Here is a 62,267-nt window from a genome sequence, read left to right on the forward strand (position 1 = left end):
CCTGATTATCACCATGATATCTGCAGCATACCATCTATTCTCTACATAATGGAATGAAATAGGTATGAAATGTGATACCCTATGCAAAACCATTAACGTCATTAGTGACCCCACTGATTTATGCACCTTAGATACTATTTCAGCCCCAGGGGATGGGTTGCCAAATAGAAATATAACATTACTATGTTTTCATCAACCAAGGTTTCAATGGAATTACTTCAAACGAAATATGAAACACTATGATCCGATATTACATTCATTTGCAAATACATTATAGTAATTACAGGTGTTTTATGATGCCAAACCCAATTACAATGACATTATGATTTACTGCATTTAGATATTATTTCTACCTCAATTGATGAGGTAACAATTATGAGTATAACGTATCATCTCATGATTCATGCTGACAATGAAACATTATCTGATACACACTACGAGATGATATCATCAAGTCTTCCCAGGAGATTGACATTCACTATGGAGACAACACAGGCAAAACGAGGCAGTGTCATCGCCCTTCACGACATAGGCCTAAGCAACAAACATTGATTTAGAGCTATACAGGGGGCCCCCAAATTTGCGGGGTTTAGGTTCTCAAAGTGGCCGTGAATCGCCTAATCCGCAAATAACATTTGCGGATGGGGGGGTACATTTTTACTTGTGTACAAAGAAACACATATTCCCTTATGTGTTTACCCTAAGGACAATTATTTCTTTTACCTGTAGTATTTATATGTGTGTGTGTGTGTGTGTGTGTGTAGACACACACACACAAAACACATACAAATAAATAATAATGGGAAATTACTCTCACAAATAATTAGAAACAAATTTATTAAAAATGTGAGTCTACCCTTAAGTCCATGCTCTATTAATAGAGTACTGTAATAGAGAACGGACTTAAGGGTAGACTTACATTTTTAATAAATTTGTTTCTGATTATTTGTGAGTATTTTCCCATTATTACCCTGTAATTATTTGTGTGTGTCTACACACACACACACACACACACACATATATTTACAATACAGGTAAAGGAAATTACTGTTTCTAGAACTAATAGCTCTCTGTCCCAGCAACTTTATAAAACTACCCACAGACATTCTTGAGTACATCCAGGGTGTCATCCGCGAATAACCGAGAAACGCAAAGTAAAAATCCACGAACTTGGGTGGGAGCCCCCCTGTACCGTTATTCGGAAAGTGACATTTCTCCATGTCTGTCGGTGCAAGCTGTGTTTTCCAATGAGTCTCAGGTACTAGTGTTGGTCATGGATTTCCAGCAGAAAACAGCCACTATTTCACTGCTGTTGTTATATTTTTGCAATATTAATATCATTATATTATTCTACTATAGGTGGAGCACAGTGATTCACCATAATTACAACAAATGTCACAAATAATAACTAGCAACTTCACAGACACTAGAAAGGCAGGCCTACTAACATAATGCAGGAATCACAGTTAGTGATAAGAAATATTTGTCCCTTGTGACACATTGTATAGATGAGAAAGGGGCTGATACTTTTTGAGTGTACAACTACTTCAACAATAATCTATATACAGTATTCATAATTATCACTAGCTTTCATTAAAAAAAATTCAATCACAGCATAAGTTCTTCATCATCAATCTACAACTACTCCAAAAATTAGCAAAATAAAGTACAGTACACATATTTATGACTAGCTGTAATTTATTTGAATCATCACAGCTAACATTTTAAAACACGTATGTTACTATACATCAACAAATTCCTCACTACTGTACAATATAAAATGGAGATAACTAATAAAAACACCAGCAAACAGATGGAGGGAAACATGTATTTTATTCTTCGATATATAATCATCATATAATCATAGAGTTAATTATTCATTATTCTTTCACTGTAGGAACTGTATGTATTACTATATATGCTTTGCTTCCTATCACCTTAATTCACAATAAAAACTAGCCAATCTCCAAATCGTTACTTATCATTTATTATTATGTTTTCTGTCCATCTGTGATCAATTTTGTTAATGCCTACTGTAATAACCTTTCCTTAGATTCAATGGATTGATATAAATTTTGGTGTAAAACTGGATTATGACAGGGTACCACATAGGCCTGCTGGGCTAGCCCAAATTCAGCAAACCCTCAATGATTCAGATCCAGTAAATCTGGATTTCTGAAAATTCTGACAAAATAGGAGAGTTCTGGGAGCTAAGAAGCATCCCTAAGAAGCATTCCCAAAACAGAGCAAAGATCATCTTAGGCCAGTGTAACTAAGATGTCAAAGTGCAGGACACAAGTGCCAGAGGCAGGAAACATAAACAGAGTTATCATTTGTTGTTTGTGGGAATATTATTTAATTCATTCTAGTAATGATATTTGTTTCTTATGATATCGTAGGTAAATGAATGGTTTACATAATTTGTTTATCACTGTGCCTGTCATCATTTTCAAATTAGATTACAAGATATGTATTTCACCTATATGTATCTTGATTATATAACTGGCAATGGGAGCGAAGGAGTGACCACTAGTAAGAGCATCATCTGCTCTTGTAACTCCCCGTGCTCCCTGCTATATTTCACTGGATTTACTGTTATTATTAGTGTTTACTGATATAATAGCGCTTAATAGTGATTAATCATGACACTGTAGCCAGGATAGACTCATCACTGTAACCACCAGGCTACTGAGCCAAGTTGTAAAGTGTTATGGTTGTTTTTCAACCCGTATTTTCAGGGAGATATATTTAACTTTCTTCATTTATTTTTACTCACTTACATGCACACACCATCCTACATACACGTTGTAAATAAAGATAAAAGAAATAATTGCCCTAAGGGCAAACACGTAACGGGAGGAGAGTGCAGAGTGTAGGGGATGGAGAGCGTTGCTAGGGAAGCGACGTCCCAGCTGGTCTTCATTACTATGGTGAAGCAGGTAGTGTATGCAAATAGCAACTGTGTTAAACTTTCATTTGGCTTTTATTTACCATTTTAGTAATACAATATTTTGTGTTGTAATCTATTTATTGGTATTATTTTTATTTATTCCTGACATTTACTGGTACAGGTAGTTCTGCTATAACGCGATAATTGTGTTCTTGTAAAATATCGTGTTATAGAAAATCGCATAATAGAAATAACAGGGCTTATGGAGAAAATAGGGTTAGGTGCAGATTACTCGAAATCGAAAAAATTTAGTAGTTAGCCTAACACAAAGGATAGCACAGTCTAAATAAATGTTACATTCATATCTAATAATGAAATCATACAGTAAATGTAATACTTTACCTTGAAAAAATATGAATGTAACTTGATGGGGGAGAAGGGTGATTTTAAGGTTGATAACATGGAGCTTCTCTTCAAGTGTTATATCCTTTCTTTTACGATCATCACCGGGAATTCTATCACCAGAACGCTTCTTGGAGATATTCTTCTTTACCATATTCACAGTTAATACCACAAAATTGGAGAAATAGTAAGCAAAAATCGCATTATAGCAAACAAGTGTTCGCGTTATACAAATATCGTTCCTAATTCATAAATCGCGTTAGAGCAAATTCGCGTTATCAAAACACGCGTTATAGCAGAACTCACTGTACTGTATATAATATTTTAAGAAAACTATGGCTACAAGAGGAAAATACACACAAAAGTTTTTCCTAAACACCACCTGCTTATATGCCGTAAAATATGGTATTTGTTCCGTGTGGTTTTATTATCTAAATCTTTTGGCCAATTTTAAAGTAATATGAGAAATCTGTCATGGCATTACTCAGCCAAACAAATAATTTACAATGGCACATTCTTTATATTGGAGATTAAACTACGATTACAAAGTGATGTCAAGCCCCTGAGTCTATGGAAAGTTATCAAACAGAACCCAAGTTTGTCACAGATGGATGGATGGACGGGCAGACATATGGACAGACAGCATCACTGTTGTATCTCATGAGCAAAAAGATTCTAGAAAGATACAGATTTCAAATTTGTTTGTGATAATATGAGGAGTACAGGACTGAAGTATCAATTAAATCTGCACTAAAAATGCTACAATCTGCCACTTGAAACATTTCAATATCTTTGTTGGTTCCAAAGTTATAGTAATTTGAAAGTTCACAAACTTTAACTTCATTTTACTCTATCATTTCGGGCACTTGTCCTACTTCAGTTCTGTGCACCTCATATTCAGATAAAACATTCGAAAAAGTTCTCCTCTGTGGAAGCAAACCTTAACCTTAGATTGAATTTAGAAAAAGAAGTCTAAGGTGACAGAACAGATATTCCTCTTTATCAGAGAGCATAACTACAAATAATATAATTACAAAAGCACAGGTATAACCTGAACTAAATGACACAAAATCACATTCTTCCTAAGCCAGAGAAAAAATCTAAAGTTGTTAATCTAACATAAGCTTAGGCACGTAGTATCTTGGCTCAAACAGCTTACCTTTCTCAACACAATCATAAATCCAATCTGACATCACCAAGTGTCTGCCACCCATCTCACTTGGCCGTTGGATGCTCTCTTTTCTGGAAAATATTTCAATGAAAGATTCAGACCTAATTAATGTTGTTTTTTTCACCTTACTGTTTCATCAGTTTTTACTATAGTTACATGCAGTAATTCTCTGTGCAGTGAATATACCATACTGAACTTTTTAGATGTGATGAATAAAATGACAGATATTGTCTATCATAGTGCTTGTACAGTTCAAGACAAAATTCCCTGGACATGCATCAATATCTGGCATGTAAGTACTTGAGGATCATTAGGTAAGAGAGATTGAAATTGTAATAAATTTTCTCAGATTTTTCTTTGTGTTCAGGAGTGCTTTTACTACTTAGTGATTCTGACATAATATGTGATGAAAAGCAGTGTTACTAGATTAAAACCAATCATACATATATGACCAAGAAATAGATGTTAGATATTGCCAAGTGTTCAGGGAATTTCGTCTGAACTGTACCTGTCTTAATGTCAGGTGATTATTTAGCTCCCGTCAGAAACAAATATTCCTTATTGTCAATCATAATGCTATATAACAATATCAGACTACGGGCATTCTCAGGGGCCTTCCAGCCAAGGCAATCATATGTCCTGTATGGAAGCTGATCTGTACTGATGGGTGTATAACAATTTTGAGCCCCTTAAATAATAGTCCACTTATTGTTGACAATAAGGCCAAAGTTGCAGGATCATTAACTGGAGACACAGACAGACAACTGGAGATACTGGGCAGGCAGATACACTTAGCCACTTTATAGACTACATATTTCCCTAAACTGACTGAACCAACTAGCACATGCAAACTGGCTAGTTTAGTAATAAGGAATAATCTCAAATTCCAAAACTGAGATCCTAAGTAGATGAAGTTATCAAGACTGGTACCAAGAGTTTTTAGTAAGTTGAAAAATGTGAAAAATTTATGGATGACCAAAAATGACCAAGCATAGTCCTCTGAAACAGATTAAAACATATCCTTACCCGGTAACCACATGAGTAGCATTGTCCAAGGTGTTAGTGACAGAGCCACCATGAAGTCGCAACATGAGTGATGCAAGATGATGCTCCTCTTTATTACACTGAAATACCAGAATGTATGATTTGTCTGACAGCAGTTGAACAGCACATCCAAAGGGATAAAAGCTGTATTCTCCAAAACATTTTAAGTTGACTGTCTCTCTCCCAATCCAAATACATCCAGCCTGTCTGTGTTCAAATTATTTTTAGCAAACTTGTAAATTTGTTTATAGAGTAAAATCTTATCCTCAAAATGATAAAATCTAAAATATAATGCATCAAGTACATTAGGTCCAATAATAATGGGGATAGTTTTAAAGGAATTTAGTATATTAGTATGTGTGTGTGCATCTTACAAACATTCCCAAATAAAAATCAAACTGTATTATGTTATATCAAGAGCCATACAAATGACCAAATAAATACAAGATATACAACTGCTTCAACAATAGTCTCTTTGAAGCAACGAGGCATGTTAGACACAAACACAAAATGCTACTCACAAAAAAAGCTGTAATGAGTCGGAAGAGACCTCGAGTCTCCAGTGGGTCACATGTTTTTTCATCCAGCTCACACATTTCTTCTGCTGACAGAGGAGTCCATGACTGAAAGAATTTTTTCCAATCAATATGTATTCTATAATTTACATGAATGCTGATTAACTCTTTCCTTACTGCATGACTGAACTGGCATGTGAATGTATGATGGTAAAATTATACATTCAAAGGAAGTTTTACTAGATTATTTAATAAGGAAAAAGTTATGGACATTAACCATCATGTGAATAAGAAGTCAGCCCAGCCACTTGCCTCAATTCATGAAGAAGTGAGAGTGCTATCTGTAAAACTTAAAATTAATATATTTCTATAAATTCATCTGCTTCTTATATGTAAGCATTTTCATCAGTTATCTTGGTAGAATAATAATGAAACTGTGTAAATGTTTGGAATATATAGACTTATTATAAAACAGTGGTTGATGCATAAGATGTACCCCCTGTATATGTGAAACAGTTAACATATAATGAAAACTTATTTCTTTACTTGTTAGCAATGTATATGTATACCAGTATGACATATAGCAAGGACCTCCTGTGCTGTAGCCTTTTTTTCTATATAATTTTAAAAATTTCAGCAAATATACAGTTGGAGAAATAACTACCATGACTAGGTGTAAATTTAGACTTCTTTTTCTCCACAAATCTTGTTCAAAAAAAATACTCAGAACAACCTTAGTATTTCAAAGAGCTGCATCCCTACTTGCACTGAGGACTAACCAATCATCCAGAGAGATGAAGGAAAGTATCCCCATCTTACACATCATATATTCCAGATAGTTTGGTAAAGATCATCAAAGGTAACCTCAATCCAAAAGGAACAGCTTTAAATTGCAAGTACTCTATACGAAACCTCAAAATTCAGAATCTTACCAAAACCTTATGATTAGGAATGGAAACATTATTGTGACCCCTGGATGCCTAAGTAATATTGAAAATCCCAGAAATATTAATATGAAGATTTGACTGTTCAAATAACCTATTTAATCAACATTTCTTCCATAAAATCCCAAAGGACTTTTTTCAACCCTTTGATCTGAAATCCTGTGACAGGCCAGAGCACCCCATCTTCTACTTAAAACAGTCTTCTTCACTTCATAAACCTATGGATAGCCCACTCAATATTTTTAGAAATGAATAGTCAACCTCAATAGGGATTAATTCGTTTCTTTTCTTTGTATGTGGCAAAGTCTCAGAAGACTTAACTACTGTAATCTAATTAGTTTCTCTTTTTTAGAGATGAGTACAGCACCCTGACAGAGACTGGAAGGATCTGCATTGAAATTGTGCAACAGATAATAATTCAGCTGAAAAAAAATTTAAGGAATGCCCCAGTAAAATATAAGAAAGTCTTGAAAATGATATTACTGACTGTAACCGAGATTTTTCTTATTATTTTCCAAACCAATCTTGAGATTCTTATCATCTGCTGATAAGGAGACTATAGTCAATGTCAATAAATTTCTAACTCATTAAGTCTTACAAATTATAATCAACAGTAACTTACCTCTTTCTTCATATTATCCATAACCCTCTTAAGGCTCTTTTTATTTGCTGGCTCTGTGTAGCTATCACCAAATATATCAAATAAATCCCTCATGTGGCTCTTCTCCTTTTTCTGCAGATGCATTACATCCAAGGGACCCCACGGTAACAAACGACTACTTTTTGTACAATCTTCAATCCATGAAGGTCGTACAACATTGTGTTTCGATGAGTAGTTCTTTACACGAATAGACATAGTGTTTGTTACAATGCAGTGCGTGTTCTGACCTACAATAAAAGAAACAAATTTAAGTGGAAAGGTAAGTTGATTTCATGTCCTTCCATCATTTATCTTATCCATATTTAATAGACTCCCTCTTATGGCATCCGTTTTTGGCTAATATCACCAGATTAAAGGTGCATGGACTGGCATTTCTGTACAGGCAGTCCCCGAGTTACGAATAGGTTATGTTCTTGGACCCTGTTCAAATGTAACATGATTTTTTTACCTCATTCAATGCAGCTGGTCTAGATTTCAAGTGCACCCTCAGTGTAGCACTTTGGCACATAACAGGTTTCTGTTCCTAATATGGCACATCTACAGTCTAACTGCCAGAGACAGGACCTCTGTATATGTGGCATGTCCACAATGAATGGATTAATCATTTACAGTATATATCATGAGATGCATAATAAAACATCTACAGTAAAAGTCCAAAAATCCGGATGCCAGAAATCCGGACCACCCGAGAATCCGGACTTTTCGAAAACTCAAACTTTTTTTTTAATTTAGCAGGATTTTGTGTGTATGTGCACATGCGTGAGCGCCACAGCTGCACAGCGACAACAAGAGACAACGCGGTCGCCACTTTAAAACAAGCAATCAAACTGTGACAGCTTATGTAATTTTGAGTCCTACTCTTTCCATTTACAGAGTACTGTACAAGCCCATAATAATGGCTCCTAAAGTAGATAAACTTCGTTGTGTGAAGAGAAAGAAGAACACGTTGAAATTGAGTGACAAACTTGAAATAATTAAGAAACTAGAACGTGGTGTGAGCAATACTGTTCTAATGGAAACATTCGACATTGGAAAATCTACAATTTATGATATAAAAAAGGCAAAGAATAAAATTCTATAACTCACAACTTTTTCTTTAAAACTGCTCATTTTGATAAATGAAGCATGCTGTATTTGCTAATGAATAAAATATCAAAATGTACCTGTTCATCCCTTCTTCATTCCTCCTTAAATTTGAATTTTAAAAGTACTGCCTGAGAATCCGGAAAATCCAAAAATCCGGACCGACCCAATCCCCAAGCAGTCCGGATTTATGGACTTCTACTGTATCTAGTTATCTATGAACTTTACTCCAGCCTCAACTAAATTTACTGAAACAGGTACATCAAGTCTTATATGAAACATGGTTAAAATTTGAATAAAATCGCCATTTCATCTTTTTAGAATGCTCACCAGGATGCTGGGTAAACGAGCCTCCGTGTTCAACTAACAGTGTCTCTAGCTGTTGTTTGGTGTTGTCATCACTGCCTCCCATCACACACATCTCCAGTCCAGAAAATATCTCGCCTTTCTGAAATGGGGTAAATCCTGGTGACATAGTGTCTTTCACAATATTAACAGAGAAAGACTGCAGAATTTTCCATAAGCACTTAGGTCATCATACAGTAATACCACAGGAACCTACATGAGATGCTTTTTACAGTATATATAACCAATGTATCCTTGACCCTAAGTCCATCAAACATAATAAAGTTAGTACAGTGGTCCCTCGGTTAACGAACACAATTCGTTCTAGAAGGTCGTTCGTTAACTGAAAATTTCGTTATCCGAAACCATTGTTTCAATGGGATTTTTGGTAATTGGTTTCAGCTCACCAAAAATTACATACAAACTAAAAATAAATGCAGTTAAGTACACTTACTTTGAGGTGTGCATGTAGAAGGTTCCTGGTTGATGATGATGATGATGATGATGATGGGAGTTAGAAGTGGGGGTGGAGGAGAAGGGAGAAGAGAAGGCAGTGGGGTGGAAGAGAAGTCACCCCATACTTCATGCCGCCATTTCACCCATAAAATTTGAAGTTCACTTGGTGTAATTCAAGATTATTATCTTTAAATCAACACTGCACTGCATTATATATTGTCAGTATGTAAAATAAATTTCAGAATGACCAATAATTGTACTGTAAAAATAGTTTATGTTCAAGAGTCTCAAGCAAGATGCTTCCTCCACTGAGCAGAGACACAAACTGATGCCATTCTGGGCAAGGTAGGTAGATGACAGGTAGCCTCACGCAGGCCCATAGGAATTCACTAATTGGCAACTCTAATCTCGAGATCGCTAAGCCACGCCCCTTATGCCACATCATGCGTTTGTAATATTGTGGTATTATTATCTGTATAGATCCTTTCTGTAATCAAAATATACTAGCATAAAATGTTATTAATCAGATATATATTTAATAATATGTAATATACAGTGTATATTGCCATGTAAATTATACAATAAGAAAATGTTTGACGAAATTTACAGTAAAACGGGAACTCTGGTCGAATTGTAAAATATTCAATACATTTCCTCCCATTTTAAATATCCCGCTTCTACTGTTTGATGTAACTCAGTGGGCGGAGCTTAATAAGTGATGTCATCGCTAGCCAATCAGCGACGTTGGATGAAATCCAGCGGTCGCAAGTAAGATATTTATATTTATTTTATACAGTATATTTAATCAGTGGCTCCAATTAAAATATAACAAAAAATCTCCATTCCATACATTTATTGTACAACTTTTAATACCATCATAAGCCTTAAAAAATACGTAAATAAAAATTTCATTTTTACTTTCATTAGCGTAGATCCTATGGGAGTAAGGCTACCTGTTATCTATCTACCTTGATTTGGGTGAGTCAAGTGGGTGTTTGGCGCACTAAAAACTAGTTCCCTGTTCTTCAATTATGTTAAATACCTAATTGTTAAAATGACTAAAAATTTTAATATAAGATTTGGAAAATTATTGAATAGTACAACCTTCTTGATATTTACTCAAACGGTAACGAATTTAAGCCCTAAAACCGATTACTGTATTGGCGGACTAATACTACAGCTGGCGAGCAGGCGAAAGCAGGCAAAAACATGTTGGGAAAATTTTTAAGGAATTCGTTAACCAAATTTTTTTCGTTAACCGAATTGAATATTCTTATAGAAGGTAATTAGTTAACCGAAATTTTGTTAACCGAAGCATTCGTTAACCGAGGGATCACTGTAATGGTAATAAACGATTAAAAAAAAGTACAGAATGTATACAATAAAACTCCCCAAATCCCATTTCAAACTCCCCAAATCCCACTTCAAACTTTTTTTTAAATAATTAAATTAGGTAAAGGTATAGTGAAGCAGAAAAAAAAATACAATGAGTATTCTTGGGTCATTTGTAAATGAAGAGTCAATCAGTAAATCTGGTCTGTAGTTTGTGCTAAATATATTTACACCAGATCATGTTTTGAAACTGATCACATAATGTCATCCAAAAGAAGCATAGCACTGCCAGCAAGGAAATGTGTTACTGACTAGAAACAAGAACATCTAACTATACCTTCCACTAAGAAAGTGTGATATTAACTATTACAAAAAATAAAAACATCTTGACCGAATCAAAGCAGCTAGCATGTTCATGCAAGAATATGTGATTGGTAAAATGGTACATTAACCCTGTATGACAGAAAAGTTCAAAGGATACAGCTGCTTACATTATATATTAAACAGAAAGCAACCAAGCAAGAGATAAATACAATTAAATGAACTTCTAATTTTTTATAGTAAGAAAAAAATCTAATTGCTGCACAATACATGAATATTGTATATACAGTATACAAAGCAAGCTAATATATCCAACTTTGTATACTGTACAAGCAGTCCTCACTATACACAGCCTCTCTATACCTATTCTTGCATTATAAATTAGTGAATTTTTTTTCACTAAATGCTTCATATTTTCACTGATGTCCATTTTTCCTGCCATGGAAATTTGAAAAATTGCACCCAAGCTACTTTAGACTGTACTACTCCACTGAATAGGGTTCATTGTGCAGGTACTACTCTTTTGCCAATCCAGGGTGTTAGGCCAGGAACCTATCCTTCATAATGAATTAATTTTGTTCTTACAGTAGTAAATATTATTCTGTGGTTTGTTGTACAAATGAAAAAGTTCTCCAAAGTTGCAATTTAATTTTTCACCAGTATCCTTACTTCTGTGAGCAGAACCTATAATATGTTTTTGTAGTGAGATAAATAATACCGTGAATGATGATACATTCTATACCCAGCAATATCTAAATTTACTGTTTTTATGTATTTACAGTGAGTATCCACTTAATTACAGATTTAGTGATGTTCTGAATTGAATTTAAGTTATTATTAACTTAGTTTGGTTAGGATTGATTGGATAAGGAGTCTGAAACTCAGCCCCAAAGAACACATCCTGAATTTACAAAACTATGTCTATGGGAAAATCACTTTCACTGTACAAACTTGCACATTATGCACCACATCTGTGGAATTCATCCTTTTCACATACTGAGGACTGCCTGTATTCCTGTATTGGTACTTTAATCACTTATGCTATTTTCTTCAAATTTTCTGGTCAAAAGAAAGTGTTTCCAGTAGACCAAGAATGTTAACCTTACATTATATTGTCAGTCATAAATTGGCAATTATTGAAAATTCACCCTGATGGAATACATTTGGTCCCAAAGAACTTCAACATTTTGGGAGTTTACTGATATCGGTCTTCACCAATGAGAGAGCTGGTGCATATCTGTAACACTTTACTCCTACTCATTGCAGTGCCACAGATCAGAAACCTGTGCTGTAACAATGCCCAAGCCAGAAGAGTTAGCTTAGTGTGTGTGCTTGAGATGATGAGTAACCAGCTATGCAACAACCCCCAGACCAAAATACTTAACTTTCTTAGTGCCATTAAGATGATGAGTAACTCGCTCTAACAACCCCCAGGTCAAAAGAGTCAAGGTGAAGAGTAAGATTAATCAGTGCCCTTAACATTACAACAGACCATAACAAATAAGGACCAATTAATCCTATCTGGCAACAGAACTGACATCAAGTCTTGGGGTTTCAGGGCATTACCAAGTGAGTTGTTGCATAACTATAAGCAGAATGTGTCTTACCTTCACCACATTTGATAGGTCAGCTGGTCTAAAGTGTAGAGGCAATGAGGGCTGTTCTATCTTGGCTTGGGTCTTGCGTTTGGCTGAGGGTTCATCACCACCATCAATGTAATGTTTTGTGGCCAACTTGCCACTTGCTTCCTGAAATGATTGTTAGTATGGCTGCAATTAAGAATATTAAAAGGATGTGAAGCCCATACTTTGGATGCACGAGAAAAAGCAAGTTGGGTGCAGTGGAAATTATGTATACTTCAGACCAATATGTATGTGAGGTGAATGACATGCAGCAAAGAATAAACAATGAAATATATAGAATATTTATTTAAAATTATATATATATATATATATATATATATATATATATATATATATATATATATATATATATATATATATATATATATATATATATATATATATATATATATATATATATATATATACATATATATATATATATATGTATATATATGTATATATATATATATGTATATATATAGTTAACCCTCACATTACGCGGTTAATGTAACCCGGAGGGTACCGCGGAAAGTGAGGAACGCGTAAAGTGAACAACATAACATATGGGATTAATTGAAATGGAGTCCAGGCCGATCCCCAAACTCCACTTTTTGACGACACACAACTATGTTGTAGTAAAAATTTTATCTTAACTTTATGATGGTATGAAAAAACAAGTAATATAGAAGAGGTTAGGTTAGGAAAGATAAAGGTTAACATAGGAAAAATAAAGGTTAGGTTAGAAAACTAAAAATTAGGTGTAACACTTACGGTAGTAGAAGAGATGGGTCGGCATACGGGGATGGAGGCTGGTTCCGAGGCAGAGGGCAGATTACTGGCCCTCAGGTGAATCACCATTACTAGGTGAATCACCATCACTGTCACTTACAGTTGTCAGGGCTTCCCTGACAAATCCCTCAAAGTCATCTTCACTGCCACTATCACTGGCTTGGGCTGGCTGTGGTGGGTTGCGGGCGAAGAAATCTGTTATGCTTTGCTGACGGCTGGCGTTGATGTTGTCGTGATACACCTTGATGTACGGCTCCATAGCCTGCACCAGCCGGGTATGGAAGACTTCATAGCGGTCATCGTCATTGTCGCGGGAAAGGAAGGACTTCATCTTCTCTGCACACTCCATGGCACCCTTAATATCACTATGACTTAAATTGTGTTCTTCGGAGAATGACGCACCTTCTTCCTCCTCTTCACTGACGTGTTCTTCTTCCAACATCTCGTCGGCAGTCACTTCAGGATCTCTGATCACCTCCAGGATGTCGTCGTTGGTGGTCTCGGAGAAGCCTGGAACTGTAACAGTCTGCGCAGCTTCTCTGGCAAGGTCCACTGCTACTGCAACATTCTGAACCTCACCAGTCACAGATTGACTCCTCCTCTCACCTGGTATTCCATGCAACACATGTCTCCATGCGTGACGAATTGTAGCAATAGACAGCTGATCCCATGACTCCACCAAGAAGTCCACAGCTTTCTTGATGTTAAATACTCTCCAGAATTGTTTGAAGAGTATTTTTTGCTGTTCTAACTGTTGATCCTCATCTTCTTCGCTCTTGCTATCGGTGGTGGTGTCACTCAGGTTACGCAACTCTTCCCTGGTGTTGGTGTAGTCGTTCAGGAGCTGGAATTTTTTTGTTGAGAATGCAGCTTTCACATTGCAAATCAACTCCTGGTCCATGGGCTGGATTAAAGACGTAGTGTTGGGAGGAAGGAAGACCACTTTTACGTTGGGGTGACGATCTAACAGTAGGGGCGAGTGTCCTGGTGCGTTGTCCAGCAGCAACAAAATATTAAATGGGACATTCTGTCGCTCACAGAATTTCTTTACATCGGGAACAAAACAGTCATCAAACCAGGAGAGGGACAGTGTAGAGAACATCCATGCCTTACGTGCTGTCAGCCAGTGGACATTTAGCTTGGTCATGTCCATGCTCTTGTAGGCGTGCGGCTTGCGGGCTGTGTGGATCACCGATAACTTGAGCTTACAGGTACCGGAGGCATTGGTGGTAAACAGGACGGTGATGCGTTCCTTCTGCATTTTCCGGCCCCGAATCCTGCTGGCATTCTTCACAACGAAGGACTTGGAAGGTAGCTTTTTCCAGAAAAGACCAGATTCGTCCATGTTAAACACCTGGTCGTCACTGTACTGTCCTTCCTCCATAATCTCACGTAAAAACGGAGGAAATTCCCGAGCCGCAGCACGATCAGCACTCGCTTCTTCACCACCAATGTTTATATTGGTGATCTTGTTCCGGATCTTAAACCTCTGTAACCACCCAGAGGAAGCATTAAAGGGTTTGGGCTCTGAAGTTCCCATCTTTCGTGCCACTGCCATGTACAGTTCACGTGCGTAGTCCTTCACAGAGCGCGTGTCGACCGCCATGTTCCGTCGCGCCTGACGCACCAAGTACCTCACAAGTAATTTTTCTGTCTTGAGAAGCACCTGGTTGTGAAAATACTTGATCATAGAAGCACCTGTAGACTTTGTGATCTTCATGTGCTCCTTTATCTTGGCTGAATCCTTCTTTATAGTCCGGATCGTAGATTCGTTCACGCCATGCTGGCGCGCCAAATCAACCTGCCTTGTTCCTTTCTCCAACTCTTGGATGATGCTATACTTCACCTCGTAGCTTAAGGAACGTCGTGTCTTCTTTGGTTTAGTGCCGCTGGGTCCAGGTAAGGAAAGGTTTCTCTCTGGGGGTGGTGGTCCGGCGGAAGCCATTTTACGGAACAATGGATGCGCATTTACACGGAGTGGCCTTGAGGGATGAAACTGCCGCGGTTAGGTCAAGCGTTGTCTTTCCTCCCTCCCTCCCTCCCCCGGGTGGACACGTCATAATACTTTAAGCCAATTACAGCTAGCAGCAGAGGGGGGTAGGGATGCATGGCCAATCACAGGTCTGATACGTCATATGACGTCAGTGATAAAGCAAACAAAGACACACTGCGCAACCTTACCGCGCCGCTTGCCCAAGCGGAGGGAGGAGGAGGGAGAGGCAGGCAGGCAGGCGGGCGGGTGGCAGGTGGGGCGAATCTAAAAATAGCGTCGCGCCGGACACTCTCCGCGTAATGGGGTTCACGTACCGCTTAATGTGAGCACGTGAGGTTCTGGCAAGGCACCGCGTTAACGTGGAAACGCGGAATGCGGGACCGCGTAAAGTGAGGGTTAACTGTATATATATATATGTGATTTTAAATAAATATTCTATATATTTCATTATTTATTCTTTGCTGCATGTCATTCACCTCACATACATATTGGTCTGAAGTATACATAATTTCCACTGCACCCAACTTGCTTTTTCTCGTGCATCCAAAGTATGGGCTTCACATCCTTTTAATATTCTTAATTGCAGCCATACACATTCTAACATGCATAAATACATTTTCTTCTCTTTTAACTTCTCCATTCCTTCTTTTCAACTTTCCTATTATATCTGTTCACTGCAACTCTTTTGGTACAATTCCATTAATGCTATAAAAAATTCTGATGTCCTAAACATTTCAATATATAGTAGTACCTCGATAAACTGGACTAAATGTGGTAGAACCCCAGTCTGGAAAAACCAAAGGTAAAGAAAAAGTGAATCTATAGAGGGGGGGAAGGGGTCTAGACAATGGACATAACCCTGTTTATCTGGACTCTTTCAAGAAAATCACATATAAGTCTAGTTGTTGACAAATGTTTTCTCTGATATGACTTTTGTGCTGTGAAGTGTTATATGTAGGTATATTATTGATAACCATAGAATTTGCAAAAAAAGGAGTTTCAATGTACCTTAAGAATAAAGAAAAACTGTGAGATGGAGTGTATCTGAGAGCAGGAGGTAGTGCAGGTGGGTAGCTCCTTCCCCAGGACCCCTTTAACGCATCTTTATACAATTTCACCATAATTCCCATATTATTTAGGTTCATATGGTGCCGGGTTGATAAAACATTATCGTAAAATAATAACCTCTCCCATATTACAAAACACGATCAGCAGATCACCCTCACTCTCTTTCACCATGTTAACAGCATTCTGCATCTCTATCATTTATAACAAAATCTGTCTTCAGGAACACATCCTGAGTGAATACCTTCCAATACAGCTTATCCTTTTATTTTCAAGTAAATTAAAATTATATCGTATTATTTTTTTTTATTATTCTTCAATTGAAATTTTGTTATATAAATTCTGATGACTCATACATCATAAGCAGCTGATCATGCAAGAATATAATACTGTACTGAATCAATAAATACACCTTGAGAATGCAGCAACGCCTGGTGCACTCCCACCACCACCCCCAGCCATCGTACTTAGTAGCTCTCGTTAGGCTACTATAGAGTATTCAGTGAGCACGTGATGTTTTTTTCATTAGCATTTTCTAGTCTTACCCTGTTTTTAAAATAGGTATTCTACAAAATTTTATCCCTTTCATAAAATACGTACTCTACATAAAAGCTAAAAATAAAAAGTTCACGTAAATGAGTGTAGACGGTGAGATACAGCACAATGATATAGTACATATAATGGCAGGACTCAGACCAAGATGTGTAGCATTCAGCGCCACACACACGCACGCACGCACGCACACACACACACACACACACACACACACACACACACACACACATCTACACACATATGAACACACAAACCATCTAGACTGATGGTGGATTTCCTGGACATTTTTTAATATTGCTGGTGAATAGAGGGGCAATCTGGAGCACCTTATAGAGTCCAAAAAATTGAATTCCGGTGTATTGAAGTCCCATGTATAGAGGTTCTACTGCACTTACAAGAGTGACACTTTATCTCATACAGTACATTACTATTTCATAACCTGACTGTTATCTCACCTCAATTATGTTTTAGCTGGTTCTCTACAAATTCATACATAAAAAAAAATTACAAACACTAAAATCCAACCTTTACAAGCTGGTCTAGCTCTGTAGTGGTGAGGGTGTCATACCAAGGCTTGTCGTATCGTACTTTTTCAACTCTAGGGAACCTCAGTGTCACTTTAGCTTGGTACAAGTCACTCTTCACAATCTCAGCAGCCCTAACCTGTAAAAAAAAAATGTTAAATGTTCCCCCAGAAAGGGACAGATGTGACCCAAGAGCAGATTCAGAGGTCTTCTGTAATATTCATATTCAGTGTTCTACTATATGGCAAGGGAAGAGAACAGGTAGCCAACTGGATATCTGTTGAATGTATTCATCAAGACATCCATATGTCAATACTAAAGACATTTTAAGCAGCATGTTTCGAGTTGTTGGAGATTATATGTAGAGAGTTCAAAGGATAGAGTATTATCACTAAGGGCATAGGCCTTCTTAGATGCTTTCAGACAACTAAGTTTGTGTCACAGATGTTGAAATGACCAAAAAGTGACATAAGCTACAAAGCATTCAAGGTTTACTAGTGATAATGCTTTATGACTTATAAATAAAACAATAAATGATATAACCTGTACAATATAAGACTTGACTGGGTCAATCCACACATCAGGCTTCTCCCTAGATACAACAACATTTTTAGGTTGCTGGCCCACTTTGGTGTGGGGACTAAGCTTGTCTACCAGCTCTCCAAGCTCTGCAACTGTATAACCCGATCCAATGCGACAGAAAGAGTGGAACTCACGAGGCTTGCCACCTGGAAAAATATTGCAACTTGAATAGAAAGTAAAACACTTGTTTATGTATACCATATAAACACTGTTGTCTTAATATCAAGACCATAAACAGATGCAAACAATCAGCAATATGTTTCCTACTCAATGTGTAAACCATAATCTTCTAAATCTGTCTGAACATAACTGGGTATCATTGACAACCCATTAAGTTTGATGATAGCATTGTGTTTCATTATTGAAATATGACATTAGAAATAAAAGTTTAAAATTTGTTAATGCAACTACAATGACAATAACTACACTACCACACTACCAGGGTTAGAGTGCAAGCTCTTCTGCACTTTAAGTTGGTTGATTAAAATTAATGCAATTTCTTGTCACGTAAGAAAATATACCATTATAAGAAGTACAGTATAATTACACAGAATTGGACAGAGCTATCTATCCATCTATCTCTCAATGCTAATTCTATTAAGGGAATTATGACTCATAGTACGTACCAGGAACTCCACTTGGGACGGCAACCCCAAGCAAGAAATGTGATAGCACACCTTGGTGTCGGCCCTTTCCATAATACCCTCCAATAATCACCAGGTCAAGCTCGGGTACAAGAGAGTTGACGTACTGTTGGGATACAAGTGGCAACATTACTCTAACAAGAAAATTAGTGGTTAAGTTAGGTATATCATATTATAATTTTACAAAAGCACTGATTGTTGCCCCAATGAACCTGATGATAATTTCAAGGCAATCTTTTCTAGTTTTCTCCAACATTTCCAATAATGTCACATTTACACCATAACATTATTCCTTTAATCTGCTCCATCTAGTTTTCCTTCATTTCAAAGAATTAATTTAAATATTTCTGGTGTACAACAAATCTCAACACTGCTTAATTTTAACTTAAATTTTTTTAAGCAAATTTCTATACAGTCAACCCTCGCTTTACGCGGTCCCACTTTACGCGTTTCCACGTTTACGCGGTACCCTACCGAACTCGGAATGCTCACTTTCCGCGGTGTGTGTACCCTTTTACGCGGAGAGCGGAGCGAGCAGGGTGCGCACAAGGTCGCCCAGTCATCAAAACATTACCGAGTTCTTCACCCGCCACCCACCACAGCCGGCCCAAGTCAGTGATAGTGATAATGATAGTGAGGATATGGACTTATATGGACTTTGAGGGGTTTGACAAAGAGGCCCTGCAAGCCTCTGTGGTGGATAGTGATACAATTGATACAAGTGATACAGGTGAGGGCCAATAATCTGCCCTCTGCCTTGGAACCAACCCCCCATCCCAGTGTGCCCAGCCATCTTTTCTACTAATGTAAGTGTTAAAAAACCTAATGTTATTGATATTTCTCTTAATTATTAATTGTGTATGCATACCATCATAAAATTAAGAAGTTATTTTTACTACAACGTAGGTATAGTGTCTGAAAAAGTGGAGTTTGGGGGTCGGCCCGGTCTCTATTTCAATTAATCCCATATGTTATGTTGTTCACTTTACACGTTTCTCACTTTACGCGGGCCGCCGTGGGTTCAATTGACCGCGTAAAGTGAGGGTTCACTGTATTTGCTACTCACTACCCATAACCCCAAAACAATCAAAAGGAAACTTCTCCACAACTTGATTGGTTAATTAACAACTGAGCAACTCATCAATAATATTTTCCCATACAGGTAGAGTTTGGGTCACTCATTGATAAGGATTAAAGGTGAGTTAGCAACTGGGTGACTTATAAACAAGATTCACCCACTACCAAACATTGAAAGTGATTTACCTCAGGCTTGACTTTGATCCATCCACCTTTGCGAGAGGCTGGCCGGTACACCGAGTCTGGGTCCTTGAGCACAACACCTTCCTCTCTCTTGTCTATGGCCTCATTCAGTACTCTGATCACATCCTCCCTGCAACAGCATATTATGAGAGACTGGTCCTGAATACCATTTTAAAACAAAGGTTGGACAAAATGGCTCATGAACACCCCCAACTAGGAATGAGGGTTAATTTGAAGATCAGTCATCTTTCCTGCAACAACCTCAGCCCTTAAAGAAGAGTGTGAAGAACCCACATTCATCTGAAATTTGGGAGTTTAGGCTTAATTACATAGCAGGAAGCAGGGCCAACTTCTCTAAATACCAAACTCTGCATGTGACCCCAAGACTTGGTTATAAGTTTCAGAGTTATGAGATTTCAATTGCCAATCTCTTTCATAACTTACTCAATGCTAATTACTGTATGCGCCAACTATTGGTTACTAAGGTATATATGCGAATTCATTCCAAATTTCAGTATAGGTACTAGTGAGCATGCTGATCCTGAATCTGTGCTTGCCAGTTCGATTGAAGAGCAATTAGTGGTCGTAATGACACTTGGAAGATTTTAATGAAATTTTTCTCAATGCTAATTACTGTACTCGCCAACTATTGGTTTCCGAGGTGATTGGTTGTTGTTGTTCTCCCACCAAATTTCAAGTATTTTCACCCAAATATGATTTTCTCTCAGACTTGAAATTTGGTGGGGTTAACTTCAGTAATTAAGTACATCCAGAAGAACATAAAAATACCAACCAATCACCTCAGAAGCCAATAGAAACTTGGGAGCTAAAAAATAAGTAACAGAACATACAGCTCAAAGGTAGGGAATGGTTAGAAATACCCCTGCCAGGGAATTACTTGGCACTCATTTTAAATAATTTGTTCCAGAACATTGATGGTTTTTAAAGGGTTCCTGATCCCAGGATGCCAGATAAACGGCCCCATCCCTGTAGTAGACACAAAACCTTGAATGAACCTTACTTGAACTTGATAAAATAAAAGCAAAAATCTGAAAGAACCTCACTTGGACTTGACATATGTTCTTGTAGAGAGCATAACTCGGCCTTCCAAGGGCTTGATGACTGTTTTGATCTTCTCTATTCGGTCACGTAAAGGCAAGTTAGATAGCACCTATGCAAGAAAAAAATATAAAATTTTAGTTTTATAAAATTTAAAATGGAAAAGACTAAGGACGGAATGAGGAAAGCATTAGATGGGAGGGAAATATACATAATGAAAACACAGTACTATACAGTAACATCTCCGTTAACCGGAATCCCTCAAACCCAGAACTCTCTGATAGCTGGAATTAAAATTTTCTCGGAAAATCATTCCCAAAGCTGGAATTTTCCAAAAATTCGGCTTTGGGAACGAATTCTGAGGTTAAAAATTAAGAGCATTTTCTAAAAATATCTTGAATAACGACAAAAGCTAAAGTATTTTGGGGGGAGACCTGACCTAACTTGACTCAATGTAAAGGTGGAAGTAGGGTGGGGGATTTAGTCGTCTCATATTATTGACTTTCTGATGGAATGTCAAGTCACTCTTCCTTGGGTGGGGGATAAGTGGGTCTCATGACCTGATGATGTCTTGAATAAAGACAAAAGCTAAAGTATTTTTAGGGAGATTGTGATAAGTATAAGTATAAATGAGCAAAGTTGTATCCCTTCAACATTATGTTACATAACATCTTAAAATATGGAGTGAGAAAGCAGAAAGGTGTGGGTGACTAGAGAGATGGAGTGGTAAGATTCACCAGTAACATCTTCAGGTCATGAGACCCACTAATCCCCCACCCAACAAAGGATGACCTGACATCCCATCAGAAGGTCAGTAAAATGAGACCACTAATCCCCCACACTGCCTCCACCTGACATTGTGACAGGTCAAGTCAGTTACATGAAAGCCACTAATCCCTCACAGCTCCATTCATGCCTGTATCATAAAGATTTTTAGTTTTTCAATATATTTATTGAACCAAACTTAGGTAAACTATTTTGAATTATTCTAGTAAGCAAACGGAGTTTTAAACGTACCGTATATACTCGTGTATAGTTCGAGTTTTTAAGACTAAATTTTTAGGCAAAAAATTGAGGGTCGTCCTATACATGCGTAATAGTTTTGTTAGGTTGAACCCGTGCATGATGGGAAGGGCGAGGAGCAACTTTTAGCTTCAGACATGAAACATATTTACCATTTACTGCCAGTAAACAATGGAAACGTAAAATATGTACCAATTAGTAATGAAAAGTTGTGCAGTTCCTTCAGTAAATGAAGCTCACCAACTTACAATAGGCTAAATTACCGTACAACGTGCTTTCAGTAGTCTATGTTGAAGTTCTTAGCACAGGCTAACTTATCATATCATATACGGTATCACAGTTCTCATTGATCTACAAAAAATACCGGTAATAAAAACCTTTTTGATATTTCACACTTAATATAATACCCGGTAATCTACTTCAACCTCCTATTGTTTACAACGACGCATGACGCATCACGCACCACCAGCTGTATCAGCTAGACGGTACACGTGTTTTTCGAATCGTTTTCAGTTAAAAAATTGTTATATAACATGTATATTTTTACCTTAACTGTGCCTGAATGAATATATTCTCGGAAATAAATAGTAGTTTTGCTGAAACGTGATGTATTTTAATGTAAAATAGGATAAAATACATGACGAAAACAAAAGATTTTACCTAACCTTCCAATGTTCAAGAGAAGTTACTCGTTTTTTTAATAGTTTTTGGTTAAAATATTGTTATATTACAATGATATTCTATTCATACTGTGCTTGATATAATGCATTCACGGAAATGTAATATTTTTGCTGAAATGACATACGTATTACAGTGGAAAGTGGGATAAACTCGTGGCAAAAACAATGACTTTCGCTTTCTTTCGTTCAAAAGAAGTTACCGTAATCGCTTTTCGATTGGTTTTCAGTTAAAAAACTGTTGTATTACGATAATATTCTATCCTAATTGACTTGAATAAATACTACGATACCATATTTCTGAATATTTTCATTAAAATCCATCAAAATAATTTTCCTTGTCATCGTCTGCAGCACCAAACAGCTTCTCCCAGTCCTCTCCTTGAACAAGGCTAGAGGGTACATGTTTTTCTAATCGTTTTCAGTTAAAAAACTATTACATCACACGTATATTCTACCTAAACTGCGCCTGAATGAATATATTCTCGGAAATAAATAGTAGTTTTGCTGAAACGTGATGTATTTCAATGTAAAATAGGATAAAATACATGACGAAAACAAAAGACTTTACCTAAGCTTCCGTTCTTGAGATGTTACTCATTTTTTTAATAGTTTTTGGTTAAAATTCTGTTATATTACAATGATATTCTATTCATACTGTGCTTGATATAATACATTCACGGAAATGTAATATTTTTGCTGAAATTACGTACGTATTACAGTGGAAAGTGGGATAAAATCGTGACGAAAACAATGACTTTCGCTTTTCTTTCGTTCAAAAGATGTTACCGTAATCGCTTTTCGAATGGTTTAGTTAAAAAACTGTTGTATTACAATAATATTCCCTCCTAATTGACTTGAATAAATACTTGAATGGAAATATACAATATTTTTGTTGAAACTACCCGCGTTTCAGTGTAAAGTGTCGTAATAATAAATGGTAAACAATTTGCCTTCGGCACTCGTGTTTCATGCACGGCGAGCCTCAGTTTATAGGACGTAGAGCGCTTTTACTGAAGGTTTTGTTGTTCCATTACCCTCAAAAACGTGGGTCGAACTATAAACGAGGAATATCATAAATTAACGATTTCTTGGTCAAAAAATCAGGGTCGACCTATAAACGAGGGGGGGAGGGGGTTATAGACGCGTATATACGGTAATTAGAACTACTTTTACGGACTCAGGTAGAAAAACATTCCCTACCTCCCAGAAGCATTCTGGGGATGTGGGCTAGTGTATGTCTATGCAAGATGTATAGTTTAGACACTCGGAAACTTTTCCCAGTAACCGGGAATGATTCCAGGTATAAGGTATTTATCCAGGTTTGAGAAAGTTATCTGGTTACCCGGAAATCTCTCACACCCGAAAGTGCTCTGCACCAATTGTTCCGGTTAATGGGGATATCACTGTATATCCATGAATGAGTTGTGTCAAGTGCTACTGATGAATGATACAAGGTTGTGTGAAGTAAAAGGAATAAACCAAATGTATTGTCTGGAAAACATCTTAACAGTAAAAATTGTCTATACAGTATAAATAGTCTTTGCAATACAGTAACTGGAACCTAATCCTGTTTTCCTTTACTTTAAATATTCATGTACAGTACACCTGCACTGCATGTGCAAATTCCATTAATGACATAACTTTGCATATTAATGGGGATCTACTTTATCCACATGCTTTGGGTTCATTATTTGTTAGTTTTAAAGAGATAAAACAGAAAACAGTAACTTACCTCTCCATTCAGATAAACAATATCAAAGACACAGAAGCAGACGTGCCAGTCACCCTCCTCCCGTAAATTCTTCACATCCAGGTGTTCACCTAACAAAAATATTACATTAACCTCTGTTCAAAGCTTCAATGAATAGCACAGTGACAAGCTAAATCATTGCTCTTATACTGTAGGTATGGTATCCCCCAAAAATTGAAAGCAAATAAATAGAAATTATGCAGAACTTAATGTATCCTCTTTTCTACTGGAGCCTACAGTGCAGCCAGGTGGTCCTAATAATACAAGTAGTTTTCTTGGGGATTAGGGACTCTTCATGATCTCTCCTATAGTGCAAGTCAGGGTTTATCTTTTAGCCCTATTTTGGTACAGTGGGGTATGCTATAACGAACGGATCCTACTACGAATATTCCTATAACGAACGGTTTTACCTATAAAATTGAGAATGCTATAACGAACGAAACTCCTGCAACTAACATTATTTAATTTTTTTTTTTTTTTTACTAATTTATTGTTTTTTATTACAAGTATTAATGATATTCTTTATTTAAGGGGTTTAGATGCATATTTATGCACTTTTTTACAATTTTTACAATTTTATATTATATTTTTCAGTGTTAAGTGGTTGTATTTGGGGGCCTGGAACGGATTAATCCTATAACGAACGAATGCTATAACGAACAAGGTTCTAGAACCAATTAGATTCGTTATAGCATACCCCACTGTATACCAAATAATCATTCCTTCTCATCACACCCCTTGCCTATATGGGAGAAATCACATACAAAAGTTGGCCTTATGAGGCAAGAAGTCATCCAGAGCAGTGGCTGTCCAATCAGCACATTTGGTGCCAGTTACATTCTAGCATCAATGATTTTATAGTTTCTGTCCAATATCTTTGACATCAAAATCAAATCACCACTATGAAATTCAGTGTCAGCCAACAAATCCTCAAAGTGGTAAGAAGAAACCAAGTACACAAGCTGCCTGGTTATGGTCTCCACTAGGTAATAGCATATCAGAATCAATTCTCCATTTCTAACATACACCCTCATGCCAAGTGGCTCTCATAATCTCTTAGACTTGTTGGCTATACAGTATTGTGGTTTTTTATTCTTATGTATGATAATAAAAAATGAGTATTTTCAAACACTAGTGAAATATAAGTAAGTTATAGTAATGTCCTAAAACAAAGAATTTAATTCAATCACAAAATTACATTAATATCTCTCAGTATTGTACTGTACTTATTTTATCTCTTATCGTTTAGTTGTATCAGCCAGCTCTATAAATACCAATCCTAACAAATTGACTGACTGAGACAACTTTTGGACTAGGCCAAAAATGGCTATGGTTACCTTTGCTAACAATACTCTTGTGTGTCTTGCTCCAGCCCATCATCTCCCCATCCAGGATGACTTCCTTTACATGTGGAAGAATCAGTGGGTGAAGGTATGGTGTGAAAAGTCCCGAGTTCCTGTCACCACCAAAATTACTAGTAAACTCATGTGCATTTCTGAAAGAAAAAATAGACAATAAGAAACAATGGAGAAATCATTGCATAATTTGCTTTATAAACTGATAAAATTTGGACCCCTATTGTGGGAGAGGAACAACACAACAGAGCATTACTGTCATGAGAGTTTGTGAGAACAAATGAAAGTGAATGAAGGGAGAGTGTCTGTTTGCCATTGATTCCTGACATCCTGCATCAGCGTGGCAAAAGGTTAGCAAGAATAAATATGCATAAAATAGGGGACGCATTCTGAAATCTCATTTTATGACCGAGGATAGAGCAAATAATTTTACTTATAGGGAATGCCAACCCTTTGTGACAGAGTTTGCCCTTGCATATTATTTTTACAATAGCAAAATATTATTGAATAAGTTATTCTCCTAAACAGAACAGGACCTTTTCAAATTTAGAAATTAAGGTATTCATGTGAATGCTCGCCTTCATTAAGAAAGAAGAGTTACTCGAGTCATGGGTAAGCCCTCTGTCAACCTCTTATACCTATTTGTTTGTTATCCCAACCAGAAAATGGAGATTTCACAATCCTAACACCACTTCCAGTTGCTTCCAGAATATTATAGCCACATGGCAATGATTATAAACAAAACTTTTGGCTTAGAAACTGAACTCCTGCTATGACATATGCTGGAAAAATTTTATTACACTCATTCATTGCGACACCGTATATCACGCCCTTAACAATTGTTTGTTAAAGATAATTTACTTTAATCATTTTTATATGTTACATAATTAGTCTTGAAATTATTCAGTTCACATTACTATATTTATATTTCCTGAATTTTTATCTCATGTCCTATAATGTAGGGCCTTCAGGATGTCCATTACAACATATTTCTTGTCTGCCCTCTTCCTTGTTCTTGCCTTAACAAATTGCTTTTCCCTCCCATGATATAGGCTGCCTGCCTTTACCTAACACAACCATTACAATACGTTTTTACACACACTTTGTCATCCTACCTTCTGACATCCTTCGCATATGTCTATCCAATGTCAGAGTATTTATCTGGAATCCCCTCCACTACTCAACAGTTCACACCCTTGGTCCTCTCAGCCACTCTGATCATCTTGGACATCTCACTAAACCTCTGTTTTGTAGCATTTTTTTCATCATTTACCAATTTTCTGTTGTCAATATATCAATTACTTCTAGGCTTTTCTAAATTTACTAATCATCCCAATAACACTCAGAACAAAATATTTACTGTACAGTATTTTCATTACAAACTTACCGAGAAAAATACTTGTAAACATTTCCCTTTTTGTGGATTTGTGATCTTTCCCCATCATATTTTGTTTCAGCATAAAATGGTTTATGGTCCATTTGTGTTTCCACTTTGTCAAGCACTGCCTGCTGTGCTAACATGGGACGGAATGCAGAAAACAATGAGACTTCAATCTCATGGAGACGTATGGTGGGATCACGGAGAGTTTTGCAGACCTGTGAAGAGGACAGTTAGTAAAGATGAATGAAGAACTTCAGGGAAGAGTATGTGCGCAGAAACACTTTTATAAGAGAACCTTCTACTTCAAATCATTTCATCAAAATCACTAGATACTGCTGGTAACAAACAGAACAAATTATTTTTTTACCATCAGGTAGTAAATATACCAGTAGACCAGTTTAAAATCTGGTACAATATGTATAAAAATACATCATATTTCCTATATCCTTTGCAGCAGTACTGATGAGGTCATATGGCACTTAATTATAATGAATTTGGTTCAACACCAATGGTTCCTGCTCAAATATAACTTCCTTTACTGATGTCATCATCATATTTGCATGTAAGTTTACATATTGCTTCAAGATTAAGGTACAAAACATATAGTAAGATTAAATACTTTACAGCATATTTCCTAGTGCCAATATTTAAAAAGTCAATTACGCTGTGCCCGTAAGTTCTAAATCACCTTTATACACATTTTCTTAAAAATATAGACCATCTTTACTATATAGACACATTAGTTTCCACTTTCCCCCCAAAATGTCATTTGACATAAAAAATACCACTGTACTGTACTACCTAAATTTTTGGTGCTTGGGGGTCATAAAATGGATTTTCTTTAAATTTCATAAAAGGTACCACTTTATATGCTGATTAACCTATTGAGCGCCAGCCAATATTAGACATAATAGACACCCCAGTGCCGCCCCCCCCCCAAGAATTGTTTTTTCCCAAAATCATCTCAAAATGGTCCAAGAAACATGAAAATCACAAGAATTCCCGCATCTGTATGGTAACACTGCATAGTGAAGGTGGTGGAGGAGGTAGGAAGGGTCTCAAGGCGTCCCTCACCATGGCAATCGGCCGAGTCATGCTCCTCCCCCACGCCACTCTGACAGTTCTCCACTTTCCTAACACCACTTGTGTGTGTGTTTCTTTTTGTTATATTTCTGGTTATTCCTCCCACATCAATCATTATGCATGTTAGAAAATTAATAAAACACCACTATGAGTTGATATTTTTTTATGATGTTTGCTTATCTGAGTCCCCCCAATTGCATACAATTGGGTATTATACGTGCCTGTGAATGGTAAAGGCTACGAAGGGTGTCGTGGCAGCACTACCACTCATTGTTGCCAGGTTCACCTCATATTATTACACTAATAGTTCTGAAGAGTGTGATAGTCCTTGAGCCATGGTGCTACTTTACACTCATTACAGCAGTAACAAGTATCCTTCTTCTTCTTTGCTCTTCGTGACGTGTTGTAGCAGACGTGACACTGCTTCTGTGCTTTCTTCATGCCAGGTGTTGGTGGTAAGGTGGAAGGAAAGTGGCAACCTCTGAGGTGGAGAGTGTGTCACGAGCTGGATTACGAGGTGTTACATTTTGTTCTTGCCAGTACATCTGAAACATCTCCCTCACCACTTCAACAAGAAGATGAAGAATCTGACAATCGATTGGGGACATTATCCGACCCAGAAAAATCATCTGGGGTAAGCTCTGATGTAGCATCATACTCAACAGCGAGTTGTGAGTATTCAGCCCCAGTCAACCTGGAGCGAGCGCGGTGTGAGATGTTCATGCATGGTTGGCTTGAGCGTGACTCACTGAGCGATGAACACTGTCGCCGCTGTGGCATGCCGAGCGTGGAGCCACGTGGCCCAGGAAGCAGTATACCAGTAGGCAAGGAGGGAGTGACAATGTAGCTCTGAGCGCATCTCACTACTACCACAAATATGAGTTCAGGACAATGCTAAATCTAGCCACGTACTTTTACGGGATTAGCGCTGGTCGTGGCTGGTCAACAATCCCGTATAAGTACGGGATTAGTGCTCGACAGGTTAAGGAGCTGGGTTCACAATTTAAAAATTCAAATAATTAAAGATAATTTAAAAAGTGACATACAGTGGTCCCTCGGTTAACGATCACAATCCATTCTAGAAGGTTGCTCGTTAACCGAGACCATTGTTTCAATGGGTTTTTGGGTAATTGGTTCCAGCTCACAGAAAATTGCCTAAATTCAACAAAAAGGGTAGAAAAGTACACTTACTTTGAGGTGTGTATGTAGAAGGCTCCTGGATGATGATGATGGGAATTAGAATGGAGGTGGAGAAGGGAGAAGAGAAGGCATTGGGGTGGAAGAGAAGTCACCCCATGGCGCAATTTCACCCATAAAATTTTAGTTCTCTTGGTGTAATTCAAGATTATTTTCTTTAAATCAACACTGCACTGCATTATATATTGTCAATATGTAAAATAAATTTCAAAATGGCCAATAATTTGCTAGCAAACACAGAAAAAAAGCGTTTAGTTGAAGAGAGTCTCAAGCAAGGTGTTACCTCTACTGAAAAGACAGAGAGACTGGCGCCTGTTTGGTGTGTTGACAGGCTGGATGGCGTGCATAAAACTAGTTTCCTTACCTTCAATTATGTTCAATAATTGTTAAAATGACTAAGAAATTTAATATTAAACTTTTAAAATTATTGAATAGTATAAACTTCTTGATATTTACTAAAATGGTAAGGAATATAAGCCCTAGAACCGATTACTGTATTGGCGGACTAATACTACAGCTGGTGGACCGCCATATGCAAGCGAAAACATGTTGAGGTCGGCTCGTAAGAAACTCATTAATCGAGGGATTGCTCGTTAACCGAAGTTAAGAATCTTATGGAAGGTAACTCGTTAACCGAAATCTCGTTAACCGAGGGACCACTGTAATTACTCATTAGCATTTAGTCTTGAGTGGCAACTTTTGCTTGTAAGACCCTTTTAAGGACTCAACAGGAAGGCATAACTAATAAATACAATAGTCCCAGACATCAGTGTCTAACGTTCCCCTGAATTATGAGTTTATAGATTCAATAAGGCTAAACATGAAACTTGATAATTTCAATGGAAAGAGAAGAAAACTTGCAATTTCGTTTACCTTCTCAAGATTGTTGTTAACATCATAAAAATCCTTGGCATCTGGGTGCCAAGCATTGAAGATAGCACCTTGTCCAATGCCAAGTCTCATGTCCTTCAACAAAACACGCATTAGCCACTTCTGCTCAGTTGCTGTCATACTGCGTAGCATTGTCATCAATGAACGTTCCACCTCCTCTGTAAAAATATTATGTCTGTCAACCAAGGTACCTGTATAGGTAAAGAATATAGCAATACTGAATGTCCCAACATCTAAAAGTACATTTCTCGTTTAGCGCAGGTAGTATAGAGATGAATTCTTTAGTGTAATTCTGCCAAAGTATCTTAAATTTTTTTACAATCTTCAAATTTACAGTATTTTTTTTTCCAAGTCATCTTCAATCAACCCAAAGAAGGAAATTGAATCCTAGGTATAGTAAACCTTCATTGTTACCCGACTTGATATGAAATGATTCACATGATGATGAACGGATACAAGACATTTTACATTTTTTTACATGGTCTCTGCTTTAATATCGTTTAAGACAATAAATCATTGGCCACATCTCCAAGCATCAAGATGTTAGCACACCATTGGCTACAATACTGTATATTGTCCTATACTATATAATGGATGCGTTATCTTTTAAGAAGTTCTCCTGTAAAATACTTCAAAATAAAATTCATTCATAATTAATATTGAATAACATATTATAAACGTATCAAGATTATGGTGTAAATTTACTTGTCAAAATATGAAGAAATCTCAGAGGATGACACAAATCTCATTCCACAACAAGGTGATTAACACTACTGTATCTTACTAATCTGACCATCATGGACCTGATGGATACATACAAAACATCAATATTGTACTTTTGTTGACACAGTATCAGTCATCATCATCATCATCACTTTATGGCCATTTTCCACTTTTTCATGGGTTAGCCATGACTGTCTGATGGCAGCTCTCCAAACTGTACAGTCTCTGCAGCCTCTCTCATCAGGTACTTATTGCAAATCCTTTCTCACAACTTCTCCTCATGTCATTCTTGGCCTATCCCTAGCTCTCTTTCTCCCCACATTCAAACTCTTGCATCTCTTAACCCAACTGGTCTCATTCATTCTTCCCACATGCATGAACTATCCCGGCCTACCTCTATGCAAAATCTTACCAACACTCCATAAGTCCCCATACCCAGCCACCCCACTTAATTCTGAACAGGGTTTCCTATCTCACAAAGTCACAATACACATCCATATCACTATTCTCATTTCAACTTGCTCAAGTCTACATAATATATTATCCTCTTTAACCACCCATGTTTCACTACCATACTGTACAACATTACACTTTTCACATTGGTTGCAAACATCCTTTCTTGCACATGGAGAAGGTCCTTTTGCCATCAATAATGCCAACAAGTGTCCTAACTGAACTAGCTTCAGAATCATTATCTACTCGCTTTCCTGAACATTCACCCTTGCAGACATTTAAGAGCTGACTCATTATCAGTGGTGTTGAATATCTTTTATTCATATTTTTCAAGTGAATTTGGGATAGATATACAGTATAGACCTTTTTATCTAAATAGAGTAATCTCTTTCTCAATTCTTGAAGTGAAAATAATGTTGAAACAAATTTTTACTAGTGTTATGTGTGAAAGACAAGTATGACACTGAATTTTCAAATTAAAGTAAATACAACACTGTTTACAGCAACACATCTGTTATAGACTAAATTTAGGTACCTGCTATAATCTGATACTGCATCATGAGAGGTGCAGGAACCTAACTTCATGATCCAGACTGCTCCCACAATATATACAGTAAAGTTTCCCTTAACCAGATTAACTGTGAACCAGCCAGTCTTGTTATTAGAGAATTCCTCTAACTTTAAAATCTTACTTTGATCAGATTAAATTCCCCCTAAACCAGATTTCAATTACACAATTGTCAAAAAATAAACCCAAAACAAAGGGGGAACAAAGATATGAACTGTACAGTACTGAAAAATTAACACAAGTAAACAAGTTGTACTGAACTTTTTTCATGTAATGAGCGTGGAATGCATGATGAATACAGAGCAAGACAGGGATGCAGTCACCATTAGAGGATATGAGGTTGTAGTGGTTCATCTCAGTTGCAAATTCTAAACTGCATCATGAAAGGCAAAACCACAAACAGATACACCCCTAATTCATCCATTAGTACTTCAAGATTTCCTTTCAATCTCAAACACTTTTTCTTCTAACCTTTCTTGCCCGAAGGCTTGGCCGGTACTTTGGCATGGTTAAAATAGTTATGTATGCTCACACTACACAATGGTAATGCAAGAGCATGTAAGTAATCCAATTTTCTATACTTTGTGAAGTAAGAATTATTCGAACACTGATGGCATTCACGGAATAATATTTGTCTTGAATTCATTAAAAATCATCTCGTATCAATACAGGATGTCTCAAGTTATTTTACTGAGCATTTATCTCTCAGATTAAGTTATGGATATTTTTCTACTTAAAATGTAGACATACAGGAAAGCCTCCGATAACGACGGTTCTACTAACAACGATTCATATTTAAGACACTGGTTAATTTAGGACCCAATTAAATTTATACCATTATTTTCTTCATATTTATGACAAAAATATAATAAAAATAAAATAAAATAAAATTACCTTTTCATATAGTAAATAATAACTAAATTCCGCGATGTATATTTACAAAAAAAAAAAAAAAAAGCCTTGCGCACGGAGGCTGCCGGGCTTGTGAGTGGTGACGCCAGCATCACTAGTATAAACAGTCGCAGCTTGGCAGGCCTTTTGTTTTCATGCATCTGAACAGGAAAAGATGAAAAACTTTCTCAGGTTTTTTACGGCATTTTTGAGTCCCTATTTAACATGAGCAAGAGAGCAAGTGATGGTAGTGCTGGTTCAAAAGCTAAAAGAAAGTGTAAAAGCTTAGCCGAGAAACTAGATATGTTAAAACAATATGAAAAGGGTGAGAGGTTTGTGGATATTATGTGGAGCAAACAATGAACACATTTTCTGATGTGGATCCATAAACAGAACGAAGCATTAAAATTAACAGGGATGTGAAAAACACATACGACCTCTACATTAAGATGTACAGTATAGTCTGGTTTTACGCAGTTAATCAAACCCATGGAGGTTCGTGTATAAAGCGAAACGTGTAAATAAAATAACAGAACCTATGGGATTAATTGAAATAGAGACTGAGCCGACCGTCACTCACCTTTTTTTTTTGGCTATCGCTGACTCAATACTGTACATCTTAATTTTAAGATGGTATGATGGCTTGGGTCAGGTAGTTCAGGGCCTCTCAGGGGTGGTGGGGGTCCACTGTGTAGAAAGAAAAAAAGCACTGGTTCCTGTGCACGAGTGAATATAGCGGAGACAATGAGGCTGACGCGGCGGCGGAAAGCTTGGGCGGAAGGATGCCTAGACCAAACACAGCGCGCGGCGGAGGGGGTGCGTGGGTTGGTAAGGATACATGACCCAATCACAATCTGCGACGTCACCGGCGCGAGTCTGACGTCAGAGCTGACGTCAGCGCTCCGCACCTCGCCTTGATGCTTGACGCGTACATGATGGAATTTACCGTGTAAATAATAATTATCTCTTCTGACAGGTGGAGCATAAATGGCCTTCCACGTAAAACCGGACTAAACTGTATAATGAAAAAATAAAGCAGCTGTGCAAGGTTCTTTTGACAGCTTTATTATTCGAAGGCCTAAACCATCAACTTCAGCTACACCATCAACTTCAGCATCATAAGCAGCTTCAGTAACAACTTCAGGTTCAGTAACAGTTTCAGCAACAGCTATGACATCTTTATGGAAAGCTACAGCTTCAGCCAGAGTTGAACCTGGAGAATTCGTGATCTGATTAAAAACTCGCACAACATTCATTGGCTGTCCTTATGTTTTCGACTTTACCACCATTGGTGAGTAGAATTTTTGTTTTACATTAGTAAGTATTATTTAAAACATATATGAACAGTAATAAGTGTTGCTTTCATATTCTTATGTAGAGAAATGACGATGTTTTCACATATACGCACTTACATAAGTTGGCGTTCCTAATCCATTTCGCTTTTTTTCTTTACCATTAATGGTTAGCTACTTCTATTGTTCCATTTATTAACATTAAATAACATTACTTAAAACATACATATTAATATTTTTACATTTATTTTACTAGAGCTACAACCAGGGTCTTATTTTCTTCAGTTTCTTATGTAGAACCATCGTCACGGGTGTAAACACTAACGAAAACAATGACGTCTCCCTATGGTACAGAGCCTGTCAAAATACTGTACCTGCACCATTGAGGGCTTAATAACTAAGGTGTTGATAGTATACCTACAGGTAAAATGGCTACTCACGTCATACAGCATGCCCTGATGATTCGAGGACCTCGATTATTCGTGGATGACACCCTGGATGTAACCAAGAATGTCTAAGGGTAGTTTTAAAGTTGCTGGCATTTTCGTAGCTGGGACGGGGAGCCATTCGTTCTAGAGACAGTAATTTCTTTTATATGTATTGTATATACAGTATATGTGTGTGTGTGTGTGTGTGGACACACACAAAACACATACAAAGCATGGAGTTGACTTGAGGGTAGACTCACACATTTTTAATACATTTGTTTCTGATTACAGTATTTGTGAGAGAATTTTCCCATTATTTTTTATTTATGTGTTTTGTGTGTGTCTCTACACACACACACATATACAGTATACAATACAGGTAAAGGATATATTTGACCTAAGAGCAAACACATACTTTAGAGGGCATATACATTTCTTTGCACACAAGTAGAAATGTACCCCTCCCCCCAGTCAGCAACTGTTATTTGGGGATTGGCAATTCGCGGCCATTTTGAGAACCTAGCACCCGCAAATTTGAAGGGCATGCTGTATAAAAATCAGCTTAATAAAATTAACTAGAAAAATACCATGCTTCTTTGATGCATAATTCTCTGCAATGGATGTAAGCTGCAAGTCAACATCATGCAGGGTCATGTCCCCTTTGTCAGGGCAGCGGTTCTTAAGCACATAGTATGCTACCTCAGCAAAATCGCCACTTTCACTCCCAGCTGATGAGTTGGGCTTCCTGCATAGAAAATGGATACAAGAGTGAATATTATCATTAAAAAATTTACCAACATTTATAACAGAACTTAACAATATTAATAATCTCTCATGATATGGAAGGTACATAGCATATAACCAAGGTCACTTTAAAGCAATGGTTCTAACACACACACACACTTACTGTGCGTGTATATATATATATAATATATATATATATATATATATATATATATATATATATATATATATATATATATATATATATATATATATATATATATATATATATATATATATATATATATATATATATATATATATATATATATATATATATATATATATATATATATATATATATATATATATATATATATATATATATATATATATATATATATATATATGTAATGAAATTATGTATGCAGTATCTACCCGATATTATGAGTAGAACAATAACATAGCTCAGGCTCGCCTGCTCTGAGTGCTACTGGGCGGTGAGTCAGTGACTTGGTTACACAATTACGCAATAACTCCAGTTCGCGATCATTTTGCCTAACTATCATTTTTTAAGGAATACATCCCAATCATTAAATGAGGAATAACTGTACAGTACAAGTATTACACTATCTGTACAAGAACTGCAAAACCCAACCTCTCAGTCAAGTAATTCAGTTAGGAATATTACTTCCCTTGGAAATGAATGAAAATTTTCAGATGGAAAACTGTCAATTCTAATACCGTATCCCAGTGGAGGCGTCACCACTGAAAAAACGAGAAGCTCTCGATTCCCACAGTTCTATAAGAAGACTACCCTAGTCAGCAGGCAAGAAACTTAACCTATGGGTATCATGATTTTCCTCTTCCAAAGATTTTCCAAGAACAGGTCCATCTTAAGTGTACAATACAAGAATTATTTTTTATTAGCCAAGAGTAGAAGGACCTTGAATCTGAAAGTTTGTTAAAAATTTTCTGAGTCACCTGCACCCTAAGAGAAGGTAAAAAAGTATCTTACAGTGGAAAAACCTTTTTCCAACCTAAAATATAAGAATTTTTTACAACTACAATACAGTACCATAATATGAATAGAAACACATCAGTAGGCATCCTTTTAATGATAAGTGACTGACTAAATATCCTTCTTTAGGCTCCATCTCACCTTCTGAGAACAGTAAAGTATCTATCAATTGAAAAGTTTGGGACCAGGAGGGTTACATAAAATGATACTACCTATGTACAGTGGATACTATCATGACCATGTGTCCAAGGAATGCATGAAATAAACCACAGTACAATACAACATTAGTGTTAGTTTGGTTATATTATTTGTTCCTGTAAATACCTGTATGCTAACTAACTTCATTAATCTCTAGCACTCTCAATGCCATTAAACCAAATAACTTACTCCACAAATTCATGAGAAGCTCCTCACACTCCCTTACCCCAACCTGAGCTGCAATACCATTTGAAATTACAACTCGGCAAGTTTGTGGTAAAATGTCTAAGTTAATTGCAGTATATATTAGTCAACTGAGCATGCAAGGGCATTAACTAACACATTAAAAGTTCCAGGGATATGGGAGTACAGTACTGTACAATAAATTTACCTTAGGTCTTATTACTCTTTTTCCATTCTGGATTACTTGTTGTATTATACCTTTGCATCTGACCTATACCTTGAGTACTATTTAAGTCTGATAAAGTTATGATAATATCTGTAAGGCAAGTTTTTAAAAATGTCTGGTAACAAAATCCCATTTTAAGTTAAGTGATACCAATATGAAGAGTCAACTGTGTCAGGGGGTTTGAAAAGTGAGGTAGAATTCACAATAATTTTACTCAAAAAAGGCTTTAAAAGAGCACAGAATCAACAATGCTACCCCAGTTTGTACCAAAAGGTTTGTTCAACTTACTTCTAGCAGTACAATATACAGTATCAGCAGCATTTACGGTAGCGTATTGATAACAACATCAGGGGTTGCCTTTGTTCCTAACTAACTACAAAAGCATCTGAAACATAGAATGTACAGTACTTTGGATAGTTTTACCGAAAATGCAATAGTTTCTGTGCATCATTGCCCTCCTTCTTCAGACCCAGAATGCGGATGTACAGTTCAGCCAGCTTGCGCTCTTTGACACCATATGCCCCTCTTGCTCGGTCTAGTGCTGGTAGTAATATCCGCATCACAGGGAAGAAGCTGTCTGGCTGTCCAAAGGAAATAATTATAAATAAAATACATATTAGACAAAGTTCTCTTTTAAACACATGGCCTTGATAATCCCTTGAGCCACTACCACTGGAAAAGCTAAGGGATTGTACTTCTATCCTTCCTTTCTGCCAGATTCTATATGTACATCATGTAATATATCCCAGAATGTCACTTACTCCACACTATTTTGGAGAAGACATTTAGTCATGGAAAGGTAGCAACCCTGTGGTATCTTCTAACAGATGACCCATGATGAAATCCTTAATAAAAGGCAGACCACCCCTATCACAGAGAAGAAAATGCAGTATAGGAAGAGGAAAGGAAATTTAGCTGGGACTGAACAGTATGTGTGGATAGCAGTAAGGCCATCAGCAATGCAATATTCAAGATTTTTAATTATTTATTGTTCATCATTTCACCATTTACCAGCTCATTTAGCCACTCAGGTTAATGGTCTGTTCTTTGTTGTTTGCTTTACAGTCCAGTGTTTGTAGAGAATGAAACTGGATTAAACAGAGAAAACTGCAATGTTTGGTAGAGTCACACCTCATACCTATCTTGGCCCGGGATTGAACCCATGACATAGTTGTGAGAGATCTGCACAGTACTGCTGTACCATCAACACCACATTTATACAAGTAAAGTAATTATCAAATCTTACTTCACAATACAGTAATGCACTTTTGTTCATCAAGGAAGGACAAATCCAAAGTTCATTTGGTCCATTTGGTCAGTGTTAGGAGAAGAATATATCACTTAAACTTGGTTTCCTATCTGACAATAAATTACCTTTTGTACATATTTATCCAACTCTGGATTGCAAAGTCTACAAAAATTTTAATGTAAACTAATGTACAGTAATATCAAACTGATGTATATGAGAATGAAATCTAAACTTACTGCATTTGGGTCTTCCTGCAGTTTCTTTTTAAGAAGTTCCCGGAACTGTCTGATAAACTTCAGTAGCATTTCTTTCTTGGAAGCTCGAACAGAAGACTGAACCTTGTCGAGCATGCGGCACACATGTGACCATGGTATGAGTGATGCTATTATGCTGGACCCCATCCTGCTGAAAAATAAATTGCAACATCTTACTGAGAGACATGTAAGATGAATATCCTGTTTAAAGAAATGAAAAACTGATCATAAAATTCACTTTTCCTGGTAGAGCCATTATATAGTCTGTTTGGCAGCTAATATATTATGGACTGTTTTCTCAAGAGCTTTTTGGACTGAAGATCATCCTCAATTATGTCAGGAACCGTAAACTGTTTTTGAAAATATGGTCGAACCTCGAAGTGTCGAATGTTGAACTAATTTTTCCAGTAAGAAATAATGTAATTACGATTGATGCGTTGTCATAGTACGAATATTGTTTTACTGTGCAAAAAATATTAATATGGTACTCCCAGACATCTTCTGTGTCCAACATCACTTATCGAGATAGTCAATCGAAACATTCCCAGAGATTGAGCAGTGGAGGCATGTGATTCACCACTTTCAATTGGCTTTTATTATATCTAATTTCATCTCATAACTATGGCTTACTGTATATGAGCAACCTACTTTGCACTATTAACAGAATCACAATTTCTCTTATTACTGGCCATGGTTGAGATTTTGCAATAAAAAAGTCTATGTACACTGCCACTGTAAACTACTATTCATGGAAACAGACTGAAAATGATGCCATGGACGAATGTAGGCACCCCTAGTATACAGTACCTCGACCGCATAAAACAACATCGAATAAGTGAGTTTGCCCAGTCAAAACTAAGGCAGTAGGTAGTAATTGATAATAGTAAAAAAAGTGAGTTGGATGAAACTTGAACAGTCGAATATTGGGACTTGCCTGTACAGTATTTTGAATTTTGTAAAATTTTGGTAATATCTAAGTACATTTTTGTATGACTGGATTCATGATATATGAGTGAATTGTGGTAGTAAGGAAACACAGAATGAGGCAGGAGTTTTATTCTCTATGTTTTGGCATTATGCCTTCCTTAGAGAGAATGATACAAAACGACTATAAGGGTAATACAGTACTCAAGAACACTGTACCCCAATTACCTCGAGAATATCCAAAACCAGTGGAGGAACTGCAAATCGTAATATATTCTTTTAGTGATCTTTTCATTTCAAACACAAATATACATGGACACGCTAGCACCCAGCAATGCCACTTTGACTTACAGTATTTACATTCAATGACCTGTATGGTAGTAGATAAGAAACCAACCAAACTTATCCTAAGATACCCTGTAGATATGTTATTTTAGGGTAAAGATTTACTTTTACACAACCATGAAATCTTAGGAATTTTATCTTTGCAATCAATAATTTAGACAATTCCAAGGCATTTTTCATATATGACGTGTCCCTCACAAATGGCCTAAAAGTTACCTAACCAAACCCCCTAACCGGACCAACCGGAATATATTAGACGTTTTTCAAGGGAAATGTCACAGAAGAAAAGTGTCTTAGAATTGTCTTAACTATTGATTGCAATGAAAATTTCTAAGATTCCACAGTTGTGTGAAGTAAAATAATACCTATTTTAAGTTAGGTTTGGTAGATTAATTTGTTTTAGGTTAAGTAATATATGGAAAGATCACTGTAAAGTGTCTAGCAACAGATGAAGCACAAACCAAGAAAACTCACTAAAATAAAATTTAAAACAGTCAGAATTCCTCCACCTGGTTTCCTGTACTATTAAGTCAAGTAATAAGTTTTCTTCTATAGAAGAATTTCATAGTTACTGCTTATGAGGGGATAGTGACTAGAGTACGTAATAGACACCTTTCTTGGGTAATATTTTCCTTATGGTCCATAATCGCTTAGATAATTAAAAAAAAATTTCCAATACAGTACTTTAGAAAATTCAAAGACTTTTTTTTTTGTAATCCTGGAGTAGATGGCTAACACAAGAATGCATTGTTCGATTTCATTAATTTTTTCCACAGATGTTCCTTGGATGATATTAAGTAATAAAACCGATACCGGTATGACAATGCACAAAACCTAATACCCTGTAGAATCTGACCTAACCAGTCAAAAAAATATGGTAATTTCTGTAACACAACCACCTGAAGGAGTACTTTAATTTCATTCATTTTTTCCACAGATGTTCTTATCATTACAGTAAGTATTCTAAAAGAGGCGACAACATTTTATGTTAAAGAAGTATTTAGTTTTTAGTTTTCTCTTTGCAAGATCATAAATCACCTGTAGTGGGCAGAGTATGAAGGTTGAGGACAATTGCGGGGTAAAATACAATGAAAAACTGATCATATGACAGTAAAATGATGTCTCTATGTGCTTTGTACATGAATAAATTAATTATTTACTGTAAATATCCCTCCAAAATATCTGCTGAGTCACCACGAGTAGTCTGTTTACAACAGATGCACCCGGTTCATGCGTACCCTCACACCGACAAAAACATAAAAATTACATCATGACACTTCAACAGTTGCTTTCATTGGTACTAGATATCAAAATACGCAACTACTTTCTTGCTAATATGGCGGAGGGTCCACCCACCCCCCGGGCTAAGGAGTTAGGTAAGGCCAGGTAGGTTTCTTTGGTTGGTTAGGTCAGGTTCTATTAGGTTTTACTATATGTCGCCTCATTTAAAATATTTACTCTAATGATGAGAACATCTGTGGTAAATATGAACAAAATCAAACAACTTCTTCTGGGCGCAGTGCTGTTCTCAAACATTACTCAAATTACTGGATCTTATTCATATTTACGATATTCCGTGAGTGACTAGGAAGCCCTCTTGGGTATTATTGCTTTTAAAGGACCCAGAACTTTTGGCTATTTTTAAATATACCTGAAATGTAGTTTAGACAATTTTAAAACACTTTTCTTCGGTGAATTTATGGTAATGCAACGGTCTTTCTCCCACTGTTATTAATATGTATTTCGTAATGTTTAGACATTTCGAAGACATTTTTCTTCTATGATATTTCCGCTGGAAATTAAGGATAACCGAGATATTAATTTTTCCAATATTATTATATTTGGTCAGTCACAAGTGATGCCATTTGTTGTTACATCTAGCAGAGAAGCTCTGACCCCCTTCAGCCAGTGCTCCTTACCTCCGTGTTCGCTTCTTAAGCGTCTACAGTGTATGTGCGAGGGTGGTGTGGGAGTTGCTTATTGGCTATAAGCGAAAGGAGACTTATTATTGGGTAAGAGTTTTTTGTCTTAGCCAATGAACAATGCATGGGTGCATCGGGAGTGGAGATTTGAATTTTCAGTACCAGATAGGCTGAACAGCTTGAAAAGTTGTGCCGACATTGTGATGGAGAATATTTTACATCAATTGCCGAGTTTCATCAGAAAAATAGCGAGGCCATTTAATTTTTGAGAAAACATGGTGTATTACCCAACAACATTACTTGTCCAAAGTGTAATAATCAGTGTATACTATGTGAAGCACAACACACTTTGGCCTGATTCTTCTTCAGATTAAGGTGAGATGTGGGGGCATGAACAAAGGGGGTTTCAGGGGGGGGCAGAGCCCCCTGGTTAGGTTAGGTTAGGTTTTTTTTTTTTTTACACATAAAAGGTTACATTACATTCAGTATTAGAAATGTTTTTTCCTGTGTTTTTTATGAGTTTTGAACGATTTTTGCCTTGTTCTCCATTGGAAATCACCTGTTTCTCTGATTTACCCAACAAAAAACTCCAATTTCCCAACATGTTCCTTGTGTGTGGGATCTAAAAAACGAGTGATTTCCTGCATAAATTAATGTTAAATTCGTTCGAAACTCATCATAAACTATAGGAAAAACATATCGAAAGAAAGAACGGTGCTTTTCTATAAATTTACCTATTCTTCTCTGACATTTTCGTCGGAAACAAAGAATTACCGAGATACAGCTTGATTATTATTAAATAATCGTCTGAAAAAAAATAATTTTTTTCTTTGTGTAATCTCTTGATTTTTTTTTTTTGCGATATCTCGGAAATGAAGGTCATGATAGTTTAAAACCTTCAAAAACCATCGGGAAAACATGAATATAATTTTGTTGTCCTAGTGGAGTGGGACAAGTAAAAGCAAATTTAACCCCTCTTGCGGTTTAAAGGCGGACTGCCCTTTAAACACATGCAGTACTAACAAGGCAATAGTTGATGACTACTAATTCAACAGTACATGAGTAACAACTAAATCAAAACAATCATATACCTGAATAAAGTAAATCACCTTTGTGTACACCTCAAATGTTTTCAACCTGCTGCCACCGCCTGTATATGCCATTAAACCGTCTACAAACTTGATGGAACTTGATGATGTTTGTTGTTGTGGCTGACGAGTGACACCGTACACTGGAGGATGAATTAACGTACACCAATCTCTATTGTTGTACACATCATTTAATAACTACAGTATTTGTTGTTGTCACAATGTAAAACCCGCGCTTCAATAAGTAAGGTCTTTTAGCGCTTAACAAGGTTAGTAATTACATTATTGCAAGATCATTTTAAAATTATGAAATATAAAATTCTCTTAGTTGCATGCCCAGCACTTGCCAACAGTGCGTAACAGAGGCTAACGAGGCAATCAGTGATGAAGAGAATAAAAGTAAAAGATAAGCAGGGATATTTACGTATTTATCTTATTTTCTAAATGTTCATAGCCAGTGCCTGTATTAATCTAGAATGTGCGCTTACAGACCTTAGTTATAGCGGCATGTAAATGCATTATAATGTCAACATCAAACTGCAATGATGATTGATGATGAAATGATGATGGGGAATTTGGGGACGAAATGTTTCATCGTTCCACCGCCTTCTGAAGTGTTATAAGTAATATAGTTACTCCTATCCGAGATGCAATATTGGGAGGGGTGTCTGTGCTGAATGTGTAGGCAGCTCAGTGATTAGTTATGAGGCAGTTATTATAACTTGTAAGGGCTGTCGTGTTTGATGACTATAGCAGCCACGTCATTGATTCTTGTCGACGTGTCACGTTTATAAATAAGAAATCTTAGAAATATTAGGATTCCAAATTTGGGGTGTCCCCCCCCCCCTTGGCCGGCAGACCAGATGACGTCATGCACGGCGAAGGACGAATTTTCGACTCCAAGTGGGTTGACTTGGTTTAATTAGACTGGTTTAGAGCTTCTTCTTCGCTTATTGTTTTTTTTCCGGTTTGTGTTTTACCCCTTTTTGCATCTCATTGCCAGTGTGTGTGTTGGACTTCTCTGCAATTTACACATTTTGTTTCCTGGAGAAAATTTGGAGGGTGAAAAAGGTTTTTACAGTCATCGGGACAGCCATAGGGTGGGTACCCCTTCCCGATGAAATGTTTTAACGATCCCAATAGCAAACCCGATCCACTGGGACTGCCTTTGGGTAAATGGCGTCTCTAAATAACCCCACTCGACGGAGGGTTAAGTGGGGTTAGGTTAGTGTGCTTAACTGTGATTTTAATCCAATTCTGGCACTGTTTGATGTCCTACTTGATATGTTCCTCTGAAATATCGTAGATGAGGAAACATTTATATCTGTTTTAGAGGAAAGTATCCTGAGTCTATGTTAGTTATCATCGATTCGAAAGTCTACCAACATCACGAGGAACCCATAGTATACATTCACTTAACACTGATAAAGACATCAAGACGAATAAAGGGATCATGTGAAGTTTTAGAACCGCCACTTATTTCACCCGATCATTAAATACCCAAACGCTAAATGGGTCAGGTTAGGTTAGCATAAGAGTGTTTAATCATCAGGTGAATTAATGTGGGGGAGGTAATCTTCATGTGATCCGAAAATGACATACACTACTCATCTACATATAACTAAATAAAATAATGGTTGCCCCTCGTATAACGAGGATGGCCGGCCCAAGGGCCACCTAGGCTAGGGTTGCCATATCTGAACATTAAAAAAAAGAGGACGTTCCCGAAGACACCCCCCCCCCCAGCACACACTTTGAAGCGCATATGTAACCTTGATATATATATATATATATATATATATATATATATATATATATATATATATATATATATATATATATATATATATATATATATATATATATATATATATATTATATATATATATATATATATATATATATATATATATATATATATATATATATATACACACACCAGTATCGGTGTACTGTATTGCATTGTGTTTTTAATGTAGGCTAATATACAACATACATGGTATACAAATCTTAAAAATAAAAAAATAAAATTACCTTTCCTTACGGCTGAATATCTTCTTTAGCTGCAGTCTTCTTCCCCCACTGGGTGTGTGACTTGATGTGCCCATGCATACTTTTCTGTAGATCGGATCTTTTTCAGTATTGGCTGATTGCTCTTTAGAAAGGTATAGAAGTCACTGCAAGATGTTTCTCGGAAGTTGTATTGTACCGTCTGAATGCCTTTCATTGTTTCAACACCCAATTTGTTCCTTTCCTTTGTCCAATGACTTTGCATCAGTGAAAAAACTCTTTCTACATTTGCATTGTGAGATGATATAGCAAAGAAGAATTGTGCAATTCTTAGGACTTCTGAGTGGCATTCAATGTTCTTTGATTTTTCAAAGTATCTGGTCCATTTTTTATGTGTTGGCAGATTACTAAATTCTTCATCACTTGTAATTTGACACAAACTGCTTCAGGTTACTAACTTGGTCAAAACACTTCACATCATCAACTTTTACCGCCTTATCAATCAAATATTTGACAGCTAAGTTGACAACACCGTACAGGCGTACACGTGACTTACCAGCTGACGAAAACTGAACGAGATCTCTACGGTTTCCACCTCCCCTCTCTCTCAGTCTCTCTCTCTCGTCATTACAGTTTCATGTTTTTTTTTCCGTGGAGAAAATGATGGAAGCTGAAATTCCGGACTTTTGAAGAATTTAAAAAATTCCTTTCGGATGAAGATTTCGAGACCTAAATGGAGGACATGTCCGGGAAAATACGGACGTATGGCAACCCTAAACTAGGCGTGAATTTGTTTAAGGTGTAGAAGCTGAAGTCAACACAACAACCACACCCTAAGTTAACGAGTTGCATGACCCAGTGTCAAGGAATAGTCCAAGGAGACCGGACAACTCGCCAACTGGACTGGCTAATCACTACCCCGGAATACGATCCGCAAATCGATTAACATCCAGGTTCCCAATTACTGCTGGGTAGACAAAGGAACACAACTACTGTAAATATAATATCCCAACCAAGTCCATAGTTTTGGCCTACTAGTTATTTACCCTAACTCTACGTCAGTGTTCCTAACAAATGATCTTCTTCTAACATCTTTATTTGTGAGTGAGAAAATTTCGTGTGTGTGTTCAAACGTGTACTTACTGCATTGAAGCCATTAGTTCAGTATTTTGGTGCATATTAGAGTAAAAAGGTGGGGTGTGTGTGTGTGTGTGTGTGTGTGTGTGTGTGTGTGTGTGTGTGTGTGTGTGTGTGTGTGTGTGTGTGTGTGTGCGTGTGTGTGTGTGTGTGTGTGTGTGTGCGTGTGTGTGCGTGTGTGTGTGTGTGTGTGTGTGTGTGTGTGTGTGTGTGTGTGTGTGTGTGTGTGTGCGTGCGTGTGTGTGTGTGTGTGTGCGTGTGTGTGTGCGTGTGTGTGTGTGTGTGTGTGTGTGTGTGTGTGTGTGTGTGTGTGTGTGTGTGTGTGTGTGTGCGTGTGTGTGTGTGTGTGTGTGTGTGCGTGTGTGTGTGTGTGTGTGTATGTGTGTGTGTGTGTGTGTGTGTGTGCGTGTGTGATCAATGGTAAGTAAGTGGCTCTTTGTTTCAGGTCAGAATCCAAACAGTAAGTGACAAGTCTCTCAGTGCATGTTTAACTGCCCACCTGGACGGAGGTAGTGCTACTGTCCAAGGCTATTACGTCCAACACACAGGACGGAAAGTAGTGGTACTTTCCTCTTTAGTCTCGACCTACAATACAGAGGAGAAATGAAGTAGTACTGACCCTAGTTACATCCTACAACACATACAAAGGAAGTAGTGGTACTATCCTTAGTCTGAACCTACAACACAGAAGGAGAAAATAGTTGCACTGTCATTGGCTAGTTGTTACAACACAGGGGAGGGAAGGTTGTGGTACTTTCTCTCACTACTTCCTCCACCAGACAGGACAGAAAGTGCTGCGTGGCAACTGTCTGAAACACGAGGAATGAAGGCAAGTCGTTTCGTCTTACTCATCAAGTACTCATAACATCTAGATTCTAGAGTCTGCAGTTCAGTTCGGTCCATCATCACAGACCAGACACAGACTAATAACAGACCAGACACAGACTAATAACAGACCAGACACAGACTAATAACAGACCAGACACAGACTAATAACAGACCAGACACAGACTAATAACAGACCAGACACAGACTAATAACAGACCAGACTAATAACAGACACAGACTAATAACAGACCAGACACAGACTAATAACAGACCAGACACTAGACACAGACTAATAACAGACCAGACACAGCCTAATAACAGACCAGACACAGACTAATAACAGACCAGACACAGACTAATAACAGACCAGACACAGACTAATAACAGACCAGACTAACAGACTAATAACAGACCAGACAGACTAGACTAATAACAGACCAGACACAGACTAATAACAGACCAGACACAGACTAATAACAGACCAGACACAGACTAATAACAGACCAGACACAGACTAATAACAGACCAGACACAGACTAATAACAGACTACACAGACTAACAGACCAGAACAACAGACCAGACAATAACAGACTAATAACAGACCAGACACAGACTAATAACAGACCAGACACAGACTAATAACAGACCAGACACAGAAAAGACTAATAACAGACCAGACACAGACTAATAACAGACCAGACACAGACTAATAACAGACCAAACTGAACTAAATAACAGACCAGACACAGACTAATAACAGACCAGACACAGACTAATAACAGACCAGACACAGACTAATAACAGACCAGACACAGACTAATAACAGACCAGACACAGACTAATAACAGACCAGACACAGACCAATAACAGACCAGACACAGACTAATAACAGACCAGACACAGACTAATAACAGACCAGACACAGACTAATAACAGACCAGACACAGACTAATAACAGACCAGACACAGACTAATAACAGACCAGACACAGACTAATAACAGACTAATAACAGACTCGACACAGACTAATAACAGACTCGACACAGACTAATAACAGGTAGACACAGACTAATAACAGACCAGGCTAGACTAATAACAGACGGAGCACAGACTAACTAACAGACCAGGCTTTAGACTAATAAGACTAATAACAGACCAGACACAGACTAATAACAGACCAGAAACAGACTAATAACAGACCAGACACAGACTAATAACAGACCAGACACAGACTAATAACAGACCAGACACAGACTAATAACAGACCAGACACAGACTAATAACAGACCAGACACAGACTAATAACAGACCAGACACAGACTAATAACAGACCAGACACAGACTAATAACAGACCAGACACAGACTAATAACAGACCAGACACAGACTAATAACAGACCAGACACAGACTAATAACAGACCAGACACAGACTAATAACAGACCAGACACAGACTAATAACAGACCAGACACAGACTAATAACAGACCAGACACAGACTAATAACAGACCAGACACAGACTAATAACAGACCAGACACAGACTAATAACAGACCAGACGATAAACATTAACACAGTCATGAGCATATTTAATTAAAGCTATATTAAGAAGGAGCACAATGACAACAGTAACGAGTTAAAGAGAGATACGTTTTATAGACTAATAAAAGGGGTCGAGTTTGTGAAGTATTGGAGATGTTTTCTATGTTTTAAATATTAAATAGGAACATAAACTTCAGGGAATATAATGTAAAAAACCTATGAGGACTGCCCACTCGGTCACCATTATCAACGATGCTTGTCTCTCATAGTCATATATCACACCTACGGGATTGTTCTTGTTTGTGTGATGTGGTTTGGGATGACAGCAAAAATTTATTTACCAGGTGTGGTGGATGGCAGCTTTATGGTGGATGACTGCAATGTGGTGGATGGCGGTGATGTGGTGGATGGTAGTGGTGGATGTCTCAGCGAAAATAAACGGCATCAGTGCAACACGCTACGTCAAGGTGTCAGAGCTAATGCCGTCAGGAGATGCCGTTGTCACAAAGGTAAGTAACAGTTTATCCGTCTCGTTCTTCTGTAGACGAAGATACAAGTAATATAGTTACATAGTGCACTATGCTTTACAAAACATTACTGAACTGTTTTAAGTCTTACGGTGTTAAACTTGCACAGTAATCTAATTTTTTATTGCAATATTTAAAAGCTACCCCTTTAGGGTAGTGGGCCACTTCATCATATTAGATGGGTCGTGTGCACATAACTTGTCATTGGTGGAGTGATAAGCAACACTGACACACTGTTCCTGGAGTTTATTGTTCACGGTTGTCTGTTCACGGCTGTCCTCCAGCAGTATACAGTATATAAGAACATAAGAACATAAGAATGGAGGAAACTGCAGCGGGCCTATTGGCCCATACTGGGCAGTCCCGTTTACACCCAACCCCTATTGCTCATATAAGCATCCAACCTATGTTTGAAGCTATCCAGCGTATTCGAGTCAATGATGATATTTGGTAACTTGTTCCATTCATCCACTACTCTGTTTCCAAACCAGTGTTTACCTATTTCGCCCCTAAATCTAAATCTGTCTAATTTAAAACCATTGTTACGAGTTCGCTCCTGGTTGGATAGTTTGAGTACCTTTGTAATGTCCCCTTTGTTTAGCCCTGACTTCCATTAATACACCTCTATCAGGTCGCCCCTCGCTCTACGTCTCTCGAGGGAGTGCAAATTAAGATGCTTTAACCTGTCTCTTTACTCAAGGTTCCTAATGCCCGGGATTAGTCTTGTCATTCTCTCTGAATTCTTTCAAGGATTCTATATCCATTCTGTAATACGGTGACCAGAAACTGTACTGCGTAATCCAGTGAGGCCTATACAGCTAGATATAATTTTAAGACGACCTCGCTAGTCTTAAACCACCTTTGTATGAACCCAAGCAATTTTATTGGGCCTTGTTATTATAAAACACATTGTTTATTTATTTAAGGTTCCTACTATCATTACCCTAAATCTCGCAGTCGGATTTCTAAGGCATCGTTGTTCATCTGCATCTGGTTTCCGTTTACATCTCCTTCCTATATTATACTCTTTATATTTATCCACGATGAATTTCATCTGCCATTTTCAGACCATTCGAAAAAATTTGTTTAGATCTTCCTGTAGTTTTGCGGAGTCCTCGTCAGATTTAATAACACGTCCTATTTTAGTGTCATCAGCAAATTTACTTATGTTGCTGTCTATGTCGTTTATGTATATAATAAATAATAATGGTCTAAGTACCGAGCCTTGGGGAACTCCACTAGAGACGTTGCTCCAATGGGATTTAGTGCCGTTAATGTTATTGCTCACTCGCTGTTTCCTGTCCTGTAACTACGCCCTAATCCATGGGATTCTACTTTTCTAATTAGTCTTTCGTGGGGGACTCTGTCGAAGGCTTTGCTAAAGTCGAGATATACTACATCATAATTGTGCCCCTCGTCCACACTGATTCGGAAACTGATGAGAAGAATGTTAATAGATTAGTTAGACAAGAACGTCCGCTTGTGAAGCCATGCTAGGAATCATTGATCAATCGGTGGTTCTCCAGGTGATTTCGAATAGAGTTTGAAATGATTACTTTAAGTAATTTGCCTACTATTGATGTTAGACTGATTGGGCGGTAGTTAGAGGATAGTGATCTATCTCCTTCTTGAAAATCGGTATTAAGGACATGTTAAACAACTTTGCTAAGGGCATACTAAGCTCTTCCTTACATTCCTTTAATACTCTGGCAAATATCTCATCGGGACCAGGTGACTTATTAGGCTTTAGTTTGTCTATTTGCTTACTAACATCGTTACTAGTCACTACTATCTCGCTTAATTTGTTTTCTTCACTATCTCTGAAAAGAGTCGGTGCCTCGGGTATCATGTTTAAATTTTCGGTGGTGAAAACTGTTGAAAAATATTCATTCAAATTATTGCTCATTTCTCCGTCGTTATCAGTACTCAGTCTGTCAGTTCCTCAAGTTTATGCCAAGACTACATCATCTTTTTCATAAGTATAGCGACGACTGCCTAACTTATAGTTAACAAAAAATCGAGGTGCTTCCCTGTTTGGAGTACTGTCACCCAGTCTGGTCCCCGAGATATGCTAGAGACTGTCAGTTGACTGAAACTGTCCAAAGGAGGGCAACCAGCCTGGTGCCAGCACTACGGCACCCCAATTACCCAGAGAGATTGGAACGCCTGCAGTTGCCTAACTTATGCTAGAAACTAGCGGATGCCCACCCCACTAGGGGTCACAGTTCAAGGTTGAAGAAGCCACAGGTTCAGAAAATTGTCAGGGCAAACTTTTGTAGAATGTGAGTTGTGAATTCTTGGAACAATCAATATGTTGTGACGGCACTGAGTGTGAGCTCATTCAAGACCAGACAAGACCAACACTGGCACAGGTACAGTACATTCTGGAGCCAATACATGCCAACAGTGTGTCACAGACATGTGACTGACCGCCCAAGCGGCTTACAAGCCAACAAGTAAAGTATGTATATTAATGATTAGTGGAATTTGACAGAAATATATGATAGTTTTGGACTGTTCAACATATAATTTATGTTAGTTATAGTGGAGGTGGTCGGGAGTAGTGTTAATTAAAGAGTAATTCCAGTTATTAAGTAAAGAAGTACACAGTCTAAGTAAGTCATGGTGGTGGTGTCAGGTGTCGTCACAGATAGAGTGTGGCGCTGTGTGCAGTTCCCTGACGTGTACGACCTTCACGTTCCGTCCCAGCAGCACAGGGCAGGAGTGTGCTGTTTACGACACCATCACCAGTGTGGCGAGAGTCACCGAGGACCAGGAGTACCGAGTCTACACCCAAGAGGGAAATGGTATGTTAAGGCATCACTGACTCCAGTTAACATACAATGATCTAAATGGACTATATATACCTGACCACACAGCTGAGCAACAGGTGTGACATATGAGTATATACGGTGTCATAGTTTAGAGGCCGAATTTGTTTGTTTGTTTGAGGGACAGGTGAGTCATACCCCCTAAACGTAAAGGTAATTGTACATATATAAGAGGAGTAGGACCACAAGGGTAATATTATTCACAGTTTACGCCATCAAACATTACATTAAATAGTTAATTGAGTTAACTTTCCTTACAGCTAACAGGTAAAGTAATGTTAACGTCCTGTAATTAATTAGTGATAACGTACATTACAGTAAGCAATAAATAATGTGAAGGGGATCACCTGAAGATTAGCCCCCAACTTATTTCACCTAAAGATTAACCTCCTTAACGCTAACCTAACCTAACCTAACCTAACCTAACAAAACAAACTAATCAAACCTCACCCCATCTAATCTAACCTCAGGATCTCCATACAGTACTTCTTCTTTTGTCTCTATAATATACTTACTGATACCACATAATATATTACATCTAAGAAATTCCACTACAAGGAACACGAGTTCATATTATTTTTCTTTTACCCCTGAATGGAGACACTGCCCAGGTGAGTTATTATAGCGTGCAGCGCCTAAGTTTCAACACCTCAGGTTAATGGATAAATGGACACCTGAAAGAGAACATGTTGGGAAAGTGAGGAGGTCGATCACAAATTGCTCTCAGGGTCTCAATTTGAGAAATATCTTGAAAGAGTTTGCGGAAGTCGTAATTTCTGATTCTTAACACGGCCAGACGTTCAGTGGTGTAACTCTCTGTCTCTCTCCTTTTATATTTACCATTTTCGCTAGTAATTTACTCTAAACTGCTTCAGTGGACCCATCACCGGAATCAGTAACTATGAGACTACAATTTTCTAATGTCTGGCACGAATATGATTGTGTTTTTGTTCAGTAAATCAAAGATGATGTTGACTGTATGGAGACACGTTTGGTGGTTAATATTACCATGTTCTCTGTTAGATATAAAGTGTCATCTTCAACGTGCGCGACTTGTACTGTTTTATATGGATTTGTTGTAGTATTTCAGTGGCGGTGTGTAATTAGTCTCAATGATAATGATTCTCACAAGTTTTATGTGACGGCAATGTTTTCTACTATTAACATATACGCAGAAGACCATCATATTTATTTTTCAAAATTTTCATGATTTTGTTTCACCAAAGTGTTGGAAGCCCCGACTCACCTTCCCGAGTTCCCTGACGTGTTCTTTCTCTCACAGTGGCAGCGCTGGAGGCTCTCCTCCCCACCAACCCGCGGTCGGAGAGGGTGAAGCTCAGGCTGATGGACAACTCACATAGGAGTAAAACAACTGAATGTATTCCCCGTATGGCCGTAGGTGGCGTTGTTCTGGAAACTGGAGACTCGAAAATGTCAGCACTGAATTATTTTGAGTGTCGGCAATTTATCTACGGCAAAGAAAAACTTAAATTGAGGAAACCTGAAATACGTGTGAGTACAGGGGTGGAGACGCCAGCAGAGGTGTGTCCAGAAAACTGGGTCTTAGTCGGGTTTCATGCTGAAGACATTGATGGAAATGAATTGGAAAGATGGATAAACCCGCCAGTCATGTATGGCCTGTGTAAAGAGCTTGAGGAGGGTTACCAGGTGAGCGTGACCCAGTGCGAGGAGGTGACGGTCACCGGCGGCCCCTGGCTTGGTTCCCAAGAATATGACTATGTGTCGTGGGACATGATCATCTACTGCCCCTTTGACACCCTGGCCGTCCAGCTCTCCCGCCAGACTATTGGCACTGAGCACCAGATCATGAAGCTGAGGTGCTGCCTGGTGACAAGTACACCAGTCATGTCTGATGAGTAGCTGTTAGTTTTTGCCTGGTGACTGCCACTGAGTCATGACCCACTTTGGTTGCATAATGACTGTCTTAGTCCTGAGACATGTTACCAGGTGACCGCGTTCTCCCCTGCGGGCTGTTCCGGACACAAGGTCACAAGGAGGGTCAACAGTACGTTCTCTATTTTTACCTTAATAGACGCTCAGTGTGGTGCAGCTGGAGGCTGATATGTGTCTGTAGCCAAATGTCTCGTGCACTTCTGTGTCCACATGTGTAGTGCAACTCTGTACATGTACAAGCTTCTATCTACATGTGAGGTACACCCATATACTGTACAAACATGTAAAGGTCTTAACTAGTTATGAGGTAACCCTTTACCTGTATGGTAGACCACACCTGTATTGTACGGATCAGACATGAGGCATCTTGGACACACCCTTACCTGCTATTATTAATGTCTGGAGTAAACGTAGAAGTTCCTAAATAAATACTAGATAATTCTACAGTGTTCTGACTTTTTGTTTGGAAGAAAAGTTGTTAATTACCAATGGAATATACAATACACACACACGGAAATTATATTTAAGGTGTTTTTTTCTGTATTGTGTATTTCCTGATTCGTCCCCATACTTCTTGTTATACAGCTGTGTATTCGGTCCGTGATATATGTAGTTAACTGATTTAAACTATTTGGACAACTGAAGAGTAAACACCCTATCGCTACAAGGGAGTTGGTTAGGTTAGGTTAGGTTAGGTTAGGTTATTTAATCATCAGGTGAAATAAACTGGGGTGTCTTATCTTGAGGTGATCCAGTATAGCCCGCTACCTCTCTCATCACGGCCAGGTTTAGTAGTCACCCCATTGTGCTGGAAATATTACTCAGGGCCTCCTACACGTCCACCACTATCCACGCTGTTCTCAAGGCGGCACCAACATCATATCTTAACGTCAAACTTTAGTCTACGCTCCCGTGTTTCGTCTTCTTCTTCTTCACCAGCATTATCAGGTTTTTCCGCTCAATAAAGCATCTTGCACATTCAGGTTGTCTTCTTATCAATAACTTCACGGGTCATTCACCTTCCCTGGCCCCGCAGCAGTGTTTGTTTATGTCGGGTCCTTGCCAGATACTACGATTATTTAATGGACGATTCACGCCTTAGGAAGATAGTGGGCGGTGGTGGGGGGGTTGGTGGACCTGAAGTGAAAATTTAGGGAGATAGCTTAGTATGTTGGTCTGATTCCTGGAGGCTCGTAAGTTTATTTCTTCTCTGTAACAGGAAATGGTAGAACCCATTTATAAGACGGGGTGGGGTGAAGTTGCGGTGGGGTGAGTGCGGAGAGGGGGATGAGTCGATGTGGAGTGGGGTGAGGGTGGGATGGGATGAGGGCGGAGTGGGATGAGGGTGGGATTGGATTAGAGTGCGGTGGGATGAGGGTAGGGTGGGGATTTGGAGAGGGTGGGGTGAGCCAGGGTTTAAATTCATGGTGGTTTGTTAAGTTTTATTTTCGTAAGTAAGGATACCAGAAAACAACTTAACTGGTTCACTCATTATACAACACAAAAATCACTTAAGATTCCTTTTATCATTGTCTTTCCTGAAACCTACGTCTGTAAACCTTAAAGAATAATGAACAAAAGCTAATACACAACACAGCAGACAGAGACACACACACACCACCGAGCACTTCAACGCACCCTGGCCTCACCACCTACAGCCTGTGGGTCGCCAGCCATTATTTCCAACAACTATCATATTTCGACATTCAATTATTTTTCCCAATATGGGATTTAATCTTCACACGCTTTTAATGTTCCGCTATACAATACAAGACTGGGGGACGGGTGTAGGGGGGGAAGGCAGATTAATATAGTGCCTGGTTGTTTGTCTGTTTTTATCACGAATATTAGAGACAAGTTTGATCAAATTCAAATCTGCCATTTTGGACATTTGATGATTTTTTTCGATTTTTTTTAAATGATGGAAGCGAGGAGAGGGAAGGAGGAAGGAAGATGGAAAGGCAGGTGGTGTTAAGGAGAGAGAGAGAGAGAGAGAGAGAGAGAGAAGATGAGACAGGGAGGGAGGGAATGAGAACAAAACAAGAAGTGGAGAAAGAAGAAGACGTAGAAGGACCCTACAATAACAACGATAACCACTGACCTCAAAGAATATCTCGGCCACAGTGTACAGTAGGGAGCTGGAGAGAGGGTGAGTGATGGACCCTCTCCACACTTATGATGTAAAATACATCTTCCATCGAGGGTAAACGCCAAACAATCACCTCTGCCCTCTAAGATGTCCGCCGAGGGCCAGTTCCCTGTGAAAAATGACCAGAATTAATGGGAGGATCCAGGGGAGTATAAATCTGGGTCCCGGATCAAGGCTCTCTCATAGGTTGATCAATATGGATGTACCGTTTGTGATTCTGGACATTTTTGGAACTCCTCATTCGACGAGTTGTCCGGGAAATATGTGTGACTTTTTAGTAGTTTTATGGAGATTGGTTTTAGGTTTTATGGTTACAACATTTTTCCCTGGGAGTGTTAGAGTGAAGTGTGATTAATTGTGGGTGTGGAACTGACCCCCCCGAGATAGTTCATGTGTTGCAGGTGTTGTGTGGTCTCTCTCTCTCTCTCTCTCTCTCTCTCTCTCTCTCTCTCTCTCTCTCTACATATTTCTTCTTTCTTTTAAGTCTTTCAATTCTTTTCCTTAAAACACACACACACACACACACACTACTTCTACTACGACTACTTTGCTGTCACTCTGAATCGAGTATGACGATCATCCAGCTATGATACAATGATATGAGTTATTTGGGATGTCACCTAGTTGGTGAGTTTTGAGATGACTAAAAAGACCTATACGGGACCGGCAGAGTCGTTTACATGAGATACACATGTGGAGGGCTCCATCGAGTGCGGAAGGGGCGGTGGCAGCGTCTTTCCTGCGTTGGCGCTTGTCTGACTCGGTTTGCAGTCAGGCGAACTCCAAAGTATTGACACCTTCTCGTGTAGTGCTCCGACAAGCGTTACGATGTGGGGGAATCGACTCCCAGGTGAGGGGGTCGATTTGGCACTTTTCAGGTTTGTCCAAAGACTATCCTTATACCTTTTCAGTTGCCCGCCAGCTTTACGTTTATTATTCATTAGGTGACTGTAAAGTAGCTGCTTTGGCAATCTACTGTCGTCCATGCGGGTAACATGGCCAGTCCAGCGTAGTTGTTCATGGATAATGGTAGCCTCGATGCTCCTACAGTTGGTGTCAGCAAGAATACTGGCATTTGTTTTCTTGTCTTACCAGCGAACATGGAGGATGGAACGTAGACTACGTTGGTGTCACTGCCATATAGTAGGGTGGGGAGGACCACTGCTCCATATACGTGTAACTAACTTTGTAGATAATTTCAGCTCCCTACAGCTGAAGACACGGTTTCGGAGTCGAAGGCCTTGGTTAGGTCGAAGGAAGCCATGTACAGGTCATGACGCTGTTCTCTGCACTTTTCCTGTATCTGGCGGGCAGCAAAGATCACGTCAGTGGTGCCACATGATGGTCTAAAGTCACATTGAGATTCTGGGAGGAAGTTTTCCGCCTCAGGAAGAAGTCTGTTTAGGAGGACTCGGGTGATAATCTTGCCAGCTACGGACAGCAGCGAGATCCAACGGTAGTTGGCACAGTCTGACCGGTCTCCCTTGTTCTTATAAATATTGACGATGGAGGCGTCTTTAAGGGGTATTTCCTCCTTTTCCCATATATTCTCCAGGAGAAAGTGTAGACGGCTGGTAAGCAGAGGTCCTCCTGCTTTATACACCTCGGTTTGGATTCCATCAGGCCCTGAGGTTATTTTTCATCTGTTTGATGGCAGTAGCTACCTCATCCAGGGATGGAGGATAGCTGAGGTGGGCCAGCTCTGGATGCTGAGGGACCTGCTGGGTAGACAGGATATCCACATCAGTGTTTCAGTTGAGCAGTGAATGGTAGTGCTCTTTCCAGCGCTGAAGGAGGCCTTTGTCGTCTTTAATTATGGAGTTACCTTCGGATGAGTGAAAGGGAGCTGCTCCACGAGTGATTGGCCCATAAGATGTTTTAGTAGAGTTGATAAATTCGCGCATCTTGTGCTGGTCTGTAAGTTTTTGTGTTTCACATGCTTTAGTTTTAAACTAGTCGTTCATTAGATTGTGAAGTTCCTGCTGGACCGCCGCTTTCTTCTTGCGGAAGGTATCAGCTTTGGTCCGAGACGGAGGGTTGTTCTGCCAGTCAGTAAAATCAGCACGTTTATCATCGATGAGTACATTGATTGCCGGGTCATTTTCATCAAACCAGTCCTGGTGTATTCTTTCAATCTGGCCGAGGGTCTCTCTGCAAGTTTTGTCATGACAGTGTCGAGAATATCCCATTCGGCACTGGGATTTGCGTTGTTTGCTATTAGTTTTTTTATTAGCTCATTTTCGAGCTGCTCTCTGAAAGCATGTGCTGCCCCTGGATCTTCCAGACGCTCAGTGTTAAAACCTCTTCTGGAGGCTTGCTGCCTTCGTCGTTTTGGGACGACGTGAAGTGAGAGCTTGGCTCTGACGAGTCGAAGATCAGTGTCGCAGTGGTCTGAGCCATGCATGGCTCGGGTGATGAGGACATCTCGGCGATCTCTTTCTCTGGCAATGAAGTAGTCAATGAGATGCCAGTGTTTGGATCGTGGGTGTTGCCACGAACCCTCGAACTTGTCCGTCTGCCTAAACAAGGTATTGGTGATAGTGAGGTTGTGTGCAGCACACTTGCTTAGGAGGAGTAGGCCATTGGGATTACACTTGCCTAGTCCATTTCTCCCTATAGTTTCCTGCCAAATGTTAGCATCTCTGCCAATTCTAGCATTGAAGCCACCAAGGAGCACAACCTTATCTTCTCTGGGGATAGAGGTTAGCACTCTGTCGAGGTCGGCATAAAAAGCCTCCTTGATGTCATCCTCTGCATCCAGTGTTGGGGCGTATGCACTGATGAAAAAGGCATGACGTGAGTGATTCAGTGGGACTCAAGGCGTCATGAGGCGCTCATTAATTCCAATAGGCATTTCAGTTAGCCTGTGTAGGATGCCTTGGTGAATGGCAAAGCCAACTCCATAAATGCAGTTTCTCTCTGCAGCAGGCTTACCCCTCCAAAAGGTATAGCCAGACCCCAGTTCTGGAAGTTAACCCTCATCTGGGAGCCGGGACTCACTAATGGCTGCTATGTCGATGTAATACCTAGCGAGCTCTTTTGCCACAGGGGCAGTTCTTCTTTCAAGACGCTCATTTGTGTCAGTATCCAGAAGAGTCCTGACATTCCATGCAGCGACCATAAGAGGTTGTATAGTTTATTTTTGTTTGGATCTATGATTTTGATCCCAGTGCATAAGCGACCATCTTATTTGTACCGCCCATGTGCAGAGTTGTGACTAGAGACTCCTAGCAGTCATCTCTGCTTGTCCTTGTCGCCACTTGTCCGTCGCCATAGGACTTTTGGGGGTATAGGGGTTTTGACGATGATGAGAGGTATGATGAGTTGGATGATGACTGCGCGTGAGTTGATTTATGTGGTGAGGCAGGAGCGCAGGCCGCAACCACACATCTTGGCTCTCCCTTTTCCTGATCCAGTGGTGCAAGTGTTGCAACGACTGGGGAGAGGGAGAGTTGCAATGGACTGCCGATAGACCAGTTTGCTGGGTTTCGTCTTAGTAGCCTGTCCATCAGGCATTGTCTTCATCCGCCGGTGTAGTCGTTAGGTTCCCATGGTGGTCACCTCTTCCGCCTATACCTACCAAGGTTTATCCACAAAGCAGCGGGGCAGTGGTTGGTAGGCGCCAGGACGTGTCCACATGCCAGTGGGCCTACGCGCCGTCCCTCTGGGGCCCACTGCTACTCCGAGATCCCCTGCTGGTCTAGCCTGGGCCCACGAGGCACCCAGTTACCGTGTGTGTTGCCACGAGGAGGCACAGCAGGAGTCTTGGTGGTGAGGAGGCTGTGTACTGGCAGGGGACGACTTATGCAAGTTGTTTCACACACACAAACACACACACACACGCACTCACACACACACACACACACACAAAACAGTAACTCTCCGTATGAAAAACACTCCCGGCCAACAACCCGTGGCCATGAACTCCGCATGTTTCCCTGTTGGGCGCTGTAAACGCTTTTGCGCTTCGCCTTGCACAGGATGCAAGACGTGCCCGATAACTTACCCCCTCATGGGGTAAATCTGAAATCTGTATGGAGAATGGTGTTATCAATTGGCAATCCACAGACAGGGGCGGGGTGGCAGGCGCCCTACGGAAACTTTTAACTATTTATTCGTCGGCTGCACCTTGGCGTCAGGAACAAGGGGATTGTTTTTTAATTGAAGGCGTATAATTTATTAAGCGTTGGCAATGTTGTGACGGCACCGAGTGTGAGCTCCTTCAAGACCAGACTTGACCAACACTGGCGCAAGTATAAACACATTCTGGAGCCAGTACATGCCCAGTACTTTCCAACAGTGTATACGAGAGACGCGACCGACCGCTCACTCGGCTAACGAGCTGATCAGTGGCGAAGAGGATAACGGTAAAAGTAATCTAAACTTCTGACCTACTAAGATCGTCGCCTCCAGGACTTGTGTGTGTGTGTGAAGGCTCGAGCAAATACGAGAATTGTATATTTTAAAAGTTTTACTTCCCTTTCTCTCAAGTAGGAAGAAAGCTTTTAAATGAAGACTAATTGACTCCGTCGGTGATGAAAGTCTCAGGAGTTTATTACTGTCAGCAACGTCCTGAGTCTGGGTTTTGGCGGGAAAATATATGTATATGTTTAAGTTACTCATTTGGTGGGAATGAATATATTGTTTGGCCTCTTGATTATTTCGCATCTTTTTTTATCTTAAGTATATATGGCAAGTATACCGGTAATACACACACACACACACACACACACACACACACACACACACACACACACACACAAACAGCTGAATTACTACTCAAACATTTTTCAAACTTATAATTATCTCATATTCAGACATCTTTGCTCTACAGACAGACAGACAGACACCCTTTGATAACAATACTTGGAAACATGCATAATAAATGTGAATGCCAGTCAACTTTGGATATTAAGTCGACATTAAAAAACACAAACTTAAATTACGACAAGCCTAGTTCTAATAAAAATTCGTCTCTTTTTTTTTAATGTGATTTTTATTATGAGTTCGTGTCACCCAACGTGTGGCTCTGATTCCCAAAATTCTGATTATAACTTTTGATTACAGACAGACAACTTGTGATTAGGACAGACAGTCACACGATCACATCTGTATCGACGACCCCCCCCTTCTATGGGATTGCCAAACTATTTCAGCAGTAATTTTACCTAGTTCATATTTTACCACAAATGGTCTGCAATACATTCTGTTAGTAGCGGCACCCGACTCTTGGTATGCCTCGTGCTTCTCCAGTCGTCTCTTGTATGAGTGGATGAGTGAATGATCTGTTGTACTCACACTCTCTCAAAAAATTATTCCACATACTGGTCCTACTGACTGAACGATTAAGAGAATAATTTTGAAACGTGCGAATAATAATAATAATAATAATAATAATAATAATGTTAATAATAATAATAATAATAATAATAATAATAATAATAATAATAATAATAATATTTTGTATTATTATTATTATTATTATTATTGTTGTTGTTGTTTTATTTGTATTATTAGTATTTCAAATCATTATAAACTGTTATAATTTTCCCATACTGTTTTACTTGCTTTTATCATTGAACGTATTAAGTCATCCGAGGAATAAATTTCAGTAAGAAAATATATTGACAAGTCTCATGTCTGGCGGTGGAGAAGCTCGCCACACGCCTATCCAAAACCCGTAATATATTCAGATTAATGCACAAGAATCCTTCAAGAAACATTTCACTATAAGCTTTAAGATAAAAAGGGAGAAGCAGTTAAGGGTTGGCGCGGCGTTATCCCGGGGATCCACCAAAGTTCTGATTATGCGAAAACTTGAGCTGAACTCAAGCTGTGATCAGCTGACGAGCAAAACATTTCAAGCACACTTTTTGGTCGGATAATCCACTGGTTTAAATGACGCGTTCAGTATATCAGCTCTTAGAGCCACTGGTGTGTGTGTGTGTGTGTGTGTGTGTGTGTGTGTGTGTGTGTGTGTGTGTGTGTGTGTGTGTGTGTGTGTGTGTGTGTGTGTGTGTGTGTGTGTGTGTGTGTGTGTGTGTGTGTGTGTGTGTGTGTGTGTGTGTGTGTGTGTGTGTGTGTGTGTGTGTGTGTGTGTGTGTGTGTGTGTGTGTGTGTGTGTGTGTGTGTGTGTGTGTGTGTGTGTGTGTGTGTGTGTCTGTGTGTGTGTGTGTGTATGTGTGTGTGTGTGTGCGTGTGTGTGTGTGTGTGCGTGTGTGTG

General features: G+C 38.5%; 1 protein-coding gene across 5 annotated transcripts; it reads right to left on the minus strand.

Moving 5' to 3' along the window:
- Positions 1–3,583: 3,583 nt before the first annotated feature.
- LOC121867948 (DNA ligase 4-like) lies at positions 3,584–43,244 on the minus strand. Of its 5 annotated transcripts, none has more exons than XM_042368099.1 (19): positions 43,130–43,244; positions 38,812–38,977; positions 37,750–37,907; positions 35,563–35,720; positions 30,603–30,778; positions 27,456–27,664; positions 26,051–26,208; positions 24,696–24,784; positions 21,266–21,372; positions 20,205–20,331; positions 18,924–19,047; positions 18,259–18,443; positions 17,717–17,854; positions 12,772–12,912; positions 9,041–9,158; positions 7,589–7,854; positions 6,029–6,130; positions 5,490–5,587; positions 3,584–4,534 (listed from the first exon to the last, which is right to left on the minus strand). In XM_042368099.1, exons 2-19 carry the CDS (start codon positions 38,974–38,976, stop codon positions 4,402–4,404), a joined length of 2,652 nt encoding a protein of 883 aa, XP_042224033.1. In that variant the 5' UTR covers position 38,977; positions 43,130–43,244; the 3' UTR covers positions 3,584–4,401. The 5 variants fall into 5 exon arrangements, with proteins under 5 accessions (XP_042224033.1, XP_042224031.1, XP_042224032.1 ...); XM_042368097.1 differs by having other exon boundaries at positions 38,812–38,980; positions 43,130–43,238; XM_042368098.1 differs by having other exon boundaries at positions 38,812–38,980; positions 43,112–43,238.
- Between the last annotated feature and the right edge of the window lie 19,023 nt (positions 43,245–62,267).

The sequence above is a fragment of the Homarus americanus genome, unplaced genomic scaffold (assembly GCF_018991925.1).
Source record: "Homarus americanus isolate GMGI-L3 unplaced genomic scaffold, GMGI_Hamer_2.0 scaffold37032, whole genome shotgun sequence".
Lineage (NCBI taxonomy): Eukaryota > Metazoa > Arthropoda > Malacostraca > Decapoda > Nephropidae > Homarus > Homarus americanus.

Coding starts and splice junctions, on each gene's coding strand:
- LOC121867948 (XM_042368099.1), bottom strand. CDS start 38,976: ATGGGGTCCAGCATAATAGCATCACTCATACCATGGTCACATGTGTGC. Junction 21,373..24,695: donor TTGTTTATCTGAATGGAGAG/GTAAGTTACTGT, acceptor TTTCTTGCATAG/GTGCTATCTAACTTGCCTTT. Junction 7,855..9,040: donor CTCGTTTACCCAGCATCCTG/GTGAGCATTCTA, acceptor CTTTTATTGTAG/GTCAGAACACGCACTGCATT.